General features: G+C 41.0%; 1 protein-coding gene across 2 annotated transcripts; it reads left to right on the top strand.

The window, feature by feature from the left end:
• The first annotated feature begins 42,515 nt into the window (after nucleotides 1-42,515).
• Nucleotides 42,516-71,864, top strand: RAB43 (RAB43, member RAS oncogene family). Of its 2 annotated transcripts, XM_007500330.3 has the most exons (4): nucleotides 42,516-42,680; nucleotides 43,271-43,644; nucleotides 64,449-64,632; nucleotides 66,465-71,864. In XM_007500330.3, the coding sequence occupies exons 1-4, from the start codon at nucleotides 42,647-42,649 to the stop codon at nucleotides 66,713-66,715; spliced, it is 843 nt and encodes a 280-aa protein (XP_007500392.2). In that variant the 5' UTR covers nucleotides 42,516-42,646; the 3' UTR covers nucleotides 66,716-71,864. The 2 variants fall into 2 exon arrangements, with proteins under 2 accessions (XP_007500392.2, XP_001378446.4); XM_001378409.5 differs by lacking the exon at nucleotides 42,516-42,680 and having other exon boundaries at nucleotides 43,074-43,644.
• The last annotated feature ends 225 nt before the right edge of the window (nucleotides 71,865-72,089 follow it).

Genomic DNA, 72,089 nt, shown 5'->3' with positions numbered 1-72,089 from the left:
TATCCATAGAGAAAGGATTAAGATATCAATGGAAGGAAGTAGAAAGGTCCTCCTTTCTTTAACTCCAAGAGTTGAGGATAGTGCAAGAGGAATAGAATAATGACTTGGTTGCTCAGTTCTGGAATGTTAACCTAGATTGTATTTTTTTAATACCTTCTGTCTTGGAATCAATACTGTGTATTGTTTCCAAGGCAGAAGAGTGGTAAGGGCTAGGAAATGGGGGTTAAGTGACTTGCCCAGGGTCACATGGCTAGGAAGTATCTATGGTCAGATTTGAACCCAGGACCTCCCATCTCTAGGCCTGACTCTCAATACACTGAGCTACCCAGCTGCCCCCCAGATTGTATTTTAAGACATCTTCTCCTTTGTTAAGGGTAAAAATTAGGGTTGTTGACTGAATATATTAAACTAATGGTCACTGGAGATTAAAATTCAATCCCAATAAAATACTCAAGTCAATTTGGGATTTTTATGGTGGTTTAATTACAATAGTATGAAGAAATTAAGAAGGAGAGAGAGAGGAAACGGAATTGGACTTCTCTGGCAAGCCAGATAGGAGTTCAGAGGCCTAGGCCATAGGGCCTTCTCAATCTAGCTTGGCTTCCAGTCACAAGGTCTCCTCCAAGATGAGGGAACTCCTAAGAGAATAGCACTTTAGGAGGTAAAGGAAAAGAGGAATAGCCTAAACCACTCATCAAGCATGCTAAGACGCCGCCACGAGCTCCCAACACTGAAAGAGCCCAACGTCTCCTGGAGAAAGCCCAGAAAGAGGAAGTGATGGGAAATATATAGGCAGTTCTTTACATCACTTCCTGCATTTCACATGTACCAGTGGTGGCTTAAGCTTGGCTTAGGACAGTCCAGGGGGTCTGTCAGTTTTTTTTTTATTTGTCACTTGCTAGCACATGTTGGTCATAAGACATCCTCCTCAACATTTAATCCTTAAGTGGGGGTGTATACATTCCTGGTTGCTAGAATCCTAAGACTAAGCAGGGTGGAGTAAATCTAAAATTCACAATCCCCCCTGATGATGATTGGGGGACTAGTCTCCCCAATTGATCACTAAACATAATCATCTTGCACCTCTAAAATCTTCTAACTGCAGGTGCATACAAAATTTTCCCTTCTAAGAGGAAACTACAATAGTTAGAGAGAAGAGAGGAATAGAAGAGAGAAAGAAAAAGCAATGTTTTGCCTGGCGCATTGACAAAAACCAATTAGGGGGCAATCCCCTTTTGGTATAAGGGTATATATTCAAATTAAATGTTCAATCAACCTTCAGTTCAATCAACCACACCCCAAAGTTCATTCTGGATCTTCCTGATGTAGTATAGGTTTTCAGGCATCTTTCTGCAGACCGTTCATTCTTTGGATTTTAGGAGTTAGCAAGCTTCTTTCCTTGAAGATCTTTCTCTAACAAAAAATTTTAAATCTTGGATTTTTATTAAAATACAATCCCCCCCTAAAGTGGATGTTAAGAAACACCCAGTTTAGCTCAGGATGCAGGGTTGAATTATGGGGGTGTATAAGTCAATTATCAAAAGAAGAGGAAAAAAACACCAAAAACATAAAGAAAAAATGGAAGAAAGTTAAACTTTTGGGAGAAAGAAAAAAATTCAAAATCAGAATCAAAATATCAAAATCTATGTATATAAAATTTTGAGAAAACAAGAATAAATTCATAATAGGCCCTTTTATTAGGGCCCAATTAAATTTCTAACAGGCCCTTGTAGTAGGGTCCAATTAAAGTAATTTCTATCCCACAACTCTGTAGGACAGAATGCAGTAATATTTCACTTACCTATTTGCAGCCAAGACTACAGGAAATTGCCATACCATAGGAAAGAAAAAGGACTAGATTTTTTGTGTGTAATAGGGAAGTGTCATTCCCTGGTCTGATTTTTTTGTCATTCTCAGGGATAGGGGAGCCAGGACAATAGCCAAACTTCAGTACTTGTCTGTGAATATTTCACAAAGAGTGTGGATACAAGGAAGCCCTGCATCTTAACATATGTCAAGCATTGCAACCTTGAGTCTCACACTAGCTTCAAGTCCTTTTGTAATGGCTTAGAAGTTCATCAATCCTACCTGGATTGGTTTCTTCCTTTTTGACCTGTGTGCTCTTTTTGGCACTATTCAGGTTGAGTCTGTGCTACTATGACCCTGTATAAATGAAGTCTGAGCTCCTTTTGGATCCCATGTCCTAGAATCAGACACAAACATTAATCACAGTCCCATAACATTTTATCAATAAATTGCAGGTTCCCACAGTCTAAAGGTTTGGGATGCATTAATATTATGGCAAGTGTATATGTATTTTAAACTTATATTACTGCAGAATAAAAAAATTATATTGATTGTATGTACCTTAAGTATAAGAAATTTAAAAAAAGGGGGGGAAATCAAATATTTTAATCAAAATAAAAGAAAATCAATAATAACAATAAGGGGGGGGAATTCAGGAATTCAATGTGTTCCCAAAAAGTAGTATCCACTTGTTTATGAATTATTATCTCAAATGTGGGGTGTATGGGGTGCTCAGGGAGGAGTAATATCTTTGGTATGGAGGGCTTGTCGTACCCTCCTAGGGCAGTTCTCCAGCCTCTGACCCTCACCTGACACCCAGCTCTCACTTGTGGCTCCTAGTAGCTGCTAGCATGCGGCAGCGGCCACACCCCAGGCAACGGCTTCGACAGGCTGGCTAAACCTTGTGAGGGTAGCCATTGGGTTGTCGACCCCTGGTGAACCAGGGCTTTGCTCACCCAGCATGTGAAGACTGTTTCAGCGGAACAGGTGGAAGAAACCAACAAGAAGGTTCAACGGCTGAGATGGCGATGCAGCAAGGCACTGTGGAGTGCTTAGGGCATGTTGGAGCACAAAAGACAACACGGCCATCCATTGCAGCTGAGGAAGTCTCCAGGTGTAACGACTTTTCGTGCCACTGGACCCAGGCTTCCAACGCCGAGAGAGTGGAACTGTCTCTGTGCATCGACTTTTCCACTTAAATCTTCATGCACAAATGTCTTTGTGCACAAAAACGCACAAAGACAATCATCCTCGGTTACCGAGAGACTACTACTAACATCTCTAATGCATGTGATAGGATACAGTCAATCAGTCTCAATAGAAGATGCTCTCTTTACATGTGAGCAATGAATCTAAGAGTCCTTCTCTCCAATCTTTATAGATGTTGGAGTAGTTAACAATATTTGGAATGGCCCTTCCCAGGAAGGCTGAGTTGCTCCAGTACACTGGAAGTTCATTATATACACCTTGTCTCCTGGGTTCAGGTCAGGAAGTGAAAAGTCTAGTGGTCCAGCTTGTACTGCAGCTCCAGATTCATGGAGTTCACATAGTTTGTGCTATAATTCCTGTATGTAGGAAGTAATAGTAATATCTCCCCCTAATAGTGATGTATATGCAGGGGAGAAAGGCTTAGCCTGTATAGGTGGATGTCCAAAAAGTATCTCAAATGGTAAGATTTGTAGGTCTCCTCTGGGCCTACTTCCAAGATAAAATAGGACCAGAGGGAGAATTTCAGGTCATTTTAAATGTGTCTCAATGCATAATTTGCCAACCATAGTTTTAAGTTCTCTGATCATTGCTTCAACTTGGCCTGAGCTCTAGGGGATGATATAGTACATGAAATTTGGGAGTTATCCCCAAGCAAGAATATATCAGATTTATAACAGAATCAGTAAAATTATTTCTCCTATCTGAATCAATACATGCTGGCAGGCCAAAGTGAGGAATAATCTCTTTTTAAAAAAGCATTTTAGCAACAAAAGCTGCTGTGGCTCAGACTGTAGGAAATGCTTCCGGCCATCTGGTCAGTTGATCTACTATGACTAGACAAAATTTATAATGTCCAGCCTTTGGCATTGTTATGAAATCTATCTCTAGGTGCCCAAAAGGTGTGTAAGCTAGAGCATGCCCACCAAAGGCTTTCCTATGAAAGGCTTATTTGTTATATACTTGGCAGGTAGAGCAGGCTGTACCTGCTATAGAGAGGCTATAGTAGTTATACCAGGGGCTATCCATACCCTTTTAACAGAGTCCACAATGCCCTAGGAACCAAAGTGACCATTCTTATGAACAGATTGACAAATTTTCTTTATTCTTAAGTTACCTGAGAGAGGGGAGAGAATCATGTCAGAAGGTAGACAGAACTAAGCCAGTTTGGACAGCTCTCTTTCTCCAATTTGGAAATATCCAATTTGTAAATCGATTAATAATGTTAAATAAAATAAAAACTGTTCCTGGTGGACCTGAATCTAAAAATACAGGGTACAGTAAGTAAGTAGTCACATTTTTCCTTCCTTGATAGGGGAACTCCTCAATTCTTGAGGGTTTCACACTGATTATAAAATATGTTAACAGAGATCACTAGGCAGCCAAGAGCTGAGTATAGTCACAGCAGCATAAGGGGAATCCTAGGGACAGATGCCATTCAGACAGATGCCATTTTCAGACAGATAGCCTGAAAGAGGAAGGTTCCAACTGGAAGAGGGATTCTTTACAAATACTGAGCTTTTCCATATTTTCCGGCTTACAAATGATGTCGTATAGGTTGCCCTCAACTCCAGGACTTTGGAGGGGATAAGTTCCTTCCTAGAGAAGATAATCACTCCTAATCACTCCTAAGAGTTCAGAGGTCACAGGAAAAACCAAGTGGATAAGGACTGCTCATCGCCCAGATTATGAGAAGCATCTGGATGGGCAGCCTCTAATGTTCCTCTATCAGTATGCATAATTAGACTGACACCTCAAGTGAACAAGATTTGGGCCCAAAATTTAATACAAGTGTGAGTGGTGGTGAATGGGCTGGATTGCCTTTGGGAAGTCTTAAACTCTTTTAAGAAAACCAATCTTTTTTCCTGAAACAAAGGGCTTATTTTTTCATATAGATATTCTTCATGTAGGGTTATATGGCCCAGAAACGTGCAACTCTACAAACTATGAAGAATTTAAAATTAATATCTCTACAAAACTTGGACTCCACCCTTGAGTCTTCCACCTCTGATAAGTGAGCTTTTGCCTAATCTTGCCTGAACCCAAGCCTCCACATCATTTCCCAAAGGCCTTCACATCTTCTATCTGTTTTGCCCACCCTCCTCTTTCCCCTCACACTCCCATCCAACACTTAATGTAGGCTATGTCTACACCCACCCATCCAACACTTAATGTGTTGTCTTCTATTAAAATGTAAACTCTTAGGGAGCAGCTGGGTGGCTCAGTGGATTGAGAGCCAGGCCTAGAGATGGGAGGTCCTAGGTTCAAATCTGGCCTCAGACACTTCGTAGCTGTGTGACCCTGGGCAAGTCACTTAATCCCCATTGCCTAGCCCTTACTATTCTTCTGCCTTGGAACCAATACACAGTATTGACTCCAAGATGGAAGGTAAGGGTTTTAATAAATAAATAAAATAAAATAAAATGTAAACTCTTTGAGGACTGGGACAGTCTTGGTAATTCCTATTTTTATCTCCAGGATTTAGCAATTTAGCACACACTGTAATGGCTTAATACATTCTTTATCTCTTCTCTATCTATCATTTATAGCCTAGAGGGTAGATCTATTCTGCCTCCCTTTTTTGAGTGTCTATGGATAGATCAAGTTTAGGAGTGACTCAGAGAGAGAGAGAGAGAGGGAGGGAGGAAGAAAGGAAGGAGAGAGAGGGAGAGAGGGAGAGGCAGAGACAGATAGAAAGAGAGAGAGAGGTGTAGCTGGTAGCTCAGTGGATTGAGAGCCAGGCCTAGAGATGGGAGGCTCTAGGTTCAAATATGACCTCAGACACTTCGTAGCTGTGTGACCCTGGGCAAGTCACTTAACTCCCATTGCCTAGCCCTTATCATTCTTCTGCCTTGGGACCAGTACACAGTATTGATTCCAAGATGGAAGGTAAAGGTTTAAAAAAAAAATTTTTTTAAGAGAAGAGAGGAAGGGGAGGGAGGAGGGAGACAGAGGGAGAGGCAGGGACAGATAGAAAGAGGGAGAGATGTACATAGAAGTAAATGGGCTCAGGGCAGCTAGGTGGCTCAACAGAAAGCAAGCCAGGCCTGGAAATGGGAAGTCCTAGGTTCAAATCTCAAGCCTCAGACATTTCCTAGCTGTGTGACCCTGAGCAAGTCACTTAACCCCCATTGCCTCACCCTTCCTTCTCTTCTTCCTAAGATGGAATGGTGAAGATTTTTTTTAAAGGCATAAATAGACTTCAACACATAACGAAGGATGACAAAGTAGAAGTAAAGGACGTCCTCAGAAATGTTTGGAAAATGGGTAAAAGAAAACTGATAAATTGTCTCTGTACTCCACTGGTATCCTCATACTGACTAGACTCCCTATGACAAAAGTAGAGAAGGTCTAGGACTAGAGTCACTAATAGAAAAGCACATTGTCAGAAGAGATGCCTACACAGAGGAGATCATAAATCAAGTTTTGGAAAATATCCTCCGTTGCCTCTAGAGCTATATTTCTGAGACAAATCCAGGCCCAGACTAAACTACTAACTAGATGGTTTGTCCGACTTCTCTAGTCCTCATCCACTTTCTTCTCTGAAGAGATCAGAACCCTAACTAGAACCCAGTTATTTTGACTCCCAGCCCAGTGCCACTTCCCCTCTAACATACCATCTCCTTGCTCCTCAAAAGGGAGGGGAATGTGTGATCCAAGAAGCTGTGCCCATCTAAAGCCTCCTTAATGGCTCCAAAAAGACTGAAGGATGATCAGTGTGCTTTTAGTTTTAGATCTGTTAGGATTAAAATTCTCTGGAAACTCTATCTTAATTTATAATTATTTATTCAATAGGGAAAGCAGGTTAGAGAGAGAAAAGGCACATAATCAACATGGTCCTTCACCCAGCTACCCTGAGCTCACTGCTCACCACTTACCACCATGTTCTGTTCACTCCTGCTGCTTTCTAGTCAAGAGAACACAAACTTCCTTCATCCATAGCTTAACCACCAATGACATCACTTTTTCTGGGTCTCCCTGGTTGGTCAGACTTGATCTCAGTCCAGGTCAGAGACCAGTCTTTCATGTGGGACAAGAGGCAAGCAGTTTCTTGGTTGCCAAGGAGCCACAAGGCATCCTCCTTATACAGATAAGCCTTGAGCCTCATTCCCAACCCAAAGAGTGAGAGTGAGACCAAAATAGATTTTTGAAATGTTCCTTTTAGAAAGGAAAAAGGGGTACAATTTATGTTCTAATCAAACAGGTCCCTGAGTCATGGGCCATCTGAGCTGGAAAGGACTCTATTGGTTATGCAGGTCAATCATTCTCTGACTTGGAATGCTATCTATAAATGGGGTTCTTCACTTTTTTGGAGTTGTGAATCTCTCTTACACTCTAGTGAAACCTGTAAACCTTAAAATTTCTTAGACTTATAAATGTTGGAAATTTCCAATTTCCAACATTTATAAGTCTAAGAAATTTTAAGGTTCACAATCCCCCCTGATGATCATTGGGAGACTAGTCTCCCCATTGATCATTTAACATAATCATTTTGTAGTTCTAAATTCACTTCTAACTAAAGATATACACAATATTCAATTTTCTAAGAGAAATTAGAATAGTGAGACAGGAAATAGAAAAGAAAAGAAAGCAAAACCAATGTTTGCTAGGCGCATTGACAGAAAGCCAAATTAGGGGCAGTCCCTTTTGGCATAAATGTGTACAGTTACAATAAATGTTCAATCAAAAGTTCAGTCCAATCAATCACATCCAAAGTTCATTCTTGATCTTCTTGATGAAGTGTAGGTTTTCGGCATCTTTCTGCAACAGTTCATTCTCTGGATATAAAAGTTAGCTTGAAAGGAAGCTGAAGGAAGCTGAAGGTGGGGGCCTCTGAGACTGTTTCTCCATTTTGGTCACGTGAGTAATAGGGACTGATCTCTTTTCTTTGCCCCAGCTATCTAAGGGCTTGGGCCCTTTGGCCCAGCCTAAACAGAAGGGTTATTTAAGCCCTATTCCCTTCTCTCCCCTTTCTCTCTCCCTCTCTCTCTCTATCTCTAATTCCTTTCTTCCTCTTGTCTGTAATTAAACTCTATAAAAGGTTGACGGCTGACTTGAGTTTTCATTTAGGAATTACATAGCTGAATTCCTTGGCGATCTTAAATTAATATATATCAGTCTTTTAAAAGTGATTTCCTTGTCACAAACCTATGGACCCCTTCTCAGAACATATTATTCAATGTACAAAATAGATACAGAATATTACAAAGGAATTCAAATATATTGAAATATGGTTATATAAACATTTTTTAAATAAATTCATGGGGGCCATATAGGTAGCACAATGGAAAGATCTCTAAGTCTGGAGTTGAGAGGACTTGAGTTCAAATGTGGCTTCAGATACTTCCTAGCTATGTGACCCTGAGCAAATCACTTCACCTCAATTGCCTAGCCCTTAGGATTCTGTCTTAGAATTGATACTAAGAGAAAGTAAGGGTTTTAAAAAAAAATTATGCAGCAAAGGTATCAAACTAGAACTCCAGAATCCTAGGGAACAAGATTAAATTGTACCAGGGGTAGGGTGAGGAGGAAAGGAAGAAGGCAGCTAGGTAGCTCAGTAGTTTGAAAGTCAGGCAAGAAATGGGAAGTACTAGTCTAAAATCTAGCCTCAGATATTTCCTGCCTATGTGACCCTGGACAAGTCACTTAAATCCCATTGCTTAACTGTGTTGCTCTTCTGTCTTGGAACCAATACATGGCATTGATTCTAAGACAGAAGTTGAGTGTTGGGTTGTTGTTTTTTTTAATGTAATTGGGAAACATTTAACAAAATAAATAAAAATACAACCTAAATAATGTTAATGTGTTATTTTCAAAATCAGTATTCTGCTCCCTGCTCACAGGGATCCATAATGTTTCTATCTGAGTTTTGACACCACTGAACTAAACCATTTATGAATGTGAATTTGGGTGTTGGAACTCTAAATGCTTCTTGTCCAATGAATGGAGAGTGTTCTATTAAGAATTCATTAAGATCCTTCCAATCAATTCAATATATACTTTGATATTTGGGGACTAAAATAGAAAGTGATATAGGCCAAAATGGCCCAAAATACATTGTAAAAAGTGGTAGGGAATAAGGAATGAGAACAGCCAAATATCTACAAATTCCCCAAAACCCTCATGCCCATACATCATGAATACTTTCTTTGATCAAATGTAATGGACTTCTCCACTAGTAGCAATGCAATGATCCAGAACTATTCAGAGGGGCATATGAGAAAGAACACTATCCACATTCAGAGGAAGAACTGTGGGAGTAGAAATACAGAAGAAAAACAACTGCTTGATCACATGGATCAGTGGGGATATGCCTGGGGATGTAGACTCTAAAAGATCACCCCGGTGCAAATATTAATAATAAGGAAATGGGTCTTGATCTATGGTACACCAGTGGAGTTGTGTGTCAGATACAGAAGAGGGATGGGGGAAGAGGAGGGAAGGAACATGGAAATTTATTCTAAATCATCTAATTAAATAAAATTTAAAAATAAATTTAAAAATGAATGCTTTCTTTGAGAAAAGTATCAAAAGACACTGAACATAGTGAATACCAAATAGCATTACAAAAAAATGAATTTGCTTATCTTTTAAGAGACAGCTAGCTGACATAATAGATAGAGCACTGACCCTAAAGTCAAGGTCCTATAGCTGAGGAATAAGCTAATTGGGAAATGGCACTGTGTTTGAAGCCAAAGTAGCTAGTTTCTAGTCGTGGTTCTAGTTCATTTCATTGAAAAATGAACCACGACTAGAATGCTGATGACTTATGTGGGAGAGATAGAATTCTTAAATAATCCCATATCAGAAAAAGAAATCGAACAGTCCATCAGAGGATTCCCTAAGAAAAAATCCCCAGGGCCAGATGGATTCACTAGTGAATTCTATCAAACATTCAAAGAACAGCTAACCCCAATACTATACAAACTATTTGACAGAATAAGCCAAGAAGGGGTTCTACCAAATTCTTTTTACAACACAAACATGATACTGATCCCAAAGCCAGGCAGGTTAAAAACAGAGAAAGAAAACTATAGGCCAATCTCCCTAATGAATATAGATGCAAAAATCTTAAATAGGATACTAGCAAAAAGACTCCAGCAAGTTATCAAGAGGGTTTTTCACTATGACCAGGTAGGATTTATACCAAGAATGCAAGGATGGATCAATATTAGGAAAACCATCCACATAATTGACCATATCAACAAGCAAACAAACAAAAAAAAAATCACATGATTATCCCAATAGACACAGAAAAAACCTTTGACAAAATACAACACCCATTCCTATTAAAAACACTAGAAAGCATAGGAATAAAAGGGTCATTCCTAAAAATAATACACAGTATATATCTAAAACCATCAGCAAATATCATCTGCATGGGGATAAACTAGATGCATTCCCAATAAGATCAGGAGTGAAACAAGGATGCCCATTATCACCTCTACTATTTGACATTGTACTAGAAACACTAGCAGTAGCAATTAGAGAAGAAAAAGAAATTGAAGGTATTAAAATTGGCACTGAGGAGACCAAGTTATCACTCTTTGCAGGTGACATGATGGTCTACTTAAAGAATCCTAGAGATTCAACGAAAAAGCTAATTGAAATAATCAACAACTTTAGCAAAGTTGCAGGATACAAAATAAACCCACATAAATCATCAGCATTTCTATATATATCCAACACATCACAGCAGCAGGAATTAGAAAGAGAAAGCCCATTCAAAATCACCTTAGACAATATAAAATACTTTGGAATCTATCTGCCGAGACAAACACAGGAACTATATGAACACAACTACAAAACACTTTCCACACAACTAAAACTAAATCTGAGCAATTGGAAAAACATTAACTGCTCATGGGTAGGACGAGCTAACAATAAAAATTACCATCCTACCCAAACTTATCTATTTATTTAGTGCCATACCCATAGAACTTCCAAAAAACTTTTTTACTGAATTAGAAAAAACTATAACAAAGTTCATTTGGAAGAACAAAAGATCAAGGATATCCAGGGAAATAATGAAAAAAAAAATACAAAGGAAGGTGGCCTTGCAGTAACAGATCTCAAACTATACTATAAAGCAGTGGTCATCAAAACAATTTGGTACTGGATAAGAGACAGAAAGAAGGATCAGTGGAATAGATTTGGGGTAAATGACCTCAGCAAAATAGTCTATGCCAAACCCAAAGATCCCAGCTTTTGGGACAAAAATCCACTATTTGATAAAAACTGTTGGGAAAATTGGAAGATAGTATGGAAGAGATTAGATTTGGATCAACACCTCACAACCTACACCAAGATAAACTCAGAATGGGTGCACAACTTGAACATAAAGAAGGAAACAATAAGTAAATTATGTGAACACAGCATAGTATACATGTCAGATCTTTGGGAAGAGAAAGATTTTAAACCCAAGCAAGACTTAGAAAGAGTCACAAAATGCAAAATAAATAATCTGGAATACATCAAATTAAAAAGTTTTTGTACAAACAAAACCAATGTAACTAAAATCAGAAGGGAAGCAACAAATTGGGAAACAATCTTCATAAAAACCTCTGACAAAGGTTTAATTACTCAAATTTACAAAGAGCTAAATCAATTATACAAAAAATCAAGTCATTCTCCAATTGATAAATGGGCAAGGCACATGAACAGGCAGTTCTCAGCCAAAGAAATCAAAACTATTAATAAGCACATGAAAAAGTGATCTACATCTCTTATAATCAGAGCAAATCAAAACAACTCTGAGGTATCACCTCACACCTAGCAGATTGGCTAACATGACAGCTATGGAAAGTAATGAATGCTGGAGGGGATGTGGCAAGGTAGGGACATTAATTCATTGCTGGTGGAGTTGTGAACTGATCCAACCATTCTGGAGAACAATTTGGAACTATGCCCAAAGGGCGATAAAAGACTGTCTGCCCTTCGATCCATCCATAGCACTGCTGGGTTTGTCCCCCAAAGAGATAATAAGGAAAAAGACTTGTACAAAAATATTCATAGCTGCACTCTTTGTGGTGGCCAAAAATTGGAAAACGAGGGGATGCCCATCAATTGGAGAATGGCTGAATAAGTTGTGGTATATGTTGGTGATGGAATACTATTGTGCTAAAAGGAATAATAAAGTGGAGGAATTCCATGGAGTCTGGAACAACCTCCAGGAAGTGATGCATAGCGAAAGGAGCAGAAGCAGGAGAACAATGTACACAAAGACTGCTACACTGTGGTACAATCAAATGTAATGGACTTCTCCATTGGTGGTAATACATCAATCCTGAACAACCCAGAGGGTTACAGGAGAAAAAACACTATCCACATTCAGAGGAAAAACTGTGGGAGTAAAATCATTAAAGAAAAACATAGCTTAGTGACATGGGTTGAAGGGGATATGAATAGAGATATAGACTCTAAATGAACATGCTAGTGCAAATACCAACAACATGGAAATGGGTTCTGATCAAGTAGTAATAGTCTCTCGGTAACCGAGGATGATGATTGTCTTTGTGCGTTTTCATCTATGATAGATGAGTGTGCACAAAAACACTTGTGCGTGAAGGAGATTTAAGTGGAAAAGCCGATGCACAGAGACAGTCCCACTCTCTCGACATTGGAAGCCTGGGTCCATTGGCATGAAAAGTCGTTACACCTGGAGACTTCCTCAGCTGCATTGGATGGCCGGGTTGTCTTTTGTGCTCCATCACGCCTTAAGCACTCCACAATGCCTTGCTGCATCGCCCTCTCAGCCGTTGAACCTTCTTGTTGGGTTCTTCCGCCTGTTCCGCCGAAGCAGTCTTCACATGCTGGGTGAGCAAAGCCCTGGTTCACCAGGGGTCGATGACCCGATGGCTACCACACAAGGTTTAGCCGGCCTGTCGAAGCCGTTGCCCAGGGTGTGGCCGCTGCCGCATGCTAGCAGCTACTGGGAGCCACAAGTGAGAGCTGGGTGTCAGGTGACGGTCAGAGGTTGGAGAGCTGCCCTAGGAGGGCATGACAAGCCCTCCATGCCAAAGATATTACTCCTCCCTGAGCACCCCATACACCCCTCTGATCAAGAACACATGCAATACCCAGTGGAACTGCGCATCAGCTATGGGAGGGGATGAGGGGAGGGGAGGGAGGAATAGAAAATTATTTTTGTAATCAATGAATAATGTTTGAAATTGACCAAATAAAAAATAAATAAATAAAAATTAAAAAAATATAATATTCACAGTCAAAGAAGTAACTATTGGAATCTGAAACAGATCAAAGTATAACATCTTCTATTTCATTTCTTTCATGAGATTTTTATTTGTATGTGTGATATGTGTCTTCTATTATGACATGAGCAATATGGAAATATGTATTGCATGAAAGTAATGATACAATCTATATCAGACTATTTACTACCTGTCAGTGGGGTTCGGGGAGAAGAAGGAGAAAATGTGAATCCTGAAAACCATTGTCAAAAATTGTTTTTATATGTAACTGAAAAAAATAACAACATTTTTTAATACAAAACTAAAAGAACAAAAATGATTAAAAATGTGATGTTCAGATAAAACAACTTCAATCTGACTTGGATAAGTTCTTGATGCTAAAAGTAGGAAACAGATAGAGGAAAGAACATTGTCTATTTTATACAATTTCATACAAAAGTTTAATGTAAATCAACTGTCATAACAAGGAAGCAAAAAGCGTTAAAACCATTTTATTCCTTAAACTCTTGATTTATGTGCCAAGAGGAAAGTTTTATCAGCCAAAGGCAACATTGGCTTAGAATAAAAAACTGCTTCATAAAATCAAACAGGGAAGGATGATGGGAGATCATGAACACTATTGCTTCAGACATCAACAAGAGGCAATGGAGGGGAAAACCAATTTGAAGAAATCTTGGTAAGAAAACTAACTAAACTAAGTTATCACATAGACATCTAAGAATGAATATCAAAGGAGAACAACAAATAAGCAAAAGATGGAGATCTCGAAAACTTAATGATATATTTTTTAAACCATCAAGGCTACCATAGTCACATTTGCATGCCAACATAGCAAATGTGGATAAGGAAGTCAAGATGGCACTGAAAAAACAAAGAGGAAAACTTTCTGGCTGGACTAGGCTGGAGGCATCACAATTTTTAGGGCCTTGAAGTATCAATTCTCAAGTTATTTGAAGGAAGTGAAGACACCAGTAGAACAGAAAAATAAACTTCATACCTAATTATTTCCACTAGAGTCAACTAAGAGAATATCAATAATTGTCCATCTATAAATCTACTTTTCCATTGTATCAATTTTTTTTTAAGAATACTCTACAGGTTGATCATGGTTTTGTTGATAAGGTATTAGATGGTAAGAAGAGGGCTTTTACAAAATATACTATATTTTTACTACCATGCAATTAGCTTAAATGTTAAATAATAAAAGCTTTCATTGTGCTTACTCTTTTCCTTACTATAAAAAAGTATTTGATTTAGAAGAAAAATTATGGGATTACCCAGACATAAGCCAAAATCACAAAAGATTTCTTTAAAGATTTAACAACTGAGATAACCTTGTTCATTGACCCCTCTGATCATTCATCTCAAGTGAGGCATAAAACTAGGAGGCAGATTTTTGCCAGAGATGCTCATCCTTGTCATAGAGGAGATCTGGCACTGAGATGAAGTCATAGAAAGATTCCTCATAGAGGTCTTCCAGATGCTCCTATTTGTGAATGACATTGTGTTAATTGGGTCAATCTCCAAAATACTTCAGAGCCTCCTGCACAAGTTTCATAATCATTTAAAAGAGTTTGACCCAACTATCTACACAAGAAAAACCAAGTACATGAAAAAGACCTATTTTCTGGGCAGTGAAGTGGCTTAGTGGATAGAGAGCCAAGTCTGAAGTTGGGAAGGTCTGGCCCCAAACACTTCCTAGATTTGTGACCCTGGACAAGTCACTTAACTCAGACTGCCTAGCCCTCGCTGCTCTTCTGTCTTTGAATTGATACTAAGACAGAAGGTAAGGATTTGGGGGGAATGAAAGGAATCCCACATACATTAGATCATAGATCCACTGAAGTATGTGAAGTATGGAAGACAATGGAGGTTGCTCAAAACCTGTAGGATCTGCCTTTTACATGAAAACATCATATTCCATAGATTTAGAACTGAAAGGAACCTTAGAGGTCATTTAGTACAAACATCTCATTTTGTAGATGAAGAAACTAGGTGTAAAGATTAAAATTTAGGGGAGATGGGGAGACTGAGGCGGGTAGAAATTAGTTTCTCTCTGCAAGGAGTATTATATTTTTTAGAGGTTTATTAAAGGTTAAAGATTAAAGAATATACAAGTAAGAAACATGTGCCTAGGCCAGAGGCCTAGACAAAATAACTTCACATCACACAAGAGACGACCTGCTCCAAAACAGAAGTCCAAAAAGAGCCAAGAGAGAGAGAGAGACTCAAAAGCCTTTGAATCAGCTTAAATACCTTCTCGATCTCGGCCCAGGTGAGATTACAAGGCATTCTGGGGAAGTGGAGCAAAGGCTCGTGGGGATTGTAGTCCTGTATTCGAGTCTATTTTTTACATTCCCACGTGTGATCATTTGTGGAAAAATTAATTTTTCCCCAAAAGGATCATAAAAACATAATAAACTTAAAAGATTACAATAGTGTGAGGATAAGAGAAAAAAGAATAAAACCAATAATTGCTGGACACATTGATAAAAAGCCATTAGGGGGCAGTCCCATTTGGCATAAAAGTATACATACAAATAAATGTTCAATCAACCACACCCAAAGTTCAATTTTGGGCAACTTGTGGTCTGGAGGCTTCTTCATGGTGGCTTCTCCAACAGTTCAGTTCTGGATTCAGAGAGGTAGCATCTTCTTTACCTAAAATTCTTCTCAAAAGGAATTTAAACTTTGCAATTTAAATAATGATTTTTTTTTTTTACATTCCCCCGTGTTGTGGGTGATTGAAAGATTCAGAATCAGTTAGGGATGCATGGCTGAGGTATGAGGTATATGAATCAATTGGCAAGAGATATTAAAAAGATATCAGAAAAATCAAAAAGAAAAGAAAAATTTCTGGATGAAAATATAGACTATCAAAGTCTTATGTGTTAAAATTCCAAGTAGAAGAAAAATAAATCTATAACAGGTCCTTCAATCAGGGCCCAATCAAAATTATCTAAGCAATGATGCATTTACCCAATCAGTGCCAGGACTACAGAAAGGTACCACACTATGAGAGGCAGAAAAGGGGACCAGATTATAGGAGCCAAGGTTTCAGGGATACTCGTCTGTGTGTATCTTCAGGGTGAGTGTGGATACAAGGAAAGCCTATGTCTTAACACATGTTAAACATAGTAACCTCGAGTCTTCACACTAGGTTCAAGACCTTTGTATTGGCCTAGAAGTGCATCAATCCATCCTAGATTGGCCTTTCTTTGGCCCTATGAAATGGCTCTTGTGTGTATCTCTTGTCCTGGAATCAGACAGAATCATTAAGCAAAGTCCCATAATTTATTTAAATAATTAGTGGCATCATTTTTATAGTCACAAGCCTTTTAGGGCATGTATTAGCAAATGTATCTTAAACTTAAAAATCAAAAGGTTAAAGAAAATCTTAATACTGGTGACATGTGCTTCAGATATAAAAAGGAGAGAAAAAATAATAAAAAAACTGAAAAAGTATATTGCACATGCAAGAAAAATATAATAATAAAAGAGCTTTAAAAAATTCAAAAATATAGCTTATAACCATTGACACTCTGTGTCAGTTAAGAAAATATAAAATACAAGGCTTTCTCACCAAAAAATGAGATCCATTTCCTCTTAATATCTGGCCATGATCACTGTGAGTAGAAGGCAAATGAATTGAACAAGGTTAACAATTTTTTCATTTTTAAAAATACAGTAGTACAAATATGTAGATATCAAAATCCCCAAAATTCTCAATAGCCCAATTAATTACAATAGCAAACAAACACACTTTCATATTTCACATAAGTTGCTGATTGACATTTTTAAAACCTATGAATTGATGGACATTTGTCACAATTTTTACAAACGTAGCAATCCTTCAACCTTGGTATTTAAACATATTTTTTAAAACAAAGTAAAACTCATCTTGGGTTTAGAACATAATCAAGAAATCTATATATCATTCTGGTAGAAGTAAAGTAGTGAGCTGAAGAGTATAAATAAAGGGGTGCTCCTTTTGGAGGCTTTTTAAGGATACAAATGCCCTGAAATTAACTGCCCAACTTCCATTCACATGTGGGAAGGTTGGGGGTTTACAAAATGTATTTCACTTCAGCTAATGGGCCTTACCTCGTGGTAGGGGCAGGCAAAAATAACCAGATTGTTAAAAAAAATTCCAAAAATCATATTTAAAAAACCCTTAAAATCAAATCATTTGAGGTATTTAGCACATTAAATTTTTCCAAGGTTGTTAATACAATTATAACCAGTTCTGAAGTCCATCTATCCTCAGCAAAATAGAAAAAAGCTGTTTTTTCATATATGGGCTTATTCACAATAATATTTGTTCAACACAGTTATAGGGGGAAAACAACAGAATTTTAAAACTCAGTACATTCAAAATAAATTCAATCAACCTTCAGTTCACAGAATAATATTCAATCCAGTAATATATTAACTTAAAATCACAAAGTTATATCTTAAACAAAACAATGCAATAGAATACAGAGATTTTTTAATAAACCATTGGAGTCTGAAATGCCTTAGAATATAGCCTTTAGTCTCTTCAAAGTTCCTTGGGTTTGTTTGTTTGTTTGTTTGTTTGTTTGTTTGTTTTTAATTATCCATTTAAATGTCTATTGTCCGAAGGTAGAGTAGTAAAGGCTAGGCTATGGGGTTCAAGGGATCCATCCAGCTGAGAGACCCTGGGCTTTGCAAAGATCATGCGCATAGCAAGAGTAAGAGCTTTTCTTCTACCATCATTGGCAAAGATGCCAAAGTCATCCACTGCATCTCAAGCCATCGCAAGTTATCCTAACTTTAGTCTTGCCATTGAACTTTGATGACTCTGAAAGAGTGAGGTTGATGACTTTTGGCAACTCTGCCTCAATTAAATCCAATTTACTGCCAAGTCAAACCATCACCCAGTGATGTCATTGGTCCTCTTTGAAAATGAAAGATGAAATTATTTATTTTACATTTTGTGATTCTTTCTATGTCTTGCTTGGTTTTAAAGTCTTTCCCCTCCCAAAGGTCTTTCTGGAGGGCAATTTGGAACTATGCCCAAAGGGCGATAAAAGAATGTCTACCCTTTGATCCAGCCATAGCACTGCTGGGTCTGTACCCCAAAGAGATAATGGACAAAAAGACTTGTACAAAAATATTCATAGCTGCGCTCTTTGTGGTGGCCAAAAATTGGAAAACGAGGGGATACCCATCAATTGGGGAATGGCTGAACAAATTGTGGTATATGTTGGTGATGGAATACTATTGTGCTCAAAGGAATAATAAAGTGGAGGAATTCCATGGAGACTGGAACAACCTCCAGGAAGTGATGCCGAGCGAGAGGAGCAGAACCAGGAGAACATTGTACACACTGACTAATACACTGTGGTACAATCGAACATAATGGACTTCTCCATTAGTGGCGGTGTAATGTCCCTGAACAATCTGCAGGGATCTAGGAGAAAAAACACTATCCATAAGCAGAGGACAAACTGAGGGAGTAGAAACATGGAGGAAAAGCAACTGCCTGACTACAGCGATTGAGGGGACATGACAGAGGAGAGACTCTAAACAAACACTCTAATGCAAATATTAACAACATGGCAATGGGTTCGAATCAAGAACACATGTGATACCCAATGGAATCACGCGTCGGCTACGGGGGGGGGGGGGGGAGGAAAAGAAAATGATCTTTGTCTTTAATTAATAATGCATGGAAATGATCAAATACTATAAAATTTAAAAAAAAAAGAAATGAAAATGAAAGATGAATAACAACCACCATCATTGTAGTGAGTTATTTTGTACTTTGAATACTTAAATGGGGGGTATTGTAGAGGAAGTCCTGTCAACTAAGCTGAGGGGAGAAGGAGACTCGAACAGTACAAATGACACCATTAAGGGGCTAAAAGGTTCTTTTAGGGACTAAATATTTTTTAAAAGTCATAAGGCAAGAGACAAAACCCTGGAGAGGAATGTTGACTGAGGATGTAAGAGAAATGCAGAGAGAGCTGACTATGCAATATCTGGGATGCTTTATTTGAAAGTTGAAATGCTAGAGACCAGATCTCTAGGAAAAGAGAAAAGGCAAAAGGGAGGAGCAGCAAGGTGGCTCAGTGGATAGAGAGCTAAGACCTAGAGATGGGATATCCTAGGTTCAAATCTGACTTCAGACACTTTGTAGATCTGTGACTTCGGGTTAGTCGCTTAGCCTCCATTGCCTAGTCCTTATGGCTTTTTTGCATTGGATACACAGTATTGATTCTAAGATGGAAGATAAGGGTGTAAATTAAAAAAAAAAAGAGGGAAAGATTAGAGAAAACAGAGCTCCTTGATCAGAAACTGGGGAACAATAGGGGAAGAGATGAGAATCAGCATTTACTTTGGACTGACTATGTACCAGGCACTGTGCTAATATGTTTTATAAGTTTTATCTCACTTGATCCAAAAAATAGCTATGAAGTAGATGCTATTATTATTCTCCTTCTAAAGTTGAGGAACCTGAGGCAATCACTTACCCAAGGTCACACAGCTAGTGAGGGCCAAAAGCTAGATTTGAACTTACAGCTAGTAACTGTCTAAAACCAAATTTGAACGCAGGAAGGTGTGTCTTCCTGACTCCAAGTGCAGTATCTTGGCACATCTACTACTCAAACAATAAAGGTGGTATGCCTCTAGAGACATAAAGTGGGCTAATACTTTGACCTAGGCATGGAAGGTGCATGGCAAGAATCAGGGTCTATAAAAGAAAAAAAAAACAGGATTCCAAGAGGGAAATGACAGGAAGCATCTGGAAATGTCTGCTGAATATTACAATGTAAGCCAAAAGAGATAGTAGAATTAGAGATAATAAGCACCTTAGGGCTCATCTAGACCAGTGTCCTTAATCGGGGCCCCACAGCCCCCTTGGTGGATAGATTTCAGGGTATCTTGAACTTGGATGGGAAAAAAATTACATCTTTACTTTCATTCTTGTTTCCTTGATAACCCTATTTCATTTTATGCATTTAGAAACATTATCATGAGAAGCGATCCATAGGTTTCACCAGATTGACTGTCCAAGGTGTCTATGATACAAAAAAAAGGTTAAGAACTTTAGATCTAGGTCAGCACCCTCCTTGTACAGAGGAATCTCAAGCCAGAGAGAAAGCAAATACCAGCCTGAGTTGATAAAGTGCTAGATCTGGAGTAAGGAAGAAGTGAGATCAAATCTGACCTTGGATACTTACAACCTATATGATCCTGGGCAAGTCATCTAACTGCTGTCTGCCTTAGTTTCCTCGCCTATAAAATGGGGATAATAACACCTATGTCCCAAAGTTGTTGTATCATATGAGATAATGATAAAATGCTTAGCATAATACCTTGCACATCGTAAGCTCGATATAAATATTTTATATGATTATATATTAAATACATATTTACATTGCATTCTCTCATATATATTTATCTTTATATAAATTAGCTATTATTACCTAAGAATGATTAATAGGAACCTTTTTGTTGGGAATGTGGATGATGAAGATTTTTCTCCATTACTTATTTTGGTGTTCTGTCCAGTTGCTATTTAACTTTTGGTTTCTGTTTTGTCTCTTGATAGAGAAGTAACTGGATGGGGATTTGAAACCTATTTAAGTAATTATGATTAGCCAAAATGCTCCACACAGAACTTGGGGGAGCCAAGTAATTCCAGAGTCAAGGCAGCCTGCTGTTACATCTCAAAGAATTCTCTGCCTATGCAATGAGTATATCTTTAATGAAACTCTAAAATAGGAACAGGCAAACAGAAATAATTCTCAATTGTAGATCATATTGTCAAAGTCATAATTGATTGAAAGATGGAAATAAAACATAAGATACTATTGAGAAAGTTCTTACAATTTTTGATACATTGGAAATGGGCCCAGCAATAGACTGTGATCTAAGCACAGAGAAGCATGTCACCAGAAATTTGACTACAAGATGTTAAGCCATGGTAACCAATTATTAGGATATGGTGGAGGAACAGCTGGGTTGCTCAGTGGATAGAGCACCAGGCCTAGAGATAGGAGGACTTGGATTCAAATCTGGCCTCAGACACTTGCTAACTCTTTGACCATGGACAAGTCATTTACCCACCATTGCCTAGCCCTTATCAGTCTTCTGCCTTAGAACCAATACTTAGCATTGACTCTAAGATGGAAAGTATAAGGATGATATTAAAAATTAGGTTTTGTTATATTAGTTTAGAGATAGGAAGTAGAGAAGCTGGCTTGAGAATGAATAAGAGTTTCAAACAGAGATGAGACAGAGTGTCAGTTTCAAATCTAATGGTTTTTCTGTGACAGTTGTGCTCTGGGTGTAGCAGTTGGCAGAGTTAGACTCTCTCTCAGGGCTTGGAAGAGGTAACTTCTTTTCCCCTCTCTCTCTCTTTCACTATCTAAGGTAGAAGGAAAAGAGGGAAAGACCTGAAGGAGCTAAGTGTTTTCTTTTTTTCAACTTGGGAAACACTATTGACTATTATCGTTTTTATATATTGTTTTAACTCTGAGAAGATCAAAGAAAACCCTGGTTTTTGGTTTGGACCCTGAGTCTACTAAGGCTCAGAGTCCTAACTTGGTTCTTGCTGAGACTCAGCCAGTTAGCCTTTATTTTTATAACTTGGAGACAAAATTAAGAATTATAAGGATAATAATGTTAGTTTATTTAGAATAGTAAAAATTTAGGTTAGTCAGATGAGCATCAGTGTAGCCTGTGGAAACAGGAGAAGCTGTTCCTTACAGAACCAGTGACTTTATTTGGGTGGATGCCACAGTCAGGGACCAGCCTCACTCGTGACTCCAGGGTTCCCAACTGGTGGCGAATGATCAGTCAAAATAAATAACAAATGGAAGACAGCTTAATCATTACAGCCATAGAACTGCTTTGCATATTGACAGCTGCTCTGCCATTCCCAGTCTTGATTTTTATTTTTATACCCATTTTCTTGGCATGCAGATTGCATTACCTAACACACATGTTCAAAGAGAGAATGTTCAATTGGAAAAGCGATACATTAACTTTTAAGAAATCACTTGATTAACATTCTATATTCTGTATTGTGATTACAGACAGCATGCAAGATAAATTATTTTGTCACAGGTGGCTTAATTTTCTCATTACCCTGTGAGAAGTTTTGAGCTTACAATCAAGGAAAATTACTTATTGCTTTTAATAAAATGGAATAATTAATCAGCAGTTCTTAAAAGACAATTCAACAATCATACCATTGAGGCTGAGGGGTACTGGGAACACAATTCAAATTTAGACTGGTCATTTCTCAGGGTTCTTACTAGGGAGTTTCCCACTGGCAAGTTATTGGTTTGTGAAATTGAGTCACTGAGGCTTAATGTACTTGTAATTGTACTTGAAGCTTAATGTACTTGTATTTATTGTATGAGCCTCTATGATTGATTTGTGTGCTGGCTTCATGAGAATAGGCTTCTGTGAGTGGGAAAGTTTTGGGCTTGGCCTGTAGCTGCAGTTTTACTGAGAATTATGAACCTAAGTAAAAGTTAACCCATGATAGTCTTTTGGGATAGGGTTTGAGGGTCTGATCTTTTGGTGATGTTTTGGAGAATTAGGGTACAGGTGTTTTGCTCTTGTATTGTTTCTTTTAAGACTAGGGGGAATAATAATCATGTCAATTCATAGGTAAAGGGCATTGATGAAAGAGGTCATGTAAAGGGGATAGAGTGGGTAGTCACATCTTGCCAAGGACCACTCTGTGGTCTCCCCAGCTACCACGCCTGACTCTGTCACAGCGTCATGGTCTGATGGCCCCCAGCAGGGGGAGTTAGAATCCCTTAAAGTTAGAAATCCTTTTTATCTTTATATTTTCAAAATATATATATTTTTTATAACAAGTGCCTCCTTAGCATCCTTGCACCTGGCCCTGAAGAGAAGTTCATTTATGAGCTTCACTTCACTTATATAAACTGAAGATACTTTGTAAGCCCAGCAGAGTATTTAAATCAGTTTATAACCCATAATCAATCCATTGCTTTATTATTTTTACAGTTTGCTTTTTATTTTTACAAAGGTAAGGATTTTTTTTAAGACAAAGTAAAAGATATATTGAGAACATTAGGCGGCCTTGAAGAAGCAGGCTAGTGGGTGAAATGCTCTGCAACAGGGTAGTTTCTGTTTTAATCATCTCTCAAAATCAGTCAGTCTTTAAACATGTATTAAGCATTTTTCTGTGTCAGGAACCATACTAGACACTAGGAATATAAATATGAAAAAAAAAAAGAAAGTCCTTGTCCTCAAGAAGCTTACAATGTATTGAGGGAAGACAGTACACAAAAGAAAGCTAGAGGGCAAATGAGAGGGAGGTTGGTGAGGAGAAGGTACCTGATAGAGATTTCTTAAGAAATTCCCAGCACAATTTGGAAAACAAAGAGATATTTGGCCTGAGCCCCCTCCTTAAGGGAGGTTTTTAGCTCTGTCCTCCACTCAGAGGGGCAGAGAGAACTAGTGAGGTATGAGAACCAAGGCTGGGGAGATCTTGCAGGATAATTCCCAATGATAGGGTTCCAAGGGACGTGATGGAGAATGCTAAAGAAGGCTGAATGAGAGTTCTCAAATTATACCAAGTCTTTGCCTCTCATTCTATATTAAATACAGATCAGACACATAGCAATGATGAAGGTGTTTAATGCATTTATCAGAAAGAGTTACCTGGATCTCATTGACCTCATGGCTAGAGCAGGTCTTGTGATATCTCTGAAAACTTACCTAGAGCCTTTGATCTGATCAGACATGATCTGATCAGACATGAACAGATCTTCCCAGTCACCTACCTACCTTGATCTGATCAGCTCTTGGTCACTCCTCTCCACTGAAGTGTATTTAACCCCCTGGTCCTTCTACCTGAGAGTGAGCACTCCGACACTCCCTTATTATGGCATGACCCCAAATGTCCTATTAAAGACCCCTTGATGTTGCAGTTTTGGTGGTCCTCTTTATTTCAAGTCAACAAAGCCAGTGATCATATTGATGAAGATGGAATGGAAGGTAGGAATGAGACCTGTGATAGGGTAATGGTTTTCAAAATGTTAGGGGAGCCTGGTGAGTCAAAACTATGTTCATCATCATCATCATCATCATCATCATCATTATGATTTCTTTTCTCTTATATTCTCTCACAAGTAAACAGTGGAGTTTGGCAAAGGCTACATGATCTATGAATTAAAGCTTCAGCTGCACAGGAAGGCTGAGTTAATAGAGTTAATAGATCATCTGGGGAATTGTCCTTTTGTCTCAGAAATGGACAAATCTACAGATGCAACTGGCTAGACTTGCTGTTTTGCCTATATTCCTTGAAATATTTTCTCCACCTAATTACTGATGATCTTTGATATAGATGGTGGCAATAAACTTGGGTTTCTTAGTTCTCCAACCCTAAGCATAGTGATCTCCACTGGGCATCAATTAATCAAAGCACATGAAAGGTGCTTAGTATTATATAATTAGAATCTGCTCTCCAGGACTCTAATTCCCAGCTTCCCACTTTCCTTCTGACATTAGGTTCTCTTGTTTTGGAGATAAAGTTTGTGTGTGAGCCGGCCCCTCTCTTTTTTCCCACTAAAGGGACTGGGAAAACTTCTCTTTACTCAAGCTTTTACTTCTGTATTTTTATTTCTTTTACTTCAAGTGATTATTAATTAATCTTATAAAATATAATACTTGGAGTTATTGGATTTTCATTTTAATCTTACATGTTGTATTTAAAGACTGATTGATTTCTCAAGATGATGAAATAAAAACATCCAGGTTCCAAAGCATCTTTTATGTTCCCACCATATGCAAAAATACAACAAAATATTTAGTGTTGAATCACTTTTTCAAGACTGATGATTTCTCCTGAGGCAACTGTGTTGACATTTGTACAAAAGAAATTGTGGATAAAACTACAAGGCCTTAGCAATAAGTATGGCATCTTTAAGAGTGATGAAGTGAGGGGGCAGTGAGGAGGCTCAGGGGATAGAGAGATGGTGAGGTCCTGGGTTCAAATATGGCCTCAGATACTTCCTAGCTGTTTGACAAGTCACTTACCCCTATTTGCTTAGCTCTTTTTAGCATTGGAACTAATGAAGAGAGAAGGTTGAGAGAGAGAGACAGAGAGACAGAGAGAGAGAGACAGAGACAGAGACAGAGAGAGAGACAGAGAGAGAGAGAGAGAGAGAGGTGGAGCTCCTGTGTGTGCGAATGTTTGTTTTGTTTAAGATTGATCAAATAAGGAGGCAGCAAGTTTGTTTAGTAAATAGAGTGCTAAGCCTAGAATCAGGAAATGAACCTATTGTTTTAAGAATAAAACAACAACACATGAAGAAGTGCTCTACATCTCTTATAATCAGAGAGATGCAAATCAAAACAACTCTGAGGTATCACCTCACACCTAGCAGATTGGCTAACATGATAGCAAAGGAAAGTAATGAATGCTGGAGGGGATGTGGCAAGGTAGGGACATTAATTCATTGCTGGTGAAGTTGTGAACTGATCCAACCATTCTGGAGGGCAATTTGGAACTATGCCCAAAGGGCGATAAAAGACTGTCTGCCCTTTGATCCAGCCATAGCACTGCTGGGTTTGTACCCCAAAGAGATAATAAGGAAAAAGACTTGTACAAGAATATTCATAGCTGTGCTCTTTGTGTGGCCAAAAATTGGAAAATGAGGGGATGCCCATCAGTTGGGGAATCGCTGAACAAATTGTGGTATATGTTGGTGATGGAATACTATTGTGCTAAAAGGAATAATAAAGTGGAGGAATTCCATGGAGACTGGAACAACCTCCAGGAAGTGATGCAGAGCAAGAGGAGCAGAACCAGGAGAACATTGCACACAGAGACTGATACACTGTGGCATAATCGAACGTAATGGACTTCTCCATTAGTGGCAGTGTAATGTCCCTGAATAATCAGCAGGGATCTAGGAGAAAAAACACTATTCATAAGCAGAGGACAAACTGTGGGAGTAGAAACACCAAGGAAAAGCAACTGCCTGACTACAGAGGTTGAGGGGACATAACAGAGGAGAGACTCTGAACAAACACTCTAATGCAAATACTAACAACATGACAATGGGTTCGAATCAAGAACACATGTGATACCCAGTGGAATCATGGGTCGGCTATGGGGGGTGAGGGGGAGGAAAAGAAAATGATCTTTGTCTTTAATGAATAATGCTTGGAAATGATCAAATAAAATATTATTTTAAAAAAGAATAAAACAACAAATAGTATTGTCAATGATACAATTTGAGCTATTGGAAGAAAATTAAAATTTTGGAATTCTTATATCTATCACCATGAGCTTGGCAGCTTCCCAGTACTTAAAAGACTTTCCTGATGGGATTGGTCATTGATATCAATTAATATGATTTCTTAAATATTATATAATGAAATGTGTTAACATTTAGAAGATTTGCATAACTCAGCTAATCAATATTTTCCAAACAACTCATGCACACTGTTACAAAATCATACAGAGGTAAAAGACCTATTTAAAGATTCAAAGTACAAATCAGTAGATTTTAATGGAGCAGAGTATGAAAAGTTTATTGATATGGTTTTAGATTCCACAGTGCAAATAATTATTAAGAAATTACTACTTTGGTTTTAATGTCCTAAAGAAGAACATCCACAATAATCTCAAAAAGTCATTAAAATTTCCCCCCCTTTTTTCAATTATCTATTTGAATGAGGCTAGATTTTCTTCTTATATTTCAGCTATAACAACATACCACAACAGATTGAATGTATAAGCAGAGATGAATATTAGACTCTCTTTTCTTAAACCAGACATTTAAAAGTATCAAGGGTTAACCCTTGACAAGAGATTTGCAAAAACGTGAATTAATGTTACTCTGTTTTTGTTTTGGAAAATATAACTTTTTGTAAAAATGTTATGTTAATATTTAATGTTTTCACTAATGTTATTTTTAATGAATTAATAAATATACTTTAGATGCTATCAGTTAAATTTTTTTAAACCCTTACCTTCCATCTTGGAATCACTACTGTGTATTGGTTCCAAGGCAGAAGAGTGGTAAGGACTAGGCAATGGGGCTTAAGTGACTTGCCCAAGGTCACATAGCTGGGAAGTATCTGAAGCCAGATTTGAACCTAGGACCTCCCATCTCTAGGCCTGGTTCTCAATCCATTGAGTTACCCAGCTACCCCTATCAGTTTAATTTCTAATGTGATAAATATTGAATGACATAACCCATAATTAAAAAAATCTGAGGTCAGATTTGAACCCAGGGCCTCTGAACTCCAGGTCTGGCTCTATCTATGAGCTACCTAGTTATGCTGCTCAATAATTTTTAAAAACAGAGGGGGCAACTGGGTGGCTCAGTGGATTAAGAACAAGGTCTAGCCTAGATTTAAATCTGATCTCAGATATATGTGTGACCCTGGGTAAGTTACTTAACCTCCATTGCCTAGCCATTACTGCTCTTCTGCCTTGGAAGTTTCTAGAAACTGAGGAAGAAGCAAAGGGTATTTTAAAGCATTCTTCTCAGTAGAAGGAGCATGTATTTAGGAACCATTTCCTAAAGAGAAGAGTCTATTAGATACAGAAATTTGCCAGCTTTTACTGTATGAAAAATGAGGAAGAAAAAAAAAGAAAAAAAATACACCTAAGATTGTGGCTTAAGGGACAGGGTATAACTATAAATTCTTGACTTTTGAGGTCAAATAGACTGATAATTATCTGGAAATCTAGAAATGAAGAACCCCTCCTGGTGAGATAATGATAATTTTAACAGGAAAGATTCTTAGAACTATTCTCAGTCTAGGCTTTATCAGTTCAGTTAGCAGGGTTCAGTAGGTAGGTCCCTATTTCTCAAGCTTAGCTTATAGTAGTACAGGATTATTATTATTGAGACAAACATCAGAGTATGTATGTCAAAGACTCCTTTATTTCATCCTCTGTGAATTTTAAAACTATTCCACCCTAATCAGACCATTCTTTAGAAGATCTGATTTAGCTATTTCCTGATCAGTAACAATGGAGATACTTGGAATAACAGAATCAGGTCTTGGAAACTCTACATTTCTCCTCCCTTCTTAGTTTAACAAGATTTGGAAGGTCTGCATCAAACCCAAGATTTTATTATCTAAGGAAATGGCCTTCAACAGACATGTGCAGAAAAAAGGACAGACCTCTGCACTGTCCTAAGTCAAGCTAAGTCATCATTGGTACAGAAGAGATGCAGAAAAGTGATGTAAAACTGTCTATATAAGGCACGTCACATGCTAAGCGTTCTGACATCTTGGCACGGTGACAGCTATTGTCTGGGTTGGTGGTGAGTTTTTCCCTGGAGCTGATTTCAGGTTCTGGCATCTTGGCTTAGCCTTTTTCCTTTTTGGAGTTCAAGCCTGACTCCTTCCTCTTCATACTCCAAATCCTTATCTCCTAATCTCCCCCCTCGAACCTAGGAGGGGGAGAAAACTTATTCCTTTCCTTCTTCCTCCTCCTTAATCTCCTCCACTATCAATTAAAATCAACATAAAATTTCCAGCTAACTTGGGTTTTTTTCTTTAGGATTTTATAAATAAAATCCTTGGTGACCAAAAATAATTGTACATTCAGTCTCAGCCATAATTTCACCCTTTACCTCCCAACAATGAGATCTAGTTCTATAGCCAGCAAACAAGAATAAAGAACGGGAGCAGCACTGAACAAATTGTGGCATATGTTGGTGATGGAATACTATTGTGCCCAAAGGAATAATGAACTGGAGGAAATCCTTGTGAACTGGAATGACTGCCAGGAACTGATGCAGAGCAAAAGGAGCAGAACCCAGAGAACATTATACACAGAGATGGATACACTGTGGTACAATTGAATGTAATGAACTTCTCTACTAGTAGCAATGCAATGATTCAGGACAATTCTGAGGGACTTATGAGAAAGAATGTTATCCACATCCAGAGAAAGAACTGTGGGAGCAGAAACAAAGAAGAAAAACAACATGGGTTGACATCAGTCAACATCAAGTGTAAACATCAAGAATATGAAATTAGGTTTTGATCAATGACACATGTAAAACCCAGTGGACTTAAGCATAGGCTACAGGAAGGAGTTGGGGGAAGGGAAAGAAAGAACATGATTCTTGTAACCAAGGAAAAATTGAGACTAATTAAATAAAATTTTCCAAAAAAAGAAAAAAAGAATGGGGCCAGGCAGGCTCCTTTTATTCTAGTCCTGGACATAAAGATGGTTCTTCCCCTCCTTCACCATTGGCTGGTTGGTTGAGAGTTTCAATCTTATCTAGAAAGGCAGAAATACACAATTTGCAAAACTTCTTAATCCTAATTATTCAAACAGGTTTAAACCAATCAACACTAGGACTGTTTCAATTCTATTTATCTGAAATGGGACTTCAGTGGGAACTTGACTTACTTTAATGGAAAGGCTCCCTGACTCCATCTTAGTGTTTCACAGAGAGGATTCCACCATCTTTCTGAACTTCAACTCTCACAGTTGTGTATCCGAAGCCCCTGGAAAAGTGAGGGCTTGAGCAAATCCAACCAATTATTATAGTCAGCATTCCTTTCACTTTCTCACTTTGTCTCTTCTACAGCACTAAGCATGATTTGCACGGAGTAGACCAAGTAACCAATAGTCTATCATCAAGCATTTGTTAAAGACTTAATCTATGCCAAATATCAATTGGGCTCTGAGAATACAAAGGGAAAAATTAAACTGTTTCTGCCTTGTCAACCTGAAAAAAACCCACAGAACTACCAAAATAGTTGTAATAGAACATGTCTTTAATTAGGGAGACAATGCTCTTCTGACCACCCAGCTCTGGGACTCTGGGAACACTGTCTCAGAGAAAAACACTGAGAATAAGAATTTCTGACCTAGAGCTAAACAACTTATATTTATATGTGTCATTATATAATATAACAACAACAACAAACACCCAACTGACTGCTTACAGAGAAGTTTGGGAAAGAGGTTGTAGTTCCAAGTTAAGGTACCTGGGAAGCAGCCTAAATTCAGTAAGAGAGTCTAAGAAAACAAAAGGGTACTTAATCCTATCTAGGGTGCTCAATGGGTGCTTGATGGCCTTTCATCCAATCAGGAACCAGGATCAGCCTGGGAGTTTCTTGAAAGGAAGTTCCCATGGGACAAGGGTAAATTTGGTTTCATAAAACAAGGTGGTCAGCCTTCAAGGAACTTTATATTCTTTTAGATGTGTTAACTGTGTTTATGGAACCCCCCAAGTTTGCCTCTGTTCCTTGGGAATTTGCTTTAAGGGAAATCCCAGACTGACCTTGTCTCAGACTGAACAATAAACCTTAAAGTACCCAATGGTCTCAACTTAGATAGAATTAGTAGATATAATCAAATCCTCAGTGCCCTTTTGTCTAAGAAGTTTCTCCCATTGTATCAGAGACTTCTCCCAGTGGCTGGACTTCTTCCCTTGTGTCCATTGTAAAGCTGATCAATTAAACTTTCCTGTCCTTTAGTCCCCCAAAAGGTAAATAAGACCTGAAGTTCCTTATCTCCTTGGCAGGGCTTTTTCCCAGAGTCCCAAAGCTTTGGCTCTATGTAATATCTAGTGCTTGAGTCTGTGTAGTGGTCAAATGGGAGCAGTATCTTCCTGATCCTGATTAAATATTTGTTCTTTCTAACTACTTTGGTGGTTGACAGGTGGAACCAAATGCTTTTTTAAAAGAAGTCTGTTGAATTAAATGTATTTTCCCAACAAGTATCTTCTATCTTGATAAGTTTATGAGCTCCGGTATATGGAGATAGACTTTGAGTTTCAGAAAACAGTAACTTCAGAAATCCGAGAAAGAACTACAGCATGAGATAGACAGATCCTCAGGTTCTAAGGATAGGAGTAGCCTAACTTATTTCTCTTTAACCACTATCTTAGAGATATCCAGCTCCACCAGCATACTCTGATGAGTTTAACCTAAATATAGACACTCTAAAGCAGATGGAAAAGAAGACAATGCTCTGATGGCAGGCCACCACATAGAACCAACACACAAACAAAACAGCCACACAACTTTGAGACTCTGGGAACAACATCTGCCAGAGAAACAAGGATAGGAATTAACCCTGCACTAAAGAACTTGGAGTTACATTTATACCTTGTGGAGTACAACCAAAGAAACCACTGATTGGCTACACAGAAGCTTGAGAAAGACGTTGTACCCCAAGGCTAGAATACAAAGGAGAGACCTAAATACAATGAGAAGGGAAAAAGGGTACTTAAGGCTTGGCTACATCCACCACTCCTATCTAGGACACTTAATGGATGCTTGATGGGGTGATTGTTTAGTCTGGGCAAGGGTCCCTCTGGGGGTTTCTGGAAGGTAAGTTCCTGAGTGACAAGGATAAATTTGGGGTTTCATAAAGCAAGGTTGTCACTACAAAGAAAACATTCTGACAGGATCTTTGGCAACTCCCAAGACCCCTGAGGTTAATGCCTTCTCCCCCAAATTACCTACCAGTCTATTCCTAATATCCAACCTTGAAAATCTGAAAAGCATTCCCTGATAGATTCCTTCTACCCAGTGCACCTGGCTCTCCATCTGGTAACTGCCTATCTTTCTATCTTCTTAGATAAGAGATCAAGAGCCTGGTCTCTAGATTTATTGACCTCCAGGCAACTACACCAAGCTGAGAGGAATTATTCTATGGGAGGATTTTAAGACCTCTAGTTCGAATAATTCCCCAATTATTACTTTCTTCAAAAGTCAGTTACCACCCAGGTCTTGAGGTGGATCTGTAAATAATGCTGAACTTGGAACCAAGGAGAATTCAAATCCTGCATCAGACATTTACCTTGTGATCTTGGGCAAGTTACTTAATCTTTTTGTATTTTTATTGTATGTAAAATGGGTACATACAAATGGATCAGACACTTGTATCTTCCCACTCTAACTCATCCTCTCTAAGAGGCCAGGGTGATTTCTTTAAAGTATAGCTCTCCCCATATCATTCCTTCCTCACTTCTTATGTGGCTACACTATTTCGAAACATTTTCTACCTTTTCCACCAGTCCACTCTTCAGTTAGGTACCTTTCCCAGTCATCTCATCTCCCTGACCACTTTTTGGCTTCCTTTTGAATATTGTCTTCCCCAACTAGACTGGAAGCTCCTTGACACAAAGACTCTGTCTTTTTTAGTATTTGTAACCCACTGTGCCTGACACATTGTAGGTGCTACCGGATTTTTCACTGAGTTCTAATCAAAAAATTGTTACGGTCCCTATTTATAGTTGTATAAATAGTAGTAGTAGTCTCTCGGTAACCGAGAATGAAAATTGTCTTTGTGCATTTTCATCTATGGTGTATAGATGAGTGTGCACAAAGACACTTGTGCATGAAGGAGATTTAAGTGGGAAAGTCGATGCACAGAGACAGTCCCAGTCTCTCCGCCTGGGTCCAATGGCATGAAAAATACTTACTCCTGGAGACTTCCTCAGCTGCATTGGATGGCTGTGTTGTCCTTTGTGCTCCAACAGGCCCTCAGAACTCCACAGTGCTTTGCTGCGTCGCCATCTCAGCCGTTGAACCTTCTTATTGGTTTCTTCCGTCTAAGAGCATAAATGTAAAAAAAAACAGAAAATGGCAGATAAGCCATTTTTGTATTCATTTTGCAGTATTAGATCCAGTGTATTTATCATCACAGGTGACAATTTTCACTTTATCCACTTTAATAAGCTCTGCCACCTCTCAAGGTCTTTATGATCTTCAGGATTGTCTGGAGTGAGAAATCAGTGTGTTATTCTCAAGTTGTTAAGCATTATTAATATCTAAAAGCTGATTTCCTCCCTCCCTACCCTGACCCCATCCATTTCTCTTACAAGGTTACTCTATACCCTCCTTCTTAAAGGAGGACAAAAGTCATACAGCTTTAAGTGCTTTAGGTTGGGTCTTTTGGAATTTGGGAACTTGCCTAGGGCAGGTGTCCCAGACTGATCTGTTCTTAGACCCTGAAAGTACCCGGTAATCAAATCTTAAGTACTCTTTTGTTTTTAGCCACTACCATTGGATCAGAGACTTCTTCTAGGCAGTCAAGTTCCATGGCTGGAATGGATCCTCTTGTCAGCCCCTCCCAGATAATCCAGTCCTATAAAGATAAAGACCAGCTGCTTTAAATAATTGAGCAATGTATTGATTATGGGTTATAAACTGGTTTTGATACTCTGCTTGCTATACCCACAAAGTATCTTCAGTTTATATCAGTGAAGTGAAGCTCATAAGTGAACTCTTCAGCGCCAGGCGCAAGGATGCTAAAGAGACTCATTATAAAAAATAAAAGATTTATTGAAATATAAGAATAACAAGGATTTCTAACTTTAAGAGATTCTAACTCTACCCAAATAAAACTCCCTGAGTTTTAATAAAACCGTTCCGCAAGGTTTCTCCTGTGTCCACAGGCTACACTGATCCCTCCTGATCTGACTAACCAGAATTTTTACTAATCCAAATAAACTAACACTATTATCCTTATAATTCTTAACTTTGTCTCCAAGTTATAAAAATAACAAAGGCTAGCTGAAACTGACATTCTGTCTTAGATCTGCTTCAATCTCCAATTCTTTCTCAAATCAGCTTCTCTACTTCTTATCTCTAAACTAATATAAAAAGACTTAATTTCTAATATCATCCTTATGGTCCTGAACTACTCCTCTCTTTGTATAATATTTCTGTCCTTTATTTCTGGATTAAAACCTTTGTCTTTAACTCTTGACCATTTCTTTAAAATGTTAATTTGCTTGAATGTGTCTTGAATGTGTCAAATAAATCTACTGTATTTTCCTATAAGTCAAGAATTTTTCTATAACTCTTAGTCAGTCTCACTTGGGTTCATGACCTGAGATGGCCACATCTCTCTCTCTGTAATCAGATCTATGATGTGAGATATTGTTTCACGCCTCTCTCAATAAATACGTTTCATTTTTTTTAAAACCCTTACCTTCTGTCTTGGAATCAATACTGTGTATTGGTTCCAAGGCAGAAGAGTGGTAAGGACTAGGCAATGGGGATTAAGTGACTTGCTCAGGGTCACACAGTTGGGAAGTGTCTGAGGCCAGATTTGAACCCAGGACCTCCCATCTCTAGGCCTGGCTCTCAATCCACTGAACCACCCAGCTGCCCCCCCATTCCATTTTAAAGATGGTTTTTCTCTGTCTTTTTTAAAAAGTGGTACATTTAAATTTCCACTTCACTCAAGATAAAATATAAACTCTTCTGTTTTGGATTTAAAGCACTTGACAACATGGTCCCTTCCTACCTTTTGAGAACTAGGCAATTGGAGTTAAGTGACTGGGGTCACACAGATAGGAAGTGTCCGAGATCAGGTTCTCCTAATTCCCAGCCTGCCTTTCTATCTACTGAGCTGGCTAGTGTCACCATGTTTTTACACTGGCTGTCCCCAGTGCTTAGAATACCTTACACTCTCACTTTCTCCTTTTAGTGGCTCTGGCTATCTTCAAGAGTCAGTTCAAATTTTACCTTCTGTAGAAGGTCTTGGCCTGCCCTTTCAGTTGCTTTAGCTTTCCTAATCCCATTCCATTCTGTATGATATCCATTCTGTATCGTCTTTTCTATTCCCAGTTATTTGCTGTGTTCTTCACTGGAATGTCAGTTACTTGAGAGCCGTCTACTTTAAACTTTCATCAAATCTCCAGAACTTAGCACAGCATCTTTCATGTAGTAATTGTCAATCAGGAAAATAACTCAGAACTACCAGAATTGTTATGCTAGAACATGTGTTTAATCAGGAGGGAGAGGGAAACAATGCTCAGAGCCACTTCTCTGGAAACACTATCTAGGGGAAGACACTAATAATGGGAATTTCCAATGATCTAGAATTTGAAGTCATATTTATACTTTAGGGGTATATGAAAGTCGGGACAACTATGCATAAAGGTTTGGGAAAGAGGATGTAGCCAGAGGTAAGGGTGCCTGGGAACTTCCTCTTAGACATAATAGAAACTAAGAAAATTCAGAAAGAATACTTAAGATTTGATTATATGGGGTAATCCTATATAGATTTGTCAATGGGTGATTTAGGGGTTTTTTGTTCAATCTGGGAAAAGGGTCAGTCTAGGGGGTTTCTTGAAGACAGGTATTTGGGACAAGGATCAACTTGGGGTTTCATAAAACTGTCAACGTAGAAATCTAGAAATCCCCAGTTTATTTAGTTTGAAAGTAGAAACCGCAGGTTTTGACCTTGTCACAGGAGAGGTTTCCCCCTGAGGGAAGGTCCCACTTCACCAGACAATAAACATCCACTTCAGGTGGGAAATAAGCCCCATCTGAAGTCAAGTGACTCTTTGGCACTATAGGCATCCATCGTGTCAATCTCGCAAGCTGAAGGTCCCGATTTCGATCCTTGGAAGGAAGGTGTGATATACTGGGGAAAGGCTTCTGGAGACGAAGAGTCACTTGATTTCTTATTTTCTTTTAATTTCCAAAGAGATGATATTTTATATTTGATCCTAAAAGTCATAGGGGGCCACAGAAGGTCACTGAGCAAAGAGTGACATGGTCAAACCCTACCTTGGCAGCTGTGTGGAGGATGGATTGGAGTAGGAAGAGGTTCCAGATGATTAGAAATCTATTATAAGAGAGGAAGCTAGATAAAGAGCCAGGCCTAGGGATGAGAGGTCCTGGGTTCAAAATGTGGCCTCAGATTTGTTCTACCTGTATGTCCCTGGGCAAGTCACTTAATCCCCACTGCCAAGCCCTTACCACTCTTCTGACTTAGAACCAAGACACAGTATTGATTCTAGGATGTAAGGTAAGGATTTAAAAAAGAAAGAAAGAACAAGTCTGTAATCAGAACAAGGAAGACAATGCTTTATTGGCCCTACCCAGAGTCATCATATGAGCTAAGCTTTGGGACTCTGAGAACAATGTCTCTGGGAAAAGACACTAGGAAAGGGGATTTTCCAATGAGTTGAAGAACTTGGGATCTTTTGGAGAATAAAGGGCAGGAAGGAGGATTGAATGACTTACACTGGAGACCAGGAGAGACTAGCTAGAGGCTGGACTACCTGGGAGGGCCCTATGGCTTACAATGGAGACAAACTTCTAAGACTAAAGGGTACTTAAGATTTGATTAAATCTACTGCTTCTATCTAAGCTGAGATCATTGGGCACTTTAAGGTTTATTCTTTAGTCTAGGACAAGGGACAGTCTGGGACTTCCCAGAAAGCAAATTCCCAAGGAACAGAGGCAAATTTGGGGGTTCCATAAAACAATGCTGTCAGCAATGATAAGGGCCTGAACTAGGAGAGAAACTGTGTGACTAGGAAGAAAGAGGTGTTTAAAAAGAGGTAACAGCAGTTCAAGATCTAGAAATCTTAAGTGGAATGAATATTGAGTGAAAAGTTAAGGATAACAAAGAAAATAGCCTTTATGAAGTTCCTATTATGTGCCAAACACTTTACAAATATTTTATAACAAAGCAAAACAAAAATTTAAGCCTTGCAATAACCCTGGGAAGATACTGTTATTATCCCCATTGTTACAGTTGAGGAAGTTGAAGTTAATAACTTGCCCAGATTATTTAAGTAGCAAGTGTCCAATGCTAGATTTGAACTCAGATCTTCCTGATTCTAGGCTCAATATTCCATGCACTATTTGATCTAAGCAGATATTAGGCTTGGTGACTGAGTAGATGGTAGTACTCTGCCCAATAATGGGAAAATTGGAAAAAGGAGATGAAAGGAAATAATGGCAAAATTGAAACTTACCCTTTAGTTCAAACCTTCCATTTTCTTGACCCATAAATCTTCCTGTAGCAAGTGTGATTGGGAATATCCTGGTCAGTGAGCAAGATTAAAGAGTGTTCTTTGTTCTGGCTTGGAAGATTCCTCCCTTTAGAAGATATAAGACTTCACTACCCCCATCTGAAGCTGATTATTAGAATCAGAAAGGTTTATAAGAGAGAAACAGGGTAGCATTTGGCTCAGCAGAACCTTATTTGGAGGAAATTCCAGATCTGCTGCTGCGTGATCTGAGACAAGTCCACTCACTTCTTAAGCCTTCATATTCATCATCTGTAAAATAAAGGCCTGGAAGGGACTGTTAGGTCTCTCTTTGTACAAGATACTCCATCTCCTAACTCTCTGTGTCTCATGCCTGGAATGCTTTCTTGTATCACCTCCATATCCTGGTTTCTTTCATGTTCCAGCAAAAATTCTACCTTCTCCTCCCCTGTAATGTTAGTGTCTTTCTGCTAAGATTATCACCAGTGTTTGTTCATATATACATATATACAGTTTGCAAGTTGTGTCCCACATGGGACTGGGAGCTCTTTGGCCTTTCTTTGTAACTCCAGGCTTTAGCACAGTGCCAGGTACATAGTAGGAACTTAATAAAGGCTTGCTCATCCAACTCCCAGCTTCATAACAAGTATAGTCTCCTACATGGGGTATGCTTGTCCAATGAAAGGAAAGCAACCCTTTTTTTTTTTTTAAGGCAAAATCCGATAAAGCCTGGAAGGCTTACCCCACAGTTCCTTAATCTACTTTTCTCCTATAACTATGGATAGTTTAAATTTCTTCCTCTGAAAACTGCCTGTTAATATCCTTTGACCACATCAATTGGAAAATGCATTGTATTCTTATAAATTTAACTCAGTTCTCTATATAGTTGAGAAATGAGGTCTTTGTCAGAGACATTTGCTATAAATTTTTTTTCCCAGTTGGTAGTTTCCCTTCTAATCTTGGTTGCACTGATTTCATTTGTACAAAACCTGTTAAATTTAATATGATAAAAATTATTCATTTGGGGTGTAAATTTCTCTATGTCTTATTTGGTCATAAATTCTTCACTTCTCCATAAGTCTAACAGGTAAACTTTTCTGTGTTCTCCTTATTCATTTATGGTGTCACTTTTTTTCTTTATTTCTAGATCAAGTATCCATTTTGACTTTCTCTTGGTGTTGTTCTATGCCTAGTTTCTGCCATACTGCTGTTAACTGGGAAAAAACACAACTATTAGTCATAAAAACTATTTTTTAATTAAGGAAAGGGGTTCAGTGTTAAACTAGGCCTCCACACAGAGCTGCACCCTAATAAGATCGCAGACACTGACCTCTGGGAGAGCCAACCAAGTTATATTGACAAATCCAAGGAGCCATTAAAGTTGGGAAGCTTAAATACCTTTCTAGGAGAACATGGGGACTGAGAATGAGAAGGATAGATTTGGCTTTACAATGGTAATATTAAAAGGGAATTGAGGAGAACCCCTAGGGTGATGGTATATAGGTTAGTTTAGAGCTGATAGCCACCCTCTATCCGAGCCTGATCACTAATGGTGAGCTTGAAGGACTAGCAGATTGTCACAGAGCAGAGATCACTACAGGAATTAGGATGTAACAGTGAGCTAGGAAATTTGGGGTTACCTAGCTCTTCCTCTGAACAGATCTGCAGAGGGAAAGCAGTGGTGGATGCCCCAAGTTTGGGGCTAAAGAAAGGTTTCCCTCCTAAAGCTCCTTCTCCCCTCAAGCCCCTTCACCTTCTAAGGATTATCTGACTGCATTTGATTATTAACTCAAGGATGGCTTAATAAACAAGAATCAAGGAAAGGATTGGGAGAGAGGGAAGCAGGAGTGCCCTAAGCTACAACACACGGTTATGTAGGGTCCTTTGGGCCTTGGCCAAAAGCCAACAGGCCCAGCCTGGAAACTTTCTCTTTCTTGGTATTGGCTATGCAGTAAACCTAAGCTAGTAATGAAGAATTACAAAACTTTTAGATGCAGCTAGCACAGAGAGGGGCTTCTTTCTTCAGGACTGACACAGTCTTCTCTCCAGGGAAAATCCCTCTTGGGCCAAGCTGAAATATCCAGTCAATCCACATAGATCTCGATATGATAAGGATCAGGGACTGTTCACAGACACTAAGGCATTGAGATCAACTCGGAAATCTTCAGGGATACTGATGGGATTCCAAATTCAAAGCTCAAGAAAAGCTGTTAACCCTCCAAAGCTCAGAACCAAAACCCGAGGTCCATGGGTAAACTTCCCAGAAGTCCCCTCTCTCCAACGTTCCAACTCCCTGTCTGTCTGTCAATCATGTCTCTTGCTGTGTTCTATTTTCCTTCTGTATTAAATTTCCTCTTAACAGTAACAAAGAAAAAATGAGTTCTAGACAGAAATAACAGTGAGGGGTTGTCACTTTACAATGGACACAAAAGGGGAAGACCCAGCCAAGGGCTGGGCCATCTAGGTAAAGGACTTTGACAGAGGGGAGGAAACCATTGGGACAAAAGAGATACTTAACATCGGATGGGATTAGCCTTCTCCATTTAAACTACTTTAAAGCCTATTGCTAGTCTGGGATGGTTGAAGTTGGACTTTCCCTCAGGGAGAAACTCTCACATGATAAGATCAAACTTGAGGCTCTCACCTTCAAGTTAAGTAAACTGGGGGTCATTAACTCTTACTCGGTTACAATTTGGGGAATTTCTAGATTCCATGTTGAGACTGTTTTCTAGTTTTCCCAACAGTTTTTGTCAAATACTCCCCTCAAAACTTGGATCTTTTGTTTGATCAAACACCAGATTATTGCTTCTGTGTTGATTATCAAACCTGTTCTATTGACCTACTACTCTGTTTCTTAGCCAGTACCAGATTGTATTGAGGATTAACACTTTATAATATAATTTGAGATCTGATATGGTTAGGCCTCCTTCTTTTATATTTTTTCATTAATTCTCTTTATATTCTTGGCCTTTTGTTCTTCCAAAAGAATTTCATTATTATTTTTTTCTAGCTCTATGAAATAATTTTGGGGTAGTTTGATTGGTATAGCACTGAAGAGGAAAATTAATTTAGGTAGGATTATCCTTTATATTATATTGACTCAGCCTATCCATGAGCAATTAATGTTTTTCCAATTGTTTAGGTCTTCCTTTATTTATGAAAAGTGTTTTATAATTATGTTCATATATTACTGGGTTGGTTTGGTAGGTATACTCCCAGGTATTTTATATTGTCTATGGTTATTTTGAATAGAATTTATCTTTCTATCTCTTAATATTAGACTCTGTTGGTAGTAAATAGAAATGCTGATAATTTGCTTGGATTTATTTGGTATCCTGTAATCTACTCTTCTCAGTGAATATTGTGAATGAAAAGCATTTACTAAGGCAAAGCACTATCTTAAATCTTTCTTTCTTTTTTATCTTAAGTCTTTCTAAAGGAAGGAGCAGACTATAGTACTGGGGAGTGGTGGCCACAAAAGGGATTTAGGGTCTGAGAAATCTCTCAGAGGTTGTGTGGTGTAACAATAGGACAGTCAATTCAATACCCTTTCTCCACCTCAGTGAATCCATCTCTACAAAGTTGGGAGAGGACTTAGAATACCCCCAAAGCAAGTGAAGTCTTTACCATTGTTATTTGTTTATTTGTTTTTTAGAGAGTGTTGATCAAAGTCTGCTCTTTTGATGTGGCAAAAATTGATCTGATTACTCCCAATCACAATCCCTGATCTCTTTAGAAAATCTAACCATGCTCTGTGGACCTCTTCGGTTGGTACTTCAGTCTTATGGGTGTACAGTCTGATACCTATACTACTTCTATTTGAAGACGGTCATCAGCCTACATCTTTTTCTGGTCATCCCATTCTTTGATGATGAGGAAGTAGGCTTGTGTAAGTAGTTGCCAGTGCCCTTTCAATTACCTTTCTTTTAAGTCAAGATTCCCGGCTCTGATTCTCCTCTGACCCTCCCCCCCCCCCCCCCCCCCCCATAGTTTAGCATTTTCTCTCTAAGATGCACTCTTTCTAAATGATGGTGCCTCCAGTGGCATTTTCTTCTAGGCTGTATAATTTACAAATAAATCCTTATTTTCATTTCCACTAAGGAGGGAGGGGGGAAAGTCTTCTATCATTCCTGAGTAATTAGGCCTTTTAATATTCAACAATTCTAATATTCAGATCTGAGTGAATACATCTAAAGAATAACAGTGGCTTTTTGTTTGTCTTTTGAAATTAATTACCTACCTATTATGCACATCCACAGACCAATTTTCTCAGTACCTCCAGTGGAAAATTCAGCAAGCTCAATGATTTTAAGGTCATTGCCACATTTCTTAACCTCTTAAACAACATTTTGTAAGGTCAGAAGTTCCTTGGGAAAGGACCACGGGGCTGTAACCCAGATTTTCATTCTTTGTTGACTTTATCATCTACAAAGTCATAGACAGAAATGCCATACAAATGGGGTCCCAGGAAAAGTTACATACAGGGCACATAGAGATCACTGAGACAGGGAGCAATTTCTAGCCAGGACTTCGGGTCATGACCAAATGGGGTAACACCAAATGTTCTGAGTGTGCTAAAGACACAGAAAGTAAATATGTATTTGGGACATCTAGGTGGCTCAGTGGAGGAGTCAGACCTGGGCACCAAGGACTTGAACTGGATTTCGATCTGACCTTAGAGCCTTCCTACCAGTGTGACCCAGGGAAAGTCACAACTCTCAATTGCTTAATCCCTCTGAGAGTTGTTACTAAGACAGAAAGTAAGGGTGTGAAAATTAAAAAAAAAAAAAAACCAGTCAGTTTTATAGTAGAACGTTGATAGCATTTTGGATTGTTTCTCAAAATAATGTCGAAGATGGGCTGGTCTTTTAGGAGTCTTTATTCGGGTATTTTATAAAGGCAAAAAAAAGTGCTTATTCAGTGATGTCCATGGCCGATATTTACAATATGAGTTACCTGAGGGCAGGGACTTTTTACTTTCGGGGTTCCGGCGGGATATCTAGGAAGCACTTAAAAGCCCAACGGTCTCACTTGTAATGGTAAACAGCGCTCACTTTTATTCGTGCCTGGAGGTGGGTGAAATCGAGACAAGGCTTTGCCCTTCCAATGGTCAGTCTTCCCCGGGGCACCAGACTTTGGCTCGCACTTGAGAGTTAGAGGCAGCTTGGGTGTAAATGGACATAAGACCAGACTAGGGAACCTGACCTGAGCGCTCACCTAGAGCCACATTATATGGCCTTGGCCAAGTGACCTGCTCCTCTCTGGACCAGTGTTCTCCGTAAAATGAGGGCGCTGCGCCCGATGCTCTCTAAAGTCCCTTGGTGCAGATATGGTCTCTGTAGCACAGATGCCTCGGCTGGGCCCAGACACCCAAACTTAACCCTTGACGACCTGGTAAAGCTAAAGTCCACTCGGGGCTCTTCTCGTCTGGCTGAGGTGCCCCGCAAGCAGGAAAAGAGGGAGGGGGAGAAGGGGCGCGTCAACTAAGACCCGACAGAAGGGGCGGAGAACAGTGGGCGGGGCGGGGCGGGGGGCCGGAGAGAGGAAGGGCTGTGGGGGTGGGGATGGTACAAAAGGGACTGTCCGTGTGGTGCAGAGGACTAGCGGAGAAGGTGGAAAAGTGGTGCGGAGTTGAAGAGGAAAGAGAAAGGGACCAGAAGGAAGCAGATGCAGGGCTCAGTAGGAGTCAGGACCGGGCAGGGTAGGTTATATCCAGGGACCGTACTAAGAGGCCGGATTGCTGGAAAGCGGATGATGGAGGCGGAGCTAAGGGGCAGGGCCCGGGAGGGGGCGGTGCGGAGGAACTAGATTAGGGAGGGGACAGGAGTTATGGAGGTGGGGCTGAGGGGCCGGGACTTGACTGGGGTGGGGTACTGCCCAGCCTGGGGAGGGTGAGTCCGACCGGATTGGGGGTTGAAGGGTGCAATGGGGTAGAAATGATCCGGAGGATTCCGACTGGGGAGAGTTGATGCTGGTCACGGGGTTGCGTTTTGGGATCGGACTAGTGAGGGAAAGAGAACTATGGGGGCTGAATTGAAGGGGCCGGACTGAGTTGGGGGCGGGACTGAGGACTGGACTGAGGAGGGGTCGGGGGGTGGGGTTCATCCGAGATGGATGAGGGGGCAGGGATGATGCTCTAGCTCCCGACCACGGAACCGGTGATGCTGTGGGCGGGGCTGCGGAGGGGCTGGACTGGAGACGGGGCGGGCAGGAGGCGGTGCGCTTCGTCCGGGCTGGACTTGGGGCCGAGCCTGGCAGCCAGGCGGCAGTTCCGTGGTGTCTGTTCCGCAGGTGCAGCGCTGCAGCCTGAGCAGCGACGGCTCCACGTCGTTGGAAGGAGGAGCAGAAAGATAGCCAGCAGCGGAAAGGACCGGCCGGGCTCTGTCTTTGCGCCGGGATCGTGGCCTTGCTCCCCTGATCGCCGCCGCCCGCCTGCCGTGCCCTTCAGTCCCCGTGGGGCCGGGGCCATGTCGGGGCCGGGCCCGGGGGAGCCGGACGAACAGTACGATTTCCTGTTCAAGCTGGTGCTGGTAGGGGACGCGAGCGTGGGCAAGACGTGCGTGGTGCAGCGCTTCAAGACGGGCAGTTTCTCGGAGCGCCAGGGCAGCACCATCGGTGTGGATTTCACCATGAAGACGCTGGAGATTCAAGGAAAGCGGGTCAAGGTGGGGCCGGCCAGCTAGGTCGGGAGGGCAGACCGGGGGACGCCCGTTGGCTGCCCCTGGCAGGGAGAGGGTGCCCGGAGTCCGGGGGAAACCCCTGTATCCTGGCCGTTGAGCGGGGAGGAGCGAGTTTCCGATCGCGTTGGAGCTCTCTTCCCTACCCCCAATCCCCAGAGCGAGCCCTGCCTCCGGGAAGGGGGGAGGGGGTGTATGTAATAGCCTTAGGGATGGAAAGGGGGTGGGGGGAGCTGGACGGTGTCTTCCTTCTCCCTCGAGGGACTCCCCTCGTTCCCTTCCTACCTCCTGACCCGAACCTGCTCTAGGCCTTAACCATAGGTCCCGAAGCTGCTGGATCCTTTCCCTAACGCTCCTCTTTCCAGAAGTGGGGAAGAGCTGCAAAAAGTTAGGATGAGAGTTTAGCTTTCTTTTCGAGGTGGCCACTATGCGAGATTTTCCAGTGTTCTTTGTTACAGCCAAGACTCTCCTAGAATGTTAACTTTCCAATCCCGTTTGGCTCCTCTCGGCTTCCCCCTCCTCCACCCCCTTGTCACAGCAAGCTTGCGCCTTAGGGTTAATTTGGAGCTTGCTCTCCATTCGTTGCTGACCTGTCTGTTTTCTTCCTTGGTGTTCTCTGGACCACTGTATAAACTGGCCGGAGCTCAAACTAAGAGAAAATTACCCAGAATAAAATACCAGCCCTTTCCCCTTCCCACCCTTTTCATTCCTTCCAAAAAGGAAGGGGGGGGGCACTTTTCACAGGATGAGGGGTGAGCTGGAAATAAACTCGGTCACGAAATCTGCCTAGGGATAAAACTTTCCTGCCAAACTATCCGCCCCGTCTGGGCCCAAGACAGAAGCTTCTTTAGGCTATAGGTGGTGGAAGTGGTTTAAGGAAGTCCACACCCTTGGAGGGCCCTCTGGAGCCCTAGAGGTGAGTAGGTCTCTGTAAACACTGACCCTAGTTATAGTTAGTGCAGCTGCTCAGGAATTTTACATAAATGGAAAACTCTGGAAATTGCTGAAAGGTGGTAGTGAATTTTGGCAATATAGCTCGCTAGGCAGGGGCAATTTGGAGCAGGGGAAAGCCCTGCACCTACAATTTATATCCCAGTTCTTGAGAATTATTAGTTGTGTGATCCTATACATTTTTTTTAACCCTTACCTTCCCTCTTGGAGCCAATACTATGTATTGTCACCAAGGCAGCACACAGCTAGGAAATGTCTGAGGTCAGATTTGAACCTAGGACCTCCTGTAACTAGGCCTGGCTCTCAATCCACTGAGCCACCCAACTGCCCTCTGGTTGAAGCAATTTAAGAAATGTTCTATAACTTATATCCTATAAATTCTATATATTACAGAATATTTGTAAACTCTTAACAGTTTCCTCAACTGTAAAATCTCCCCAAGGGCTATGTGAGGAAAAAAGCCTTCATATTCATCTCTGATTACATTTGGCCTTGGGAGGGTGGTGAACCCTCTCATACTAAGGATGAAGTGCCTGAGGTCCTTTTTTTCATCCCTGGCACTTAGCACAGTGCCTGGCACAGAGTAGGCACTTCATAAGTATTTATTGGTTAATTGATTAAACAACCCATTATCTGAGTGGTTCATCTAAAAATGAGAACTCAACTAGTTTAGCTCATTGTTGACCTTGGTCAGTACTGAGTTTGGTTTTTGTTTCTGAAGAGAAAAAAATGAAGATAATATCTACCTTCCCTCTTCCTTATAGAAAGTTTGATAAAACATGTAAGTCAACAGAAGTTTTGTGAGCCTAGTATTGGAAACACTAGTAAGAGTCCCAAAGGAAGTAGAATATAATGTACTTGTTTCAAGGAATTCACAAGCTCCATGTTTTTCTAAATGGGGTGTTTAGTTGGGGGTTGGGAATCAAGCTATAGAAAATTGCTGAGTAACTTTAAGAAGTGAGTGTTCCTTAGCTTTCTACTCTAGAACAGGTGGCCCATCCAGGTGCTTGGAAGTGGTAGTGCTTGTAGGGTGGGTGGATATTTTTATGCATGATGCCAGCTGGTGGTGGGGAGGTAGAGAACTGTTAAAACATACAGGTATAAATAGTGGCAGTGGTTTCCATCTCTCAGATTGCCTGCCTGCCTGCTCAGCAAGCATCTGGAGTGGACTGTACACCACATTTGTGGTTGGTTGGGGTCTGGGCAGGCTTTGCTTGTTTACCTGTCACTGATAACAGCTTGTACTTAAGAGAGAAGTTCTTGGTGTACTATGCCCCAGAGCAAAAGTTAATGCAAGGTGGGTGGTTAGTTATTTCTGTCTCTCCTGGTGATATTGGAATGATCTTTTAAAAAGTACCCGTTGACAGCCTAGGAAAGTTTGGGTCATGATTATCTAGAGCCCTGTTGGTGAACCTATAGCATGTATGCCCCCTTTCCATGCCTGAGGCCATTTCTCTCATCACCCATCCCTCTGCCTAGCTGCCCAATGGGAGCACTCCCCTCTCCTGTCTGGGGTAAGGCTCACAGTGTGAGGGTTGCAATATGGGCACTTGGTTTCTAAAGGGCTTGCCATCTTTGATCTAGAGCATTTCATAGTGGAAAGTGCTTGGGTATTGAATTCAAATCCTGGATTTGAATTCTAGACCATGTGGTCTTTAGATCCCATTTACTCATCTACAGTTGGAAACAGTTTCTTTGTATTCCTCTTCTCTGTCTTAATTGTTGTTCAATTGTGTCTGACTGACTCTTTGGAGCTTGGGAGGGGGCAAAAATATTGAAGTGGTTTGTCATTTCCTTCTCTAGCCCATTTTACAGATGAGGAAACTGAGGCAAGTAGGGTTAAGTGATAAGGCCAGACTTGGACTGAAAAAGATGAATCTTTCTGACTCTAGGCTTAGTACTCTAACCATGCTGAATTTATTCTGCCCACCCATCTTAATTATACAGTATTTTATATATATTCAAGTACAAGTCTTGTTCTCAGACACCTGCTGGAAGTGTGACTGGTTAAGTCACTTAAATACAGTAAGTAGCTCAAGCAGTAGTCTAAGACTATTTCAAACCATACTTGTTTTGCATTGGCAGAGGGAATTTCCTCACTGGAAGTTCCCTGGGTAATAAAATCATAAAATCTTGTCACCTCTGAAAAAAAGAAGGCAATAAGAATGGAAATGACTGTAACTACCCTTCCCCATGTTATATACAGGAAGAAACAGGCCCAGAGAGGATGAGATGAATTCTTTGCCCCAGGCCACCAGAATTAACTGGAATGTTAGGGGTGTAATGGATTGGATTGAGAATCTTCCCAGTTTCCAATTTGTGTAATCTACAATTCCTCCAGACCTGACTTTCACTTGTTGATAGCCTATGGTTTACTTATAATTTGATTCACCTCATCATGAAATTCAATCATTAATAAGTATATATATATATATATATGTACCCCACTTTTATCTAAACTATGAGGGAGTCAAGTCAGTCCTAGTATATATAATATAATGCGGTAATCCTCAGTGAATCAAGGGGGTTGTTTTGTTTTTCTGCTCTTGACTTTTAGGCAAAAGGAAACAAACAAACTTAGATTTAATTTAAAATTTCTTTAAAAAGCCACTTCTGGGATATGCCCTTGAGTCAGCACATGTTGGGCACAATATTACATGCTTCCCTGACCCTATACAATAAGCCTTTCTGTTAAGAATCAATGACCCTGAGACACAGCAAGTTCCAGGATCAAGAATCAAAAATGTTTTTAAAACCTAGACTAGAAGTCTGGAAAGCTGCATGAAAGTTCTAGTTTGGTGCCTAAATAGCTTCTAACCTTGGGCAAGTCACCTGATTTGGACCTCACTTGCCAAATATGGAAAATGTAGGTTAGTCCAGATTACCTCTGAAGTTTCATCCAGCCTGGAAGTTTGCTATTTCTAGTTGTTTTCACTGTACTCCATTTAAAAAAGTAGGAAAGTAGATTTTAATAATTTAGAAAATTTTTCCATCACGGTTAAAGAAAAGGGTTCAGGCTAATCCTGTGGTGTGACAGTAAAACAGTCTTGGAGACAAAATGGGGTACAAATGCTCCCTGTAATTAGTAGGTCACTCTACAGCTTGCTATAGATAGAATCAGCTGATTTTGGCCCCACAGGTTGCTGTTAGAAACGGAATCCAATTTAATGTTGATTTAGCAGAAAGCCAGTGTTTGTGTTTTTCAATTCTTCCATTTTAGAATCAATACTGGGTATTGGTTCCAAGGCAGAAGAGTGGTAAGGGCTAGGCAATGGGGGTTAAGTGACTTGGCCCAGGGTCACACAGCTGGGAAGTATGTGAGGCCAAATTTTAACCCAGGACCTCCCATCTCTAGGACTGCTTCTCAATCCACTGAGCCACTCAGTTGTCTACATTGTATTGTTCTAAGGCAGAGTGGTAAGGTCTAGGCAATGGGAGTTAAGTGACTTGCCTCCAGGGTCATGTCTGGGGTCACATTTGAACCCAGGACTTTTTCTCTCTCTAGGTCTGGTTCTCAATCCACTAAGCCACCTTGCTGTCCCTAGAAAACTCCTTAAGGTCCTTATGGTAGGCTAGGGTGAACTGTGAAGTTGCTATGCTATGACCTTCATGCCTAGTGCATTGTGGGAGAATCCGGTGGTCCTTCTGAAATCCAAACCATTTTTAAATCCAGAAATGCTCAGGAACACAAACATTAATATGTACATGGATTATACCCCTACTTCTCCAACCTGGGCATCTAGTTTGAAGGGGATACCCCCACCCCTAAAACTTCCCCCATGCTTCATCTCTGCAGTGATGTTCCCCAAATTTTATCTCTTTAAGAACTGGGAGGGGATATGAGGTCAAAGGGAATAGGGGTTTTTTGTTGTTGTTGTTAATTTTGTCTTCCCTTCCTACCAAGATCCTTTCAGTTTTGCTGTGACACATTTCAATTATGAAATTCTGCTTGGGTCTTGGCTTGGCTTGTATAAAAGAGGTTAGGAGTTTGTCTATCATTTTTTCACAATAAACCATGCTTTGGGGCCACATGTCAAAGGGAAAATGAGACCTTTGATATACATCCAAAGGAAGACACCAAGTCATGCTAGAGAAATGATGAGCAGTTATTCAGGAATTTGGGCTTAGTCCTACTTAGTGTGCTTTAAGCCTGTTTCACAAATGAGTCTGCCTTACCTACCAGAAAGCAAGTGTCTTTTTTTAATCCCTTATCTTCTGTCTTAGAATCTATACTATAGATTCTAAGGCAGAAAGGCAATAAGGGCTAGGCAGTTGGGGTTAAGTGACTTGCCCAGGGTCACACAGCTGGGAGAGCAATTACTTTAAAAAGAGTTAGAGGAACATGTGAAACAAAGTAAATTACTTTGCTTAATTAACCTTGTCTCTTTCCTAAATGCATATTTGGTTTTTTTTCCCTTTAATTCAGTTTTGTTGAGCAAAAAGACAATTTTGCTTTTTTACATTTGAGATTGTAAAACTTCCTACACATATTCTTTACTTCCAAGTTCTCTGGCTTCTCCCACTTCCCCAACCCACTGAGAGGGCAAGAAAAAGAACTCTTTACATAAATGGATAGTCTCCATATTCATTTCAGGGAGTGTCTTTATTTTCTTGCTTATTATGTGCCAGGCAGATTGGAGATTCCAGGACCAAAGTGAAGAGCCCAGAAGGACTCTCAGTTCTCAAGTGTAATTTTTATTTCTAGTTCAGGAATAGTTAATGCAGCGATTTTTAAGCCACTAAGATTTTAAGCCATTAAGAGAATACAGTATTAGAATTTTTTTAATAAACTTTTTTAAACTTTGAAAACCTCACTGGAAGCTTTTTCTCACAACTCAGTGAGCATATAGTAACAAGTGTGATTTCCCATTTTGTAGATCACAAAACTGAGGCTCTGATTTTAAGTGATTTGCTCAAGAGTCAAATGGGTAAAATGGCCAAAGTGGACTTAAATCTTAGACTCTGGACAGCAAAAAACCCTCAGTGTTCCAACTTTATGGAAGAGGTCCCTTCATTTTTTGCCTTTTTACATTTTAAATTGCAAAGCTTCCCTCACACACTCTTTCTTATGTAATCCTTATTTCTCAAGTGCCTTTCTGTGTATGTTTCTAATTTTTTTCCCCATAAAATTCTTACCTTCTGTCCTCATATCAGTTTGAAGGCAAGGGCTGGGCAGTTAAGTGAATTGCCCAAGGTCACACAGCTGGGAAGTGCTAAGGCCAGCCTAATCATGATTGACTCCATCCGAGAGTAGAAAACCACAAAGCCCAGGAGACACTATATCAAGCTTAATGGAGTGGCAAGAGCCCTGGATTTGGAGTTAGAAGGCTTAGATTAATGGCTTAAAGCACTTAATAGTTGGCACTTCTCTTGGGTCACTCCAAGTGGCTTCAGTTCTACCAGCAAGACTTGAATGGGGGGGGGGGGGGGGTACTGCATGTGCTTTTTGAACGTCCAAGTCTCTCCATTAAATGTCTCATTCTTTAATAGGCTGTAAATGAGAATTTAGGAATACTGCTAATTCAGTTGGTTATATGGATATCTACGTAGATGGTGCCCATTTGAGTTTTTGACTTTGTTTCCATTCTGTTAAGTATCTCTAGCAATGTGGCATTTATGACCCGCAACTCTTAAAACCTCTCTTTCTAGGAACTCTTTTTAAAGCCTTCTAAGGATCAGTTCTGAGGCAGAAGAGTGAGAGCCAGACAATTGAGGTTAAGTGACCTGCCCAGGTGGACCTGTTTTTTAAAGATTTTGAAAGCTGCTGGCATTTAAAGATGTCCTTCCTGGAATGGCTCTAGAAGCTTTCTCTGACCCCACTAAGAGGTAGATGACTCAAGAAAAGATTTAAGGACCCCTTGGCTTAAGTTGCCAAGAGCAGCTACTAAATCTGCATTGATGGGAGGGAGTTTTTTCCCTTGAGTCTAGCACTCTACTCTTGACATCCTCCAACACCACCAGACCTTTGGTTTCGTGGGTATAGGAAGAGCCCTGTGGGAAAACTCCCTCTACCAGTGCTGCAGAGGACCTATATAAGTTAGGGGGTTTATCTTCCACTTTAGAATCAATATTATGTATTGGTCCTAAGGCAGAAGAGAGTGGTAAGGGCTAGGGAATGGGCATTAAGTGACTTGCCCAGAGTCACACAGCTAGAAAGTATGAGTTCAAATTTGAACCCAGCACCTCTCCTCTTTGGGCCTGGCTCTCAATCCATTGAACTACACAGCTGTCCCCTATAATTTAGGTTTTTAGAGACTTGGGCCACTGCGAGGTCAGTATGTATTAAGAGGGTGGGATTTGAACTTCTGCCTAATCAATCCTAAGAATAGAAAAGGCTAGGCAATAGGGGTTAAGTGACTTGCTCAGGGTCACCCAGCTTGGAAGTGTCTGAGGTCACATTCGAACCCAAGTCTTCCCAGGTCTGATGCTCTATCCCCTGTGCTACCTAGCAGCTCCTTCTCATGTGACTTAGAAGACTTCCACCCCAAAGTTCCCTATAGTGCACGACAACAAAAAAACTTACTACCTGGATAGCAGGGCAGACTAGGTAGGATCCCAGAAAATGGAATGATCTGAAGGAACTGTAAGAGATGAATCCTTGAACAAATGAGGAAATTCAGACCCCCCAGAAGCCTGGCTCTGGTCTCTGATGTCCCCTTGGGTTCCTCCCCTGCACTGCTTCCAGGTAGCTATGACCCCTCAGGAGTAAATTCATTCCTGCTACCTGCATAGTTTTAAAAGAGGTTCTGCTGGGCTTTTGGAACCAATGTGCTGTGTGCAAACATAATATGCCTGAATGCTTAGGCTGTTTATCTGAGAAGATTGAATAATTGTTAACCTGGTGACCCTGAGTAAGTCAGCTATATAGCCTCCCAGCAACTCCCTAAGGGCTTAGCTAAGGAGTCAGGGCAAGATAGCTTGGTGGCTACACTGAGAATTTATGGCAATAAACAATACTTTCAAAATATTGTCTTCAGTCTTAGAATAATAAATGCTATGTATTGGTTCTAAGGCAGAAGAGTGGGAAAAGGGGTAGGCAACTGGGGTAAGTGACTTGTCCAAGGTCCACCACTAGGACCTTTCTTAGGTCACATTTGAACCCAGGACCTTCCATCCTGAGACTTGGATCTCTACCCACTAATCCACCTGGCTGCTTCCTCCCCCCACCCCACCCCAAATCTTTTGAGTGAGGGAATATATATTATTTATACACAAATACATTAGAAAAAGCCAGAATGTATTCAGAACTAACTCTGACCAATAGAAATGAAGTTTATCTCTTGAAAATGGAGGATCTTTTTTGTTGATGGTCATGCATAATCCTTGTATCTCTGCACCTTGGTCAACTCCTCCAACTAGGTAGACTTTGATTTACTCCTTTGAAATGGTGGGATTGGATTAAATGATTTCTGAGACCCCATCTAGAACAGTCTAGAATTCTACTTTCACAATACGTTGTTTGAGGACAAATTGGCCATTTGTGGTGAAAATAGTCTTTTAGACCCATGAGTAGCTTTCAGTGACCAATTTGTATCAGGTCAATTGATAGGAGCCTTGCCCTTACAACCCAAAATTCCTAAAGGCGTTAAAGTACTTATTCCCTTGTTTCAACGGTGGCCAATTCTTCATGACCCCATCTGGGGTTTTCTTGGTTAAGATACTGGAATGGTTTGCCATTCCCTTCCCCAGTTCATTTTACGGGTGAGGAAACTGAGGCAAACCAGGGTTAAATGACTTGCCCAAGTGTCTGAGGCCAGTGTTAGTCTTCCCTGACTCCAGTCCCACCTTGTACAGTGTACCACCATAAAGTGGATACGGTGACACAAATAATCTTGACTCCATAATCTGGCATTAAGAATATTATACTTGTCAGAATCATCTTATGTTAGCAAATGTTGGATCTTTGACAGCACTAGAAGACTTTTTTCATTCATTCATTCATTGCCAGACAAATGTTTGGCTCCCCAGATAAATGGAAGACTTTATTTTTTTGCTTTAATTTTCCATGGGCAGAAGGAGCTAAACTCTTTCCCTGACTGCTTGGGATGGCTCTGCATTTCTGAGGGCTCTTTTTTTGGCTTCTCTTTAATTTTTTCACCTTTTTCTCTTTTGTTTTCATTTTTTTTTTACTGTTTTCTATGTTGGCTTTTGAACCTGGCTCAATCTCTTTAGAAATAGACAATTCAAATAAGTGTTTATTCCTTTAATGGACTTTGGATTTGGACATGAAGACCCAGATTCTATTCTGAGACTTTGGCTGGTGGGTTCACTGCTCAGGTCCTGGTTTTCCCTACATCTAAAATGGGAGTTGGAAGTAGGTTTCTAAGGTCTTCTGATAGTAAAATCCTGTCATCTGATGAGGCCCTGTACAGGGTGAGACAAAAGATGAGTAATATAGTCTCTTTCAAAAGGGAACATGTAAATAGTTAGTTTGCCTCTCCATAGTGCTTTAAGATTTGCAAGGCTCTTTACTACAAATATTATTGGATCCTTACAACATTCCTGGGAGGTAGGTGCTATTATTCCTGTTTTACAGATGAGGAAACTGAGGAACAGCTAGTGTCTAAAGACAGATCTTACTAGGGTCATAGCCACTGAGTCACCTAACTGCCACATGTTCAAAATATGAATTTAATATTGGGGGGGTTGAAAACTGATAGGTTCCAGGGCAGAAAAACAAGAGTTGGCAATGGGGTTAAGTGACTTGCCCAGGGTCAAACAGACCTAGAACCTCCCATCTATATCTTTTTATGGAAGACTCAGTAGATAGGGAGCCAAGCCTAGAGTTAAGAAGATTCACCTTCCTGAGTTCAAGACACTAGCTGTGGTGATCTTGGGCAAGTCACATGAGCCTGTTTGCCTCAGTTTACTCATCTGTAAAATGAGCTAGAGAAAGAAATGGCAAACCACTCCAGTATCTTTGCCAAGAAAACTCCAGTTGGGGTCATGAAGAGTTGGACAGACTGAAAAGCAATAAACTGTTCAGTTTTTGGTACCATTTATCTAGACCACTATAAAAACTGGTTGATCTTGAAACTCTCTCCAGTCCATCCCTTACATAGTTGGCTGGTTCAAAGGCACTCCTGGTTTGATTATGGCTCCCTTAAAATTTCAGGGGCTTCCTTTTGCTTTCAGATGCCTGGCATTTTAAGGCAGTACATTCAGCTCTTACCTTTCCAACTAACTGTATTTCATCCCTTCTCCCCCTGATCTCTGCATTTGAACCAAATTCCCACCTCCCTCCCTGTCCTTGCAGAAGGCATTCCTCATACCCATTCCACTATACTACTCTAAAGAATGACCTTGGGCCTTGACCCTTGCTGCTCAGTGAAGAGTTCTCTAAGAATGAATATATAGGGGGCAGCCAGGTGGCTCAGTGGATTGAGAGTCAGGCCTAGAAATAGGAAGTCCTGGGTTCAAATTTGACCTCAGACACTTCCTAGCTGTGTGACCCTGGGCAAGTCATTTAACCCCCATTATTTAGCTCTTACCTTAAAACACAATACACAATATTCATTCTAAGATGGAAACTAAGATGGTTACTTAATCCCCCTTTCCTGGCCCTTACCTCTCTTTTGCCTAAGACCAGAAGATAATTGTTTTTTTAATGGATCTATAGAGTCATAGAAGAAGCACTTATTCCCTACTATGTGCAGGCACTGTATTAAGCGCTTACTCATCTCATTTGATTATCACAGCCACTTTGAGGTAGGTGCTGTCTTATTCCCAGTTTATGGATGAGGAAACAGATGCAGACAGTTTGTGACTTGCCAGGGACATAGTATCTGAGGTCATATTTGAATTCAGGTCTTTGTGACTCTACCAACCACCTAACTGCCTAATCTCTGTTTCAAATGTTCTTTCCTTTCCTCTCCTTTCAGAAAAGAGCCTGAGAAATTCCTTCCCACTGAGATCTGATAAGAGTGAATGTTTGAGGGGATCTACATTTTCATGGGGGGTGGGGGGGCAAAACCTTTTTTAAACAGCATGGCTGACTCTTCCTAATGGTAGAATGGTCCAGCCCAAAACAGACAGCTTTAGAACCTAGGGCCAGCTGCCTCCATTTCTTCCCTTCATCCTTCAGTTCCTTAAATCAGAAGTTGAACTGGTCATGCCCACCCAAATGTACCTAATAATTTGGCCTGTGGCTCGTGTGGAAGTCCATCCCTTGAGAAGTGAGCCTGGCCAGTCAGGCAGACTTCCACAAAAGGGTTGTGGGTAGACTCAGGTCACAGATGACACTCCCAATTCTGATTCATCTTGTCCTAGGAGGTGATGAAAAATAGCAATTTCTATTTGGGTCAGTGTGACCAGTTTTCACAAGGGTTGTCCTGGGAACAGAGTTTTCTGAGTTTCTCTGCTAGTTTGGAGAAGCAAGGAAATTTCCACTGTCCCTTTTACTGGAGAGAAAAATGGTTCAACCCAAACCACCCCTTGTTTAGATGGATGGGGAAGGGGGCTTAGCCAAAGTGCTATAATTGAGCTGGCCGTGTCCTGTTAACCTAATAAGCAAGGATCATTTTGTACAGAAATAAAATAAGAATTTTCCTCAGTGGGAACATTATTAAATCCCTAGAAAGCACTTCCTTGGCCTAGCTCTTCTTTTATCCCTCTTTGAAGGCTTGGTTGGTTTTTTTTTTTTAGAGGAAATACCATCCTCTCAGCAGTTCCATGACAACAGAAAGATGGGAATATACAAAAGAAACACCTTCTAGTCCTCCTTAGCAATAGCTGTCTACATGGTACCCCAAAGGAGAAATGAAAAATCACCTACTGTCTGCATATTGTAGCTACTTGCCACTAATGTTAGACCTATTAAGTGAGAGACAGTGACTGAAAAAAAAAGCTTGCCCAGAATCAAGGGCAGCTAGCTGTCTCACTGGATAGAGGACCAGGCCTGGAGACAGGAGGTCCTGGCAAATGTCAAGTAGGATTTGAATTCAGGTCATCTTTAAAAAAAATTTTTTTAACCCACATCTTCTGTTCTGTTTAAAAATCCATACTAAGTGGTCCCAAGGCAGAAGAGTGGTAAAGGGCTAGGCAAGTAGAGCTAAGGGACTTACCCAGGGTCACATAGCTAGGAAGTATCTGAGGTCAGATCTGAACCCAGGACCTCCCATCTCCAGGCCTGGCTCTCTATCCATTGAGCCACCTAGCTGCCTCTGAATTTTCAGGTCTTCTTGATTCCAAGTCTAGCACATAAGGAAGGAAAGAAATAAACAGGTGCTAAGCCCCATTCTAGTACATTCCAGTACTGGAACCATGATTAAATGAACTTGTTCTGTTAATTGACCTTATTCCTGGAAGCTCCAAGCTAATAGTACCCTCATACAGTATTCTGCAGTCCTAATCACTATCCTAGCCTCTTTCTAGAGGAAGGAAATAAGCCAGGGATAGATGTTGTACAGTGGATAGAATGAATAAAGGCCTGGAGTCAGCAAAGATCTGAATTCATACCCAGCCTTAGACACTAATAGCTGTGTGACCCTGGGCAAGTCATTTAACCCTATTGGCCTCAGTTTCCTCAACTGAAATAAACCAGAGAAGGAAATAACAACCCACTCCAGAATTTTTGTCAAGAAAACCCCAGTCAGGCGCAACTTGACCACAAGAACTGCATGCTGGGCACTGTGTTAAGCCACAAATACTCATCTTGACCCTCACAACAACCCTGGGAGGATAGGTGCTACAATTCCCTAATTTTACTGTTGAGGAAACTGAGGCAAATAGTGCTTAAATGAATTGGTCACATAGCTACTGAGTGTCTGAAGCTGGATTTGTACTCAAGAATTCCTAACTTCAGGCTCATCACTGTCCACTGCACCCTCTAGCTGCCCAGTTGACTTGTTGGTCTGACCACATCTAGTGTGCTGAGTGCCACACACTGGGATGACGACAACAAGCAGTGTGCTCATTTTGAGTTAAATCTCTAGGGCTTCTGGAGTTCCTGGTGCTCTAACCTCTCCTTGGAACACTTCCAGTGAGGGCAAGCTTCTTATCTCAGCAGCCTGCTCCTTTGTTTGCAGCTCTGATGATTAGGAAGCCCTATTCTTAACTGAGAAGAAATCTACCTCCCTCTATTAGCCTCTATTGGTCCCTAATTCCTCTTTCTGGAGCAACAGAAGGGTATCAGAATTCTTCTTCCACTTTGAACAGCTTAAAAGCCTCTTCTCTTAGACTCAGTATTGCCCAGAAGCCATAGTCCATAGTTCACCCTCTATATCATTGTAAATTTGCCCACAGTTTAAATCTGAAGACCTCCCCAGGCCCCTGCAACCCATAAAAGTCTTTCCTGTGCCTTAGTTGGCTAACTGGCTGCTGAGAGCGAGGTGGAGAGGGAAATGCAATTGGTTCATTTCTTCAAATATTATTAAACTTCCTCCTTCTCGGGGGTGATCTGGACAGTTTCCAAGGTTACTTCCTTTGAGGCCCTCGGAGCCTTTCTTCCTAGTTTATGGGAGGTTTCCCACCTTTGCTCAGCGTAGTCCCTTCTCCCCAGAAGTCAACAGTCCCGGGGGTTTACCTTGGAGGTTGAGGCTCTTTTATCCTGAAAAGGGAAACAAACCTGAAGAACCGAGAACGGTTAAAAGCTGGATAAGATGTATTAAATGAGCCTGTGTTGTGTGTAGGGGGGTTGGTGGATAAATTTTATAATCCAAAGTCCGTGTTGGTTCGCTTGGTTTGTTTGGATAACGTAGGCAGAACTGTTCAAATAGGATGTGCTGCGGAGGGGGAGTCCATGTGGCTGTTTAGACTTGGCACTTGTTTTAAGTAGTTTGAAGTCTATCATGTGATCCCATAGTTTGTTTTGGGATGGGGATGGGCAGTGAGAAACAATTTCAGAAAGATAGAAGAAGCCTGCGGCATCAACTGTGTGTCTGTGAATCAAGCTGGAGTTTCCAAGAGCAGTGGCTGGGGCTTAGGTTTAATGGGCAAAAGAGAGAAGAGGAAACATCTACCACCACCACTGCCACCACTGCCACCCCCAAAAAGAAAAGGGAAATTTAGAAAAGGAAGGAGAGAAGCAAGAATGTTTCAGAGCATACCAAGATACTAGGGATGGGACGGAAAAGGGGCCAAGTTTGAGATTGTTAGTAGGGAGGGTGGTTGTGCCAGGCAGAATATTTACTGGCTGGGAAGGAATAGGTAGGACCCAGGGCAAAAGTGGAGGCAGCGGGCAACAGGGGGAATCCCTGATTAATGCAGAGTGAGATAATGATGAAGAAAAAGGGAGCAAGGATTTGAGATAATTCTGGGCTGAGACTTGTCTACCTGTTTTGGTCCTCACTCTGCTGCTCCCTAAAGTGAACACTATCTAATCAGTCTCATTAAACTTTACATCTAGCTTTCCCCTGGGCTTCTTAGAAGTATCAGGTCCTGCCTGTTAATCAGAGGGCTGGGATTTCATATTGTGTTAGAGCACTAATAAAAATAGGGATCTAATTAAGTAGATAATTGGCTAGTGGCTTAGATGGTGGTAGTCACGTGGGTCTGTGCCAGGATGGGAGTGGCCAAGCAATTAACTTCCTCTTTTCCTTCCCTTTGTTTATTCATTCTCTTGGGGGGTGGTATATGGTGGGTCAGTCCCATAATGAAATAATTAATGCTTGGTAAGTGGCATTTCTGCCATTTTGACTCTTCACTGTCTTTATTACTTCCATTATCCTAAAGTTCTGGCAAAAGATTTCTAGATGAGCCCATGGTACTGAGCAGAGAAGTTTCTTCCTGCTGTTTACCTCTTGCCCTGAATAGGGATAGGACAAACTAGGAACTGGGTCAGACCTCCTTAGAGCATTGGTGGTGGGCTGCACCATTGTAAAATTGAGCAAGGATTTACCAACAGTAATGAGAGTCTCTTCTGAGTTCATCTGGCTTGGTACTTTTTTTAAAAAACCCTTATCAATACTTTGTATTGGTTCTAAGGCAGAAGAGTGGTAAGGGCTAGGCAATGAGAGTCAAGTGACTTGACCAGGGTCACACAGCTGGGAAGTGTCTGGGGTCAGATTTGAACCTAGGACCTCCAGTCTCTAGACCTGGCTCTCAATTCATTGAGTTACCTAGTGCCCCCCCCCCCACCCCACTACTTTTTACAGATGAGAAAAGAAAGGCCCAAAGATGGGAAATGACCTGCCTAAAGCTATGTACACAGGTAGTAAGTGGCAGATTTGAGATTCAAATCCAGATCTTCCAGCTTCAGATGCTATATATTCTGATGTCTCACACTCTTGCTTTATTGAGGAAGAAACTAAATATGTAAAATACTGATTTACTGAAGGCCACACATCAAGTTAGAGCCCAGATTCCCACTAACAGTCTTTTCTATAATCCCACACTCCTTTGATGGCAGTGGTCCACCATCTCTTGGTTTTTTAGGGCTATAAACACCCCATGGAAGTTTATACTTCAGGAAGAATGTAAAAAATAGCCATACTGGGCCAATCTCCAAAGCCACTTACTCTGGGCTTTGTTTGGTCTCTGAGGACACTGTGGGTCAAATCAGAAAATCCTGACTATCCTTTTTGATGTTAACTTCAGAGGTAGAGAGAATTAAGATCATTGCTAATATTATATGCTCATTCCATTTTAAAAAATCCTTCTTACCTTCTGTCTTAGAATCAGTACTATGTATTGATAGTATATAAGACAGAAGAGCAGTAAGGGCTAGGCAGTGGGAGAATGAGTGACTTGCCCAGGGTCACACAGCTAGAAAGTAGATGAGGCCAGATTTGAACCCCATCTCCAGGCCTGGCTCTATTCACTGACCACCTAGCTACCCTAACTTCTATGCCTTTTTTAAGAGTCCAACTTTGCTTTAAGCATTTAAATCTATTATCCTTGTTCATATTTTCTTTGAGATTATTTCTATTTTCAGGCTTGACTGCCTCCCAGAGTACCAAGTTTATTCCTTGCTTGTCTCGTCCTAAATTTACATCTTCAACTTCAGTGAGTCTTTGAAAGCTTTGGAAATAAGGATCTGGGTTAGGTAGCTAGGGGATACTAAAGAACATTAAGTGATCTCCTGCTCCTCCAAGCTTGTTTGGCTCACTTAGAACATGGCTTGTCAGTTCTGGTGAGAGACAGAGGGTAGGGGATGATAGCAGTCTTGGAGACAAGAAGACAGTGCAGCAAGTTGCTTTAGCCTCTCAAGAGGTTAATAGCTTTATATGGATACATTGTGGGTTTGGTTTTAAACAAACAAACCAGGAAGCCTCAAGGGATGTCACACCTGGATTATAGATATATTTACAATTTGACATCAATTAAACACTGCTTTTATGAGCTGGTCATCTGGAGGTTTTTTAATAGTCTCTTTTAAGCTCATTTTTAGCATTTTTTTTTTACATTGTGAGTTCCAAATTCTTTCCCTCCCATTGCAAAAGCAAGCAAAATGATATCAATTCATCATACAAAAGAGGGCAGCCAGATGGTTCAGTGGATAGAACCAGGCCTGGAGATGGGAGGTCCTGGGTTCAAATATGATCTCAAATACTTTCTAGCTATGACCCTGGCAAGTCACATACCCCCCTTTACCTTTAGCTAAGGTCTTTAGGGGGGAAATATATGCATATAAAGTCACAAAAAACATTTCTAATATTAGCCATATAGTAAAAAAAATGAGAAATATTGCACTCAAGGGTTCACCAGTTCTCTCTCTGGAAGTGGATAGATAGCATTTTTCCTTTGAAATTGTCTTGGATCATTGTGATCAGAGTAGCAGGGCTATCCCAGGTGATCATCATTACAACATTGCTGGTCTTGTGCACATGATCTCCCAGTTCTTCTTGCTTCACTTGGCATCAGTTCATATGGGTCTTGCCATGTTTTTCGGAAATTACTTCATTTGTTTTTTTTAAACTCTTTTGTCATAGAATCAATACTTTTATATTGGTCACACAGCTGGGAAGTGTGTGAGGTCGGATTTGAACCCAGGACTTTCCATCTCCAGGTATAGCTCTCTGTCCCTTGAGGCACCTAACTCTTCCCCTTTATAATTTTATAGCACAATCCTAAAGCATACACATACACATACACACTCCAACATGATCCTATACTATAATTTGTTCAGCCATTCCCTGATGGGCATCCCCTCAATTTCTAATTCTTTGCTACCACCGAAATATTTTTGTACTTCTAGGTCCCTTTTCTTTGTGTGATCTAAGATCCTTCAGGAAAATGGTAGATTCTTAATATTTAAGGGATATTATAACAAACAAGGAGCAGAGCTTGAAGGTCTAAGTGGTACAGAGGATTCTTAGCTTATTATATTCCTGGAAAATAATATAATGTTCACAGGAACAAAGACCTTGGTTTAAATTCCATCTCAGAAAATTAGCCTAGGCAAGTCACTTTTAAACTCTTCTGCCTCAGTTTGCTTATCTGTAGAGATGATAATAATAGCACCTGCCTCCCAGGGTGGTTGTTAGGATCAATTGTATGTAAAGCATTTGTATACATGTTAGCTACGATTATTCAATTATGGTTTTCCATGTGATTAGAGGAAATATGTAATTTTTTTATCTATTACATGTTTGCTTATGAATTGTTTTCTAAAAACTATTTTGCACTAGAATAGTGCACCCCCCATTTCTTTTTTTTTACATGGTTACATGATTCTTGTCTCCTTCCCCTCTTCCTGGAGCTAACAAGCAATTCCACTGTTTTCCCCATTTCTTTAGTCACCTTATAGATCTGGAGTTGGAAGGGCCCTTAAAGACCATCTTGTTTGACTCTCCCATTTTATAGATGGGAAAACTGAGCCCAGAGAAAGGGAATTGATCTGCCTTGGGTCACATAACTAGTAAGTAAGGGAGGTAGGATGTGAAATTGGGTCTTTCTAGGTTCAGCCCACTTCCTCTCCAAGAGTCCTCTCAGGTCTAAGTTTGGGGGGGAATACTAGTTTAGAGAGGCACAATGTTCTTGGAGTTGGAAAACACTGTGAAAATGATGGTGTTTACCAGTGAGATTTCATCATACCTGCCAGTAACTGATGTAATCACTGAAGCATGTGTCATTGTTATTGTGCTAGATGGTCATTAGACAGCCTTGAAGAGTGGAAAGAGATTTAGCCTCAAGCCTCTCCTTGTGAGAGGAGGTAGAGCACTGGTCTACAAGTCATCTTCCTGAGTTAGCTAGCTAGCTAGCTGTGTGACCCTGGGCAAGTCACTTAACCCTGTTTGCTTCCATTTCTTTATCTATAAAATGAGCAGGATGAGGAAGTAACAAACTACTCCAGGATCTATGCCCCAAACAGGGTCATAAGACTAAAGACAATGGCTCTCAGTTGGAATTCTGGCTCCGACTGATTAGTTGTGTTAGTTAACTTAGTATGTTTCCTCATCCATAAAATGGGTAGATTAATTTGTTATTTCTTATTGCTCCTGCTAAACCATTTCTGAGGATAAATCTCTCAAAAGATAAGACATACTATGAGTTTGGGAGAAAGCTAGAAGTTTCTTAAGTAACTTAATACAAAATAACTTTTATAAGATCTAGGAAATAAATAATGAAACATCTTTAGCACAGAGAAAAGGGAGGCTACTTTGAAAGAATAATTGTATACATTGTCAGATGTGGTCACTGTCATTGCTAAATTGAGTTTTTGTATCACAAGGGAAAACTTGTGATCGAGGAAAGAGCTGAGTTCAAATTATGCTTCCTGGCAAGTCACTATTAGACCTCAGTTTCTTTTTCTTGTAGTATATCAGAATTCTTATGTTTAAACTGAATCATTGGGCTATAAATATTTAAATGTATCTTCTAGCTTAGTTTGCTTTCTTAACACCTAGCACTAAGGAACCGGGAATTTATAGGGTGGGAAGAAGAAAGGTAAAGCTGGAGGAAGAGGGACAAGGCAAGGGACTTCCAGTGCAACATTTTGACCCGGGTCTCCTCCTGGACGCCAAGGCATTGGAATCCCACCTGATCTTAGGGCAGGGATAAGCTGGCGAGCCACATGAGATAAACTTGCTCTGGGTTGGCAATAGAGAAAATTTCACAGAAGAGAGTAGCAAAGACTAGCAGCAATCAGGTGGGTTAAGGGACTTGGCCAGGGTCAAACTTCTAGGAAGTGTCTGAGTTCATACTTGAACCCGGAGCTTTTCAACTCCAGGTCTGGCACTGAAACCACTGTACCACATAACTACCCCTTCAATGTTTTTAAATGCATAAAAAAATATGAGGGCTTAAAATTAAGACAAAAGTCTGATTTAGCCAATCATATGGTTGACTATATATTTTTGTGTGTATATGCCTTCCTACATCTGAAGAAAGATGAGCCTGGAGGTTAAATAATTTGCCCAAGCATCATAATTAGTAAGTGGCAGACCCAGGATTCTAAACTAAGTCCTTTAATGGCAAATCCACTATTCTGTATAAAATTGGTGGGAATATTGGTGGGAATTGTTCATTGATCCCTAACTTTTATAGTCTTGGATCTCTTCACTATGAACAAACATCTATCTATCTCCTCCTACCCCCAATGAGAAGAAAGAGAACCACAAAGTCCTTGTTACAGATACATGTGCAAAGTGTCTCAGTCTGCACCCGTTAGGAAGTGTAGCATGTTTCATCACCCTTCACTCTCAAAGTTACAGCGTTGTTCTCTTGTATAAATTGTTTTGGTTCTTCTTTCACTCTAGACTTTTTCGGGGAGGGGAATGGTCCTCAGATGAAATGTAATGTTGCCACCTACCTGGGCAACAATCTTTTCTTTTCTTCCTAGAGGACCAAACAACTTGGTCATCTCATCCAATTCACTGGTTGCCCTAAACTTCTTAGAGAAAATACTGAAAAGCTTCATACTTTCTTACAGCCCAGTAGGTTCAATATTTTTATCATTGTCCCTCTATTTTATTATGTCCCCCTTAAAGGGAATTCCTGTTCATGGATAGTTCTATAGGTTTATCCTAGGTAGTATCACTGTTGACCTTGGGAAAGGCATGAGGAAGCAGAGACTATAAGATACTCATGTTATGCGGTATGCCATAGCAACAGCACAAACAGAATGGAGGGATGGAATTTGGGCAGACACAATACCCACTGAGGTCAGATAGACATCCCCTATGGACAAGGATGTGGCAAGAAAGGCATTTCCGTGAAGCTAGGTGGGTAGACTCTTCCCCCAGGGGCCATCTTGGATTCTGGATGTCTCTCAGTTTCTGAGTGTGGAAGCTGGGTCTCTGCCATTGACTTGTGAGCAGAGGAGCTTAGATCCTTCTGAATTTCCTGGTGAGTGGCAGTAAATGGAATTTCTCAGTTCTACATTAGAAATGAATCTCCTCCAGAAGACCCATTTCAGTGGTATGGGAACAGTAGTCCAGGGCACTCTGGAATGAGACTGAGGATGGGGGGAGAGAGAGCAGCTTTTCTTATGTACTGAATCCCATGATTATCAAAAATGGCAAAGCCAAATTATAACCCCTAGGACCTTGGCCCAAGGACAAGACCCTGGGCTACCTGAGGTAAACATTAACTCAAGTGCCATCTCCCTTCATTGCCTGCTGCCCCATGCTGGCTCATGCACCCTATGCCCATTTCCTTGGTCCTAAGCTTCAAGCTTTAGGATCTTTCCTTGATGCTAGGCTGGTCAGGGGTAATGAGCAGATCCCCCACAAGGATGCCATCTGTTGCCAAGGGTCCTGACCAACCACGTCAGCAGCAGAGTCCTTCCTTGCTGTCAGGGAAGCTTAATCCAGGCTGCAAACAGTGAGGTTCTTCCTCAATAGGGAGGAAAAAAAGCCCTTTACTTATCTCCCTTGGTTTCATTTCTTTCTCACAATTAACCAACCTGTTTCCCACCTCCTACTGACCCCTCATTAAACCTCTCTCCTGTTTTCATACAGCTGCAGATCTGGGACACCGCTGGCCAGGAGCGTTTCCGTACCATCACGCAGAGCTATTACCGAAGCGCCAATGGAGCCATCCTTGCCTATGACATCACCAAAAAGAGCTCATTCCTCTCTGTGCCTCACTGGATTGAGGATGTCAGAAAGTATGCAGGCTCCAACATAGTCCAGCTGCTCATTGGTGAGTTGCTTTCTCCTTACTTCCTGGCAGTCTATCTAATCAGTTCAATTCACTAAGTGTGTCAAATATAACCAAAGAAAGTTGCAATGCCCTTGCTTTACAGGGAAGGCCCAAATGCATAATGGTAGATTGAACCCAAATATCCTCACTTTTGTAGTCTTCCTCAGAACCCTTAGAGCAAAAACAAGATCTACTCTCACACACAAACTAAGCCCCTCAAAGGCCAGGGGTTTCTTAGTGTGATCTGAGACTAGATCTGTGGGCTTGCTGAGAGGGTGGGAGTCAGGAGTAGAAGAAAGTCAAGGTGGTCATTATTGAAAGTACGTTCTGAAATTGCAAGCTTGGATCTGAGAACCAGAGCTGGAAAGGGCCTTAAAGGTCTTCAAGTCCAGTCTTCTTTTAAAACAGAAGATCAGAGGCATGAAATGCATTCTCACCCAGAACCCGTCTTCTGACTCCAAAGCCATCATTCTTTTTATTATAGCGTGCCAAAAATCTAAACATAAACTCACTATGAGATACTGTTGCTCAGCTAGTCCAAAGAGAAATGCCTTTTTACTGAGAATGCATTTCCTATTGGACCTTATTCCACCTCCATGCTTCCATTCAAGTTCAAGAATTTAAGTACTTTTTTATTTACTTACTGATTCCTTGTGGTTATTTCAAGTGTCTCTTAGCCCTGAGCCCCCCTCTTCTTCCAGTCACAATCTTTTTTTTGCTGACTGTTGAGAAAATGAGAGCCATTCTTTGTGAGTTCCCACAACTTTTTACATCTCCACCTCAAACTTCTTTGAGCTTTTCCCTCCTTCCCACTCATCTCAAAGGAAACCCCCCTTTTTGCCAAAGTGCAATTCTACCCATGCTCTTAATTATACTTTGAGACTCCCTAGATTCTTGTCCTTTCTCCAGAACTTTGTCCCCTCAATTAGCCATTTGATACATCTTTCATCACTCTTTCTCTTGGTCTCTGCCCATCTGTTTACAAACATGTTGAGCTCTCCACAATCCTACAAAGATATCCCTTGACCTTTTTAGCCCATCAAACTGCCATCTGTTCTCTCCTTTCTTCCCCCATGTTCTTGGAAAAAAGTTTCCATTGGATGCCACCATGATTTATTACCCACTCACTCATCAACCCCTTGTAATTTGACTTCTGTTACCACCACCCTATAGAAACTCTGCTCCCAGAGTGATATAATACTCTATTTCCTGCTTACTCTCACAGGATCATAGTTCTAGAACTGAAAAGGGTGCTTCCCATCTAATCTAGTCACTTAAAGCACTTGGGGAAACTGAGGCCCAGAGAAATTAATCTATCCAAGATTATCAGCAAGTTCCATAACCTCAGGGACCTTAAGAGAATGTCTTTGTATCTTCCCCAGCACCCAGTGCGCTGTTTGGGAGCAAATGATTTTTATGGAAGATCCTGGGATCAAATCTGGCCTCAAGACACTTTCAATCTTTGATTCTCCTGGGCAAGTCACTTTACTGCAATTGCCAAGCCCTTATTATTAATTTTTTTGCCTTTAGTATTGATTCTAAGAAAGAGGGTAAAGGCTAAAAAAAGAACCTTTTTTTGAGGAACCTAGATAAGTAGAGGAGCAGCAGTGTGTCAGGCACCTAGAGAAGAAGAAAGTTTTAGGGGGGGCCACTGGTTTAATTGTAGGATTAGGCCAAGATGATGAGCACTTTTAACTGCTTAAAATTTTTTAAAATCTTCCTGTCAGTTTGTTTCCTTCCTACTCCATCTGCCCCTTTTCCTGGCCCTCCTTCTCTTGGGGGGGGGGGGGATTCCATTCTCCTAACTCACACAACCTGGCTTCTCCCTCTAGGGAACAAGTCAGACCTAAGTGACCTTCGAGAAGTTCAGCTGAGCGAAGCTCAGAGCCTGGCCGAGCACTACGAGATCCTGTGTGCCATCGAGACGTCTGCCAAGGACTCCAGCAACGTGGAGGAAGCCTTTGTGAAGGTGGCCACCGAGCTCATGATGAGGCACGGGGGGCCTGTGTTTAGCGAGAAGAACACAGACAACATCAAACTGGACAGCAAGGACGTGGTGGAAGGCTGGGGCTGTGGGTGCTGATGGCCCTGGGGCCAGGAGTGACACAGTGCCGATACTGTAGTTTCCTTTGACCTAATGCTAAGTAGTGTCCTTGCAATAACTCTTGCCCCAGGACAGGGGGACCAACAATTCTGTAGTAGCCAGAGCAGTTATGATTGTGCTTTGCTGATTTTTTTCTTCCTAAAGGGACATAGTTAAGGCAGTCTCCTGCTAGGACCATAATGTATAAAAGAGGGATTGTGGGGAAGGGCTTAGTGTAGCCTCTGAGGCCTCTTCTGGCTCTTTTGCTATAGGGAAGACCCCCTAGATGCAGAAAGGAGGAAGAGAGGCCAGAGCATCCTTCCCCCAATTCATTTGAAGAAAAGTAGTTCCTACCCAGCATCCTTTGCCTGTGTCCCTTTAAATCTTTCACATTTCAGGAGCCAGCCAAGCTCCTAAAAACTGGTGGGGCAAGTAGAGAGAAAAATAGTCCTCAGCTCTGAAAGGGAAAGAGAATACCCACTGAGATCCTGAGGTGTACTGCCTTCCTCTATCTCCATCCCCTCCACCCTCAACTTCCCCTCCCCATCCTGGTTTCTGTCATTATTCTATTCTGATCATTCAGACGATAATGAGACCAAGGGCTTCTTCTAGGTCCGCTGCTTAGTGGCCCATCTGGGTGAAATGGAAGTTTGAACAGGGTTTAGAGTGCCCCCCCCACCCCCCCAATGTATTTAGTTTTCATACTGTCCTGACTGGTTGTTTCCAGGAGATTCTAGTCACTTCAGGTTTCTTTTCTTGGCCCAAGGTGAAATCTAGCCTTTCCAGGGCCACTCCTTCTAGAAAGAGAATCAGATGAGCAGGGGTGGGTGGTCAGTGACATCTTGGCACCCATCAGCTCAGCTCAGACTCCCTTCTCCCCTGGGTTTGAAGCCTGAGGACACCAAGCACGGAGGGTGGAAAGAGCTCGGTCTCAGACTTGTTCCAGCTCAGGAGGCTTTGTTCTTTCTTGTCTTTGGTTCCTCGCCCTAAAAACCCCTCTTACCCAGGATTTTTCACTCCTGATTCCAGGCCTTTCCTTAGCATCAGGGATAGAAGGCAGGAAGTATAAGCCCCAGTCAGGACAAGGAGAGTTAGAGTTCTGTTGGAATTCCCCCAGACCAGCTACGATCAGGATCTCTTTCTTGGTAGAAACTAGTTCCTGAGAAGGTTTATGGTTTTAGAAAAAAATGTAAACTAAAAACCAAAACAGAAAGTGAAAATACAAACCCAGAAACACAGGGCTGAAAAGCCCTTCCAATCTGCTTTTTACTCATGGTTAGGGGAGAGGAATAATTCATTATTTTGAGGCCCAGAGATGACAACTTGAACTCTTAATTCCCATCCAGAGCAGCCCCCAGGAAAAGAAATATGGTCAATGTTGACACCAGCTCTCTGTCCGGGGATGGTGGGACTTGAGTATCTCCCCCCTCCCCCTGTTCCTTTATTGCCACTCTGCAGGAAATGAGAGGCCCTGCTGAAGGGTTAGCTTTTTCCTCCCAACTCAAATCTGCTAAAACAGTTCACCTGATCTCCAAGAGAAATATGATTATTTTAAAGCCCCAACCCACTTTGCAAAATCTAGCACCCACTCCTCTAGACAATCTTAAATTTGTGAATCCTGAAGGATTTCACCGAGTTGCCAACCCATCAGGAGACAGATTTTCTGCTAAGCCTTGATCAGCCAGGTTCCTGCCCTCTTCTTGTCTCTCTCTGGGGTGCCAACCTTGGCCTGCCCATCACTGCCTCCCTCTTCTTTCCAGGTATCCCAGGTTGCAGCTTAAGCTTCCTGTCTCTTATTCCTTCAGGACCTGACAGTTTTTAACTTTAGTTTATATTCACAGGAAATGAAGATGGCCATAAGACCTCTTGGGTGCCTCTACCCTAGTGAATCTGGGCACATTCTCAGAGGCCTTCTAGAATCAGTGCCTGTTTTTGTTACTTCTAGAAGGCTATGTGAGTCCTCAGACCCTTTCCTTGGATTTCCGGATTATCGATCTCCCCATTCATTCATCCTCGAAGGAGTCAGGCTCTATTCCTATCCTCCCTTGCAGGCTGGCTCCTCCTTGGATGGATGGAACCAAGCCAGGCTGCCTTCCAGGCATTGCTGTGAGCAGTGTGAGCAGCTGCTAACCTTCATCCAGAAGGGGAATTCCTTCTATGCTGAGGCCCAAAGAGAATATGAAACTTTGTGGTATCCCCATTCTGGCCTCATAGAAAAGGTGATGGGAAGTACTTCTCTCCTCTCTCCCTTAAGCTCCAAATTCCTCTTCTTGGCCTTCTTGCTCACAAAGCTGCCAACAGGAGGTATCCTGGCTGGAATCTCAACTGCCCAAATCTTTTTCTGCTAAATCATCCAATTTGAATGATTGCGAGGATGGTTTGCCTCTTCTAGTTTTATATAATGTGGGTGAATCGAGACTGGACACTGGACAGAAGTGGCTGCTTCTGTCTTGTACCCCAGTACAAATTCAAGTAGCTGGACCTCTTAGTCTCAGTTCCATCTGAGATATGTTTGGAAGAAAGCTGCTCCATTGAGATTTCTCTTAGTAGAGGAGGAAAGAATGGGCTTTCTGAAAAGGGAAGCAGGCAGTTCCCTTGATGCCCCACATCCCTGCTCATTTGAAGTTGTAGAACTGCCTGGGTGTTGGGAGGAAACCACCCAAAAGGGGTATCTAGGAGCCAGCTCTTTCTTATCTCACAAGGCCATAGTGAAGAAAGGGCTTTGCATAGAGTTAGATACAATCAATCATTATTTCCTAGAACCAAAATGGAACCAATGGCTTCCACCCTCCTTAGCACCCCTGATGATGCTCTTTCCCTAAGCTGAAGAGCAGCATGCACTGTAGGGGAATTTGTCAGCTCCCACAGCCACAGGGGCAGACAGAGCTTGCTTTCTTACTTTTCTACCCTCCAGGGCCACCAAATCATAGTTGACTATGTAGTTGTGTTTGAGCTAAAGGAAGGATTTTGGTTAAAAATATATTGGCTCCAAGACAGGCATTCCCAATTGTCTGGTACAGTAGGAAATGAGGTTTGTGGTTCTCTTCTAGAAGGGGAACTTCTGGTAGAGCTGTCATGGCTTTTGTTGAGGATAATTGCAGCTTCTTGCTGCTGTTGACTTTGTTTAGGCCAGACCCCTTCCTCTATTTCCCTTGATTTCACTGAATTTCACTGTCCCTTGCTGAATAGAAATCCCCATTAAATCTCCTGGTTCTCTCAGTGGCACCTCAGGTTTAGAAACCAAGTCCCCCTTGTTGTCTCTGACCAAGTAACTGTTCATTGGACGTCTTCACAGTCTTCTCCATTCCTTTTGGCTCCTGGCACCCTTACTCTTGGACTTTTGATCACCTCAAGCCTGGATTCTAGTAATAACTTCTTCCCTAGTTAGCCTCTTCATTCTTCCCCTTCATGTCACCAGACTTATCTTGCTAAAATACATCTCTGATATCATTCCCCCTGATACAACCACCCATGTCTGTTGAATAAACCCAATTCAGGCTGCCATTCCAGCCCTTCCAAGATTTTTCCTGCCTCCTACCCAAACCCTTTAAAGCCAAACAGATGTCCTAATTATTCCCCAAATAGATCTAATTTTTTCCCATCACTGTTCCTTTCCGTACATCATCTACCCTTACTGGAAGTCCCTCTATCTCCACCTTTCATCCTTCAAGGCCCTGATTAAAGGCTACAAATCTTTTCATGCCATGATTAGCCTCCCCACCTTCCCTTCCCTCCTTTTACTTGCTAGTATTGCCCATTCCTGTAACTCATTAGAAATGATCAGGTGGTGGTCTTCTAGGGCTAGTGCTCCCCCACTAGAGACCCCATCTTATTTAGCTTTGCCTTAGGGCCTAGCACAGTGCCATACATGGGGGAGACAGTAAGGATATATTAAGAGCAGGTGAGACCTCTTCTCCTTGGGCCTGGCGTGTTTACCCACCTGAGAATTTGGCTTCTTAAATGTCCTTCCCTGTGACACCTCCCCCACCTCGGAGAGTGAGGAGAACCTGTTCTAATCTCTTCCTTGTTTATAAATTACCAAAGAGCAGGGGGAAGGGCTGCGAGGACGCAGTGCAGCCGGCCAGGCCAGCGGGGGAGGCTGGCCGTCCTGGAAGCAAACAGCCCGAAATGGACACTGGCTTCTGATGGAATTTCATCTCTAACCAGCCCCGACAGGCCAGGCCAGTTTGGGTTTCAGCTGTAGTTACGTGCACCGGGGAAGCCTTGGATGGCCATAGCTTCATCCCAGCATCTTGTGGGGGTCTCAGACACACAGATCATTTTCAGCTGTAGCTAATGTGCCCCGGGGAAGCTGGCCATAGCTTCATCCCAGCATCTTGTGGGGGCCTGAGAAACATGGTTAATGTCCAGAGGGTTTGCCTTGCTATCTCCCAGGTGTCAGATCTTGGCCATCTGCAGAGATGGTTTGTTGAATAACCAGGGTTTGCATGTTGTCGTGTATATAAAATAGAAACTGGAAGCAGATTTGGGCATTCTCTACTCTGAGGACGTGGGGGTGGGGGATCATTCCAAGTGTGGTGAGGATTTTTTCCCCATTTTTGTGAAACTGCCATCCCCTGAATAGATTTGCCCTGAATCTGGGGGAGAGCAGCATAGTTGCCCCCAGGACAATAGTGGTCTGTCCGTTGGTCCCTCGAGGGCAGAAAGTTGAGATCCAGCATGTATTCTGGATTGCCAATGTGTGTAGGAGGGAAGAAAGCTCTTAATTCATATTGAATTCAATTATTTCATTTCCAAAATGACTTCAGAGATGACAGTGTTGGGTGGCCACCTCTTGGGGTCCCCTTTTCTCTCTCTTCTGTCACTTTCTCTGTCTCCTGTAGCTCCTCAGTCACTTTTCTCCTCAGGAGAACATGGGGAACCATTCTCTTTTTTGACTTGACCTACCCAGATAAGGCCAAGGCAATTTGGAATGTGAGGCCTTGAGAGTGAACTTTATATACTTTAGTCATTTTTTGATATTTTACCTTTCATCTATTTATGGATTTATAAACTTTATTAATAAAAATGTTTATTTTTAAAAATATGAACCTTTCCTTTTGGAAAATTTTAGCAGAACCAGAGTTGCTACACCCCTGTACACCATTAAACAGATTTCATTAAAAAAAAAAAGCAGATATGCAAAAAAGAGCTGTGTTGTTTCTCCATCACCTTCCCCACATGCTAAAATAACCACATCCCAGAGCAGAATTTTACTTCCTGGCAGAGAGATGGGGGTGTGTGTGTGTGGTGCATGTGGCTTTCACGGAGGAGAAAGAAAAGAACCAAAGATCAAAGAACCAACCAGCATTATTTTCTAAGTCTAAGTATTTGTGATTCCTGATTGGGGGTGGGATGGGGGTCCTGGATTTGG

This window comes from Monodelphis domestica, chromosome 7, assembly GCF_027887165.1.
Source record: "Monodelphis domestica isolate mMonDom1 chromosome 7, mMonDom1.pri, whole genome shotgun sequence".
NCBI classification, from domain to species: domain Eukaryota; kingdom Metazoa; phylum Chordata; class Mammalia; order Didelphimorphia; family Didelphidae; genus Monodelphis; species Monodelphis domestica.
This window is presented reverse-complemented; position numbering and strand designations above follow the sequence as displayed.

Bases quoted from the DNA above. Each gene is read 5' to 3' on its own strand.
- RAB43 (XM_001378409.5), top strand. From the start codon at position 43,141: ATGCTGTGGGCGGGGCTGCGGAGGGGCTGGACTGGAGACGGGGCGGGC. The intron at 43,645-64,448 runs GTGGGGCCGGCC...GTTTTCATACAG, and splicing joins TTCAAGGAAAGCGGGTCAAG to CTGCAGATCTGGGACACCGC. The intron at 64,633-66,464 runs GTGAGTTGCTTT...TTCTCCCTCTAG, and splicing joins CATAGTCCAGCTGCTCATTG to GGAACAAGTCAGACCTAAGT.